Raw genomic sequence first — 72,089 nt, 5'->3', positions numbered from 1 at the left:
CTCCGCTGACAGGGTCATGTCTCGTGAAGTAGTTGTTGGCTTCTTGGCCTTCGAGTTGCACTGTAGATCCTCCTTCGATGCCTCCATATCTAAGCAGGGGATTTAAGAGTGGGATGAGTACGAGCGTACTCAACAAGTTCATTATAGGAAAGAGGTGTTTAATGCACTAGCTACGGCATTAGACCAGAAAGTCTAATACCAATGCAAGTTTTCATAACCATTTCTTCAAAAGGTTGCTTTTATTCAGAAGAACTATGTCCGTCAGCCTTCACCGGTTTACTAGAACTTCATGGAGCTCCTTTCCGGCCGCGTTCGCGATTCCATATCCCGAACGAGGAGTGACAGGTCACGGTTCTTTACACTCTGCAGAGGTGTGTTGCTTTACCCATAAGAGATCTTAACCTTGGTGCCAACCGGGCGTACTCCCCGTCCACACTTCCTTTGGTGTGAGGCCCGGTATAAGGTCATAGCCAATCATATTCCTCCGCTACCTCATACACCCACCCTTTGCTGCAAACTCCGACCCTGGGTCCTCGCCGGTCCCATTATTCCCACTTACGGGTGGACCCCGACCACGACAACAGTTCAGGTCTCTACCATGAACTCCTTCGCCGGCAGCTACAACCCATCATAGACCGCAATTACCGTGGGGACTTCATCGGGACCCCCACCCTACCACTTGTCCTCTCTTGGATCAAGGGTACCACTTGTCCTCTCTTGGATCAAGGGTCTACGGTAAAGCGCATCCGTTGATGTACAAGAGGTGGAAATACAATTGACTATTCCGTCCCACTCCAGATCTTATGGTTAACACGGGTATTACGGCACAAGAATCACTGGCGACATTTGTTGTTTAATCCTAGATGGATATAAACCCTTGCAATGGAACCTCCACCATATCAACACAATCCATGGTTCCATTGCCCACCACATAGTCATATTCATAGTTATGAAAGTAGTGGTTTTGGTTTTTATGCAATAGTGATAACCATAGTACTTTGCAAGTAATTTGATAGAAATACTCAAATGACATGAGCAAGTGATGAACTTGCCTTTCTTGGCTGCAAGATTATGCAGACAAGGTCTTCGATACGCAATAACTCCAAATTCTGAAATAGCATCATCGTCCGGTAAGGACGATGTTTAAAAGATTGGCAAGGATGCAATAATGCATAAGTATGAGATGCAATCGCTCTAAGCGTGACCTAACCCCGATGATTTAGGATCAGTGAGTTGTAATGATTGGTTTAGGGTGTGTTGCACTTTTAGAGTGATTCACATACAAGGTTCTTATTCAGGTGTGATTACTTGGTATTATCAACACGTAGATAATAAAGCATAATAATCAATTGAGCACACAAAGAATGACAATTGGCATAATGTTATCAAGTAAAGAACAGTGGTCAGTTTTAGTACTATATGGCATGGTTAATGATTGATTATCATATACTTTAAAAGAATGAATTTTTAAGAACATGTACTTTGATAAAGAACAATTATGGTAATTAGATTGGTGGGGTTCTATGGTTAACTATGGTTCTCGTTAGCTCTTGAGTAGATATTAGATGGTTCCTAACAGGGTTGGATTCATTAGCAACTAGGCTTGATTGGTTTTACTTAAGCATAAGCAACTTAAGCAATTAATTATTCATGGTTGCTATCATGGTTGGTATACCATGCTGGTGATAGCTGGTTATTGGCTATAGGTTCTATTAGGCATGATTGATGATGATTCTTTATTTACTTCAAAAAGAATAACTTTTGAAGAACATACTTCTTAGGTAATAAGAAGTATTTCAATTATTGGTGTGGTATCTAGGGTTTACTATTGGATCTACTAAGTAAGGAATGGTGGTTTCCTAAATAGGATGATTAATAATTATCTCACACTAATAGGGTTTAGTGGAGTATGGTTAGGTAATGCAAGATACTGGGCATGGTTGCTATTAGGGTTCATCACCATGGTGTGATGCTAATTAAAGTTACTTAAAGATGATAATTCTAAGGATATGAGCTAGGGTTTGCATTTGGTTGACCCTATTTGATCAACCATGTTGGATAGGGATGCATATATGGAATACTAAATGATTGATAAAAGAGCTCCTACATTTTATGTGGACATAACAAGTATTTAATTGCTAATTATGGTTTTGTGGATCAGAAGTAAGTACATGATCACATATTCTAACCTAGGTTTAGGTTTAGAAGCAATTTAGGTTTCACATGTAATAATGGAACTAGGGTTTGTGCATAATTGAATTAGGGTTTTAGGGTTCCACATAAAATTATGAGGTTATCACTTGGTTTAAAATGGAACTAGGGTTTCCTAATTACCCTATAATTATTGGATTAATAACTTCATTAATAAAGTTGAAGTTATTAATAAATTTGAAATAATAATATTGGATTTGGTATTTTACTAGTTTTCAAGAAATAATAATTAGGTAATTATTATTTAGGGTTTTAAATCCTCCTAATAAGGATTTAAAATAACAAATAATGAAAATTAGTTTCAATGTTTTCTTTATTTACTTACTGGTTTTTATTTAATTTGGAAAGTTGTTCTAATTATTGAATTTTAATTGAATTTAGAATTAAAGGAAAAGGCTTAATTAACAAGTATTAAATAATTGAGTTTTTATTAAAAATAAAATTTTCATTTTATATTTTTATTTGATAGAGTTTACTTTTATAAGAATTTTGATATCTTATTTACATTTTTCTGAGTTATAATGAATTTTCTATATTTATTTAAGTTTCAGACATTAATCTGTTTTTTAAAATAAACAAAATAACGCTAGGTGTACCCGGTTCCTATCTAACCCTAGTCATTGACATGCGGGGCCTATGCCACCTCAGCGACAGCATGGCACTGACCAAGTCAAAACTTGACTGGCCGTGCTGTGCGCCTCCGGCGACGATATGGTGACGGCCCCGGCGTTACCGAGCTTCCGCGACCCATCGGGCGCGTGCGTTCGAGCCGCCACGATGTGGTGAGATGAACGGGCGGCGCCAGTGACCAAATGGTCACCGGAATCGGCACCGGCGCATGGTGCTGCGGCGGCGCTAGTCCGGCATATCTCAATCATGGGCTAGGGACTTCGATTCTACGAAATAGAATATGCTAAGGATGCGTAGGCTCACCAGAGAGCTGATAGGCTGCTCGAGGAAGACGGGGATGGTCGGAGTTGAGCTCATGGACATGATTTCCGGCGAACACCGACGAAAGGGAACAATCGAATTCTTTCGCTTGAGCAAGCCATCTCTCGATTCCTTTTACCAGATCGATCCCCGGACTCATGCGCTTCTCATGGACTACCTATGGGTCCCTAGGGTGGTCTCCTCCGACGGATTCATGATGAACTCTGGCGAGACAGTACGGGGGCTTGGGAAGAATTAGGAGGCGATAGAGGGAACGAGAATGAGATGGAGAAGGCGCAAAGATTAGGGGCGTCTCGGTGCTCCTCTCCATGCTTTTTATAGGACGAGGTGAGCTCTGCAGCACTGTCACGGCATTGATGACGGCGCAGATGCGTCGATGACGGCGAGCTTGCTCCAGCACGAATCTGGATGCTTTCGGATGAGGATGGTGCTTGGAGGATAAGGGCAAGGCCTCGGTGGAAGTCAACAGCGCTCGGGAGGTCAACATCGACGGCCGGCGACGTGGAGACGCCGCGGTGTCGAGCATGCCTGCGAGGAAGAAGACGAGTTCGTCTCCTCGCTCATTTTAACGTGAAGCAGTACTTGGGCTGGTTTTGGGTTGGTCTGGTGGGCTGCTGCTGGGCCAGTTGCTGGGCTTTGCTGTTGGGCTGCTGCGGTCTGGTAAGACCCCTCTCTCTTCTCTTCTTTTTCCATTTTTATTTTCTGTTTTTAAATTTTCTATTTTGAATTCTGTTATAACTCAAATCTGTTTTGCAGGATTTTAAATGTGTAGATCCTTTTGGAGTTTATAAAGATAATAATATAACTTCATATAAGATCTTAAAGAATATTTTATATGTTTAATGACACCCTTGTTTATTAAATGTTATTAGGGATTGGAAATGGGCATCTATATAATTATAATTTTCAATATCAATTTAGGGTGGTCCAAACTATTTTCAAATAGGCCCTTCTAAGTACCTATTGATAGTTAGGTTTGTGTTACCTTGCAAGAAACAACTTTCAAAGCATAGCTCATTATTCAGTTTCTTATTTAAGAATATGATCTCATGACATTATTTCATGCGATCATGGTTGCTAAGGATTTGGAAAATTGTTTAGGCTATCTTCCAGTATTAATCTCATCTTCTAAACCTTTTCTTTTAAAATGGTTAAGGTGGATCTTATTCCCCTCATGAGACTTCTATTTATTTGGAAACAATAGTTAGTTACACCTATATGGCATGGCTTGAAAGATATGTTAAGTTGGTATCTTGATTCATTTCAGGGTTGGCTGAACAATTCCCTTATTCCTATTTTAGCTTAGGCGTGGTTTTAGGTTTATATTATGATCACCATAGTGATACATAAACTAGGGTTGAGATATACTTCTAGTTTGTACAGTTGGGATGACATCATATTGCACTTGCTAGGGTTTATTCTCCCCTAACCAAGGTAATATGATTACTTGCTTAATTATTTCTGTTCTCCTTTAATTACTAAGGATTTGAGAATTGATTCTATCTTATTTCTATTAACTTCCTTTATATCCTTAATCTATTAAGAAAGTAATTAAAGTGGCTATGATTCTTTTTATAGTTAACTTTGGTTATAATGATGAATGGTTTCTCACCATATAAAGTATAGAGTTTGATTCTAAAGTTTTCTTATGCTCTTAACATCCTCTACCTCAAGTTCTTAGGGTTTATGATCACTACTCAATTTATAATGATCAAGGTTGGGCTTCCTAAGGTATCTCTGCTGAATTTGGTTCTCACTCCCAAGATCAAGTGTTGTCTTGAATAGCAGGGTATAGTACTCCTCTTATAATTCCTTAGGTGGACATGGTCATGGCTATCTCATTAGATTTATATCCCAGGAGAATGCCTGAGATATTATGTTGGAGTTTTACTTAATCAATGATGATATAATCATCTGGTTATATGGATAGCTCTCTCCCTCAAATTCAAGTGTTGCCTCAACTAACTTGAGTGTAACACCAGATCTTGAGCTCTCTCTCATATAGGAATGGTTTATTCTAGGGTTTATGGTGTATTCACCATATCTCAATAGATATCAAGTCTAATACTCCACCTGACTATCTTAGTTGGATTAGTCTCCTCCCTATTTCATCAACTCATGGATATTATCTTATCCAATTGGGTATTTGGTTATCTCACTCCTCCAAGATGAAATGGTTTACAAATCTAATACTTTAGTTCAATGGTTGTCACTTATTCTTAAGTAGGTAAAGCTAAGATTGATATGAATGGTCTCTCTTATTTGGGAAGGACTTTAATACTAACCTGAGTTTAGGCTCCATAGAGATTGGTGTGATTATCAATATCTATGTTTAACATAAATGGTTTCTCTTAAAGATGATGATTTAAATGCATGGATGTACATACAAGGTTTTAGCTTAAGGTTTTCCATTGCTTCTCTAATAAATACTATAGAACTCTCACCTCTCTAGGTTTGATGTGTAATAACTTGAAATGTAGAAGAATATATACTTCTTGAGTGGATCTCCTTGTTATAATTCCAATGTTGAAGTGGAATGAATACCATGAGGTTCATGGTAGGATTAAGGATTAGTTTAAGACATGGAAAAGATAAGTGAAGAATGGTTTCCCAATTATTGTTACTTGATTTCCAATTAATTGTAGGTTCATATGTTATGGCAGGGAATTCCATATTATGATCTTTTATAAGATCAAGCAATTGATCATTGAGTAAAGTGTTGTTGTGTTGATTATTAGTTCCATTTGATCTAACCCCTTAGATCAAATCATCTCTACCCAAAACAAGGTTTTATCAAAGTCACATTGAGGTTTATAGCGCTTGACTTGATGAGCTACTTCAATTCCACCAAGGTCAAGTGAAACTTCAGTTACTGTGACTGTTTTACTTTAAAGCGCGAAAATTCCCCAGATTTTCTATGCATGAATGCAATGCACACATCTGTTTCCTCTATTTTTGTAACCCCAATACCTAGGATATTACAAGATTTCCTTCATTGCAATGGGGATCAAGCTTTTAATGCCATAAAGAAATTGGTTGCATCACATGATTCAGCTAATAACTTTGATTCAGCCCTTATTAGCATTTATAATAGATTAAACACTCTCGAGACAAGAGCATCTCGCTTGAACGAAAATTATAGATATGTTCGTAACCGTCTTGATCAAGTTTTAGTGAACTCTGAACCTTCATTATGGGATCCTACTATTAAAATTGTTATCGGTGATCAAACTCTTCATGCTAATTGTGATATTATGTCTGAATTTTGCCTTATGCCTAAGAGTATTCATGAATCTTTGGCACTTTGGGGATACGTTGAAGGAGGAGAAGGAATAACTCTTATTGATAACTCTGTTATAATTCCTAAGGGAATAGCTGCGGGTGTGCATACAACCATTCTTGGAAGAACAATATCCATTGATTATCTTGTTATTGAATGTGTAGGAACAGGACAAATCACACTCGGAAGATCCCTGCTGAAACTATTGGGAGCAGTCATAGATGTGGGAGAAGGCACCCTAAAATTCACCTCTACACCGGGGGGTAGACATGTATTCCCTAAATCAAAGAGTAAGAAAAGGAACAAGAAAGGTAGGTGCAAAACCCAAGGTAATGTTGGTGCACCATCTCTTGATAATACTTGATATACACTTTCTGCGCCTAGCTGAAAGGCGTTAAAGAAAAGCGCTTATGGGAGACAACCCATGTTTTTACTACAGTACCTTTATTTTATTTTTGAGTCTTGGAAGTTGTTACTACTGTAGCAACCTCTCCTTATCTTAGTTTTGTGCATTGTTGTGCCAAGTAAAGTCGTTGATAGTAAGGTTCATACTAGATTTGGATTACTGCGCAGAAACAGATTTCTTTGCTGTCACGAATCTGGGCCTAATTCTCTATAGGTAACTCAGAAAATTATGCCAATTTACGTGAGTGATACTCAGATATGTACTCAACTTTCATTCAATTTGAGCATTTTCATTTGAGCAAGCCTGGTGCCTGTTAGAAATTCGTCTTTACGAACTGTTCTATTTTGACAGATTCTGCCTTTTATTTCGCATTGCCTGTTTTGCTATGCTTGATGGATTTTTCGATTCCATTAACTTTCAGTAGCTTTGGGCAATGTCCAGAAGTGTTAAGAATGATTGTGTCACCTCTGAACATGTAAATTTTAATTGTGCACTAACCCTCTAATGAGTTGTTTTGAGTTTGGTGTGGAGGAAGTTTTCAAGGATCAAGAGAGGAGGATGATACAATATGATCAAGGAGAGTGAAAGCTCTAAGCTTGGGGATGCCCCGGTGGTTCACCCCTGCATATTTCAAGAAGACTCAAGCGTCTAAGCTTGGGGATGCCCAAGGCATCCCCTTCTTCATCGACAACATTATCAGGTTCCTCTAGTGAAACTATATTTTTATTCCATCACATCTTATGTACTTTGCTTGGAGCGTCGGTTTGTTTTTGTTTTTGTTTTGTTTGAATAAAATGGATCCTAGCATTCATTGTGTGGGAGAGAGACACGCTCCGCTGTTGCATATGGACAAATATGTCCTTAGGCTTTACTCATAATGTTCATGGCGAAGGTTGAATCTTCTTCGTTAAATTGTTGTATGGTTGGAAACGAAAAATGATACATGTAGTAATTGCTAAAATGTCTTGGATAATGTGATACTTGGCAATTGTTGTGCTCATGTTTAAGCTTTTGCATCATATACTTTGCACCTATTAATGAAGAAATACATAGAGCTTGCTAAAATTTGGTTTGCATAATTGGTCTCTCTAAGGTCTAGATAATTTCTAGTTAAGAGTTTGAACAACAAGGAAGACGGTGTAGAGTCTTATAATGTTTACAATATGTCTTTTATGTGAGTTTTGCTGCACCGGTTCATCCTTGTGTTTGTTTCAAATAGCCTTGCTAGCCTAAGCCTTGTATCGAGAGGGAATACTTCTCATGCATCCAAAATCCTTGAGCCAACCACTATGCCATTTCTGTCCACCATACCTATCTACTACATGGTATTTCTCCGCCATTCCAAAGTAAATTGCTTGAGTGCTACCTTTAAATTTCCATCATTCGCCTTTGCAATATATAGCTCATGGGACAAATAGCCTAAAAACTATTGTGGGATTGAATATGTACTTATGCACTTTATCTCTTATTAAGTTGCTTGTTGAGCGATAACCATGTTCCTGGGGACGCCATCAACTACACTTTGTTGAATATCATGTGAGTTGCTATGCATGTTCGTCTTGTCTGAAGTAAGGGAGATTTACCATGAGTTGAAAGGTTTGAGCATGCATACTGTTAGAGAAGAACATTGGGCCGCTAACTAAAGCCATGATCCATGGTGGAAGTTTCAGTTTTGGACAAATATCCTCAAATCTCTAATGAGAAAATTAATTGTTGTTGAATGCTTAAGCATTAAAGAGGAGTCCATTATCTGTTGTCTATGTTGTCCCGGTATGGATGTCTAAGTTGAGAATAATCAAAAGCAAGAAATCCAATGCGAGCTTTCTCCTTAGACCTTTGTACAGGCGGCATAGAGGTACCCCTTTGTGACACTTGGTTAAAACATATGTATTGCGGTGATAATCCAGGTAATCCGAGCTAATTAGGACAAGGTGCGGGCACTATTAGTATACTATGCATGAGGCTTGCAACTTGTAAGATATAATTTACATAACACATATGCTTTATTACTACCGTTGACAAAATTGTTTCATGTTTTCAAAATAAAAGCTCTAGCACAAATATAGCAATCGATGCTTTCCTCTTTGAAGGACCTTTGTTTTACTTTTATGTTGAGTCAGTTCACCTATCTCTCTCCACCTCAAGAAGCAAACACTTGTGTGAACTGTGCATTGATTCCTACATACTTGCATATTGCATTTGTTATATTACTCTATGTTGACAATATCAATGAGATATACATGTTACAAGTTGAAAGCAACCGCTGAAACTTAATCTTCCTTTGTGTTGCTTCAATGCCTTTACTTTGAATTATTGCTTTATGAGTTAACTCTTATGCAAGACTTATTGATGCTTGTCTTGAAGTACTATTCATGAAAAGTCTTTGCTATATGATTCATTTGTTTACTCATGTCATTTACATTGTTTTGATCGCTGCATTCATTACATATGCTTACAATAGTATGATCAAGGTTATGATGGCATGTCACTCCAGAAATTATCTTTGTTATCGTTTACCTGCTCGGGACGAGCAGAAACTAAGCTTGGGGATGCTGATACGTCTCCGACGTATCGATAATTTCTTATGTTCCATGCCACATTATTGATGATATCTACATGTTTTATGCATACTTTATGTCATATTTATGCATTTTCCGGCACTAACCTATTAACGAGATGCCGAAGAGCCGATTCTTTGTTTTTCTGCTGTTTTTGGTTTCAGAAATCCTAGTAAGGAAATATTCTCGGAATTGGACGAAATCAACGCCCAGGGGCCTATTTTGCCACGAAGCTTCCAGAAGACCGAAGGAGAGACGAAGTGGGGCCACGGGGCACCGCCACACTAGGGCGGCGCGGCCCAAGGGGGGCCCGCGCGGCCCTAGCGTGTGGGGCCCCCGTGACGCCTCCTGACCTGCCCTTCCGCCTACATATAGTCTTCGTCGCGAAACCCCCAGTACCAAGAGCCACGATACGGAAAACCTTCCAGAGACACCGCCGCCGGCAATCCCATCTCGGGGGATTCAGGAGATCGCCTCCCGCACCCTGCCGGAGAGGGGAATCATCTCCCGGAGGACTCTACACCGCCATGGTCGCCTCCGGAGTGATGAGTGAGTAGTTCACCCCTGGACTATGGGTCCATAGCAGTAGCTAGATGGTCGTCTTCTCCTCATTGTGCTTCATTGTCGGGTCTTGTGAGCTGCCTAACATGATCAAGATCATCTATCTGTAATGCTATATGTTGTGTTTGTTGGGATCCGATGGATAGAGAATACTATGCTATGTTGATTATCAATCTATTATCTATGTGTTGTTTATGATCTTGCATGCTCTCCGTTATTAGTAGAGGCTCTGGCCAAGTTTTTACTCTTAACTCCAAGAGGGAGTATTTATGCTCGATAGTGGGTTCATGCCTCCATTAAATCTGGGACAGTGACAGAAAGTTCTAAGGTTGTGGATGTGCTGTTGCCACTAGGGATAAAACATTGATGCTATGTCCGAGGATGTAGTTATTGATTACATTACGCACCATACTTAATGCAATTGTCTGTTGTTTTCAACTTAATACTGGAAGGGGTTCGGATGATAACCTGAAGGTGGACTTTTTAGCCATAGATGCATGCTGGATAGCGGTCTATGTACTTTGTCGTAATGCCCAATTAAATCTCACAATACTCACCATATCATGTATGTGCATGGTCATGCCCTCTCTATTTGTCAATTGCCCAACTGTAATTTGTTCACCCAACATGCTATCTATAATATCTAAATAGGAGCAACCCACTAAGTTGAATTCTCTCAACATGCAAGCATGCCACATCACTATTTTCAGTTTCTCATTAGTTCTATGCCACATCAACTTCTTGCCACGTTCCATTCCAGCATTCTGTTTACCTACGTCTTGACGACACCAAGCATGCAGCATGCAGCCCACCATCGTGGAGATAGCAACCCATCTTTATTTTGCAGCCACCGAACAGCTGTCGTTCTGGCTTCATCTTCCCAATCAGTCTCCCTAGCTGATGGCGCTCTCTATTCCTCTCCATGAATTGATTTGGTCAGGGGATTCGAGAAGGTTGCGCATACTTTATTTTCCATTTAAATCACTGTGCTCCCGTATTGTTCCATACTTTCGGTGGTTCTTTAAAATGGGGAAAGAGTGAAACAGAAACGGCTGGTGCCAGATCCCTTCGTATCCTCCACTATGTCTGCCAAAGGTATTGTTTGATGCATCAAGAGACATACAAGACGCCTGCTCGGACTTCACCCCATATATTGACCACCGTCATTGGCAGTAGCAACCTTTTCTGTTCTTCCTCCTCATTTATCGGCACCACAAGTACTATAGCATCTAACTCTGCCACCATTCACCATTCCTATATATCAGTCGCCATGCGGTTTGGCTGAAATTTGGTGTAAAAGAAGCCCAAACTCTTGCTCGAGTATTTTTCACATAGAGCCTTCTGCAAGCTCGATCTGGACAAGCTCGGCTGGAGTCTCTGCCATCAAGGGATCGGCCACATGTAGCAACGATGCTTGTACAAGTTTCTATCTGGTTTCTCAGTTTTCTACTCCCCTTAATTGTTTACACTGTATTGATCTATACAGCCAGTTGTATTCAGAATACAGTATTCTTTCAAGATTTTTGAAACAGCACGTGGAGTACGGACATGTGAGTACATCTATGCTTTCTGTGCAATGAACTGATGCTTCTACTAAGCCTACCTTCTGTAGTTGTGCTTTACGGCAAGAAACAGAACACTGGACCATTAGATGATTCACTGAAAATGCATGCACATGCTGCATTCTTTTATCATCGAAGATTGCATAGTCCACTCAGCAGTCTGGAGCATTTTACAAATGGTTTATACTTACATGTCCTATAATGAATTAATTAACTGCTACTGATTTCAGAAATTGCTGTTCACATGTTACTACCATGCAATTTTTAGTCAATGCGTCTCATTTATTTTGGTTTTTCAACTCCCCCGTGGTATGTATGCACATTCATTTTCAGCGCTAAGGTTCCAAATTGAAATGATCTTTTATCTATATATTATTGTAAGAAAAAATTACAACAATAATTGTGTAACTGTATTTTATGTGAAAAAATTTAGTCATGTTGATTAAATCTGACAATTTAGATATTTACGAAGTTTTCATCAAAAAAATTGAGTTGTTTATCTATGATATTTTTTGAGAATGATGATTCATTTTTCCGTCTATCAATGTTTAGCAACATATTTGATAATACGGCAGTGCAATTGTTTCCAAGAGAGAACCCATGCACTTACTCCAATGATTCTTATTTTCTTTGTTGTGCATAATTGTCCAAATATTCTAAACAAATATGCCGCCGCAACGCGCGGGGCATCATCTAGTTTATCTTATGGGAGAGACACCTCTAGTGAACTGTGGACCCCGGTCCATTCTTTTACATCGATACAATCTACTGCAATACTTGTTTTATTGTTCTCTGCAAACAATCATCATCCACACTATACATCTAATCCTTTGTTACAGCAAGCCGGTGAGATTGAGAACCTCACTGTTTCGTTGGGGCAAAGTACTTTGGTTGTGTTGTGCAGGTTCCACGTTGGCGCCGGAATCCCTGGTGTTGCGCCGCACTACATCTCGCCGCCATCAACCTTCAACGTGCTTCTTGGCTCCTACTGCTCCGATAAACCTTGGTTTCTTACTGAGGGAAAAGTTGCCGTTGTACGCATCACACCTTCCTCTTGGGGTTCCCAACGGACGCGTGCTGTACGCGTATCACACCATTCAATATAAACACGTACCTAGACTGTGACTTAGAGTCATCAGGATCAGTGTTCCAACTTGCATCGGTGTAACTTTTTACAACGAGTTCTTGGTCACCTCCATAACAAAGAAACATATCCTTAGTTCTTTTCAAGTACTTCAGGATATTTTTGACCGCTGTCCAGTGTTCCATCCCTGGATCACTTTGATATCTGCTAGTCAAACTAACAACATGTGCTATATCCGGTCTAGTACATAGCATGGCATACATAACAGAGCCTACTGCCGAGGCATAGGGGATCTGACTCATCCTTTCTCTTTCTTCTGCTGTAGCCGGACCTTGATTCTTACTCAAGACCTTGCCTGGTAACATAGGTAAGAATCCTTTCTTACTTTCGTCCATTCTAAACTTCTTTAGAATCTTGTCCAGGTATGTACTCTGTGATAGCCCTATTAGGCGTCTTGATCTATCTCTATAAATCTTGATGCCTAATATGTATGATGCTTCACCAAGGTCTTTCATTGAAAAACTGTTATTCAAATAACCTTTTACACTGCTTAATAGTTCTATATCATTCCCAATCAATAATATGTCATCTACATATAATATCAGGAACGCTACAGAGCTCCCACTCACGTTCTTGTAAATACAGGCCTCTCCATGACACTGTATAAACCCGAAGTCTTTGATCACCTTATCAAAACATCGGTCCCAACTTCTTGATGCTTGCTTCAGTCCATAAATTGAACGCTGAAGTTTGCATACTTTGTCAGCATTTTTAGGTACGATAAAACCTTTGGGTTGTACCATATACAACTCTTCCTCAATATCTCCGTTAAGGAACGCCGTTTTGACATCCATCTGCCAAATCTCATAATCGAAAAAATGCAGCTATTGCTAACAAAATCCTCACAGATTTTAGCTTCGCTACAGGTGAGAAAGTCTCATCGTAGTCAACACCTTGAATTTGTCAGAAACCCTTTGCGATAAGTCGAGCTTTATAGACAGTAATATTACCATCAACATCTGTTTTTCTCTTGAAGATCCATTATTCTCGACAGCCTTGTGGCTATCAGGTAAGTCTACCAAAGTCCACACTTTGTTATCATACATGGATTCCATTTCAGATTTCATGGCTTCTTGCCATTTGTTGAAATCTGGGCTCCTCATCGCTTCTTCATACGTCGCAGGGTCTTCATCATTGTTGTCCACAATCATGACATTTAGACAAGGATCATACCAATCAGGAGTGGCACGTTCCCTTGTTGATCTGCGAGGTTCAGTAGTTTCCTCGTTTGAAGTTTCATGATCATTATCATTAGCTTCCTCTGTTGCCGGTGTAGGCGGCACAAGAACAACTTCCGGCACTGCGCTACTCTGATCAACGAGTGAAGATTCATCAATCTCATCGAGTTCTACTTTTTCTTCCACTCACTTCTTTAGTGAGAAATTCTTTCTCAAGAAAGGTTCCGTTCTTGGCAACAAAGATCTTGCCTCCGGATCTGTGATAGAAAGTGTACCCTATAGTTTCCTTAGGGTATCCTATGAAGACGCATTTTTCCGCTTTGGGTTCTAGCTTGTCCGGTTGTAACTTTTTTACATAGGCTTTGCAACCCCAAACTTTAAGGAACGACAGCTTAGGTTTCTTATTAAACCATAATTCATACGGTGTCGTTTCAACGGATTTTGATGGTGCTCTATTTAAAGTGAATGCGGCTATATGCATAACTCCAAAATGATAATGGCAAATCAGTAAGAGACATCATAGAACGAACCATATCTAAGAGAGTTCGATTACGACATTCGGACACACCGTTTCGTTGAGGTGTTCCCGGCTGTGTCAATTGTGAAAGTATTCCGCATTTCTTTAAATGCATGCCAAACTCATAACTCAGATATTCACCTCCGCGATCAGATCATAGAAATTTAATCTTCTTGTTATGTTGATTTTCTACTTCACTTTGGAATTCCTTAAACTTCTCGAAAGTTTCGGATTTATGTTTCATGAAATAGACATACCCATATCTACTCAGATCATCTGTGAAGGTTAGAACATAACGATAACCACCGCGCGATGCTACACTCATTGGTCCGCACACATCGGTATGTATGATTTCCAATAAGTCAGTAGCTCGCTCCATAATACCAGAGAATGGAGTCTTAATCATTTTTTCCATTAGACATGCTTCGCATCTATCAAGTGACTCAAAGTCAAGTGATTCAAGTAATCCATCGGTATGGAGTTTCTTCATGTGTTTCACTCCAATATGACCAAGACGACAGTGCCACATATAAGTAGAAATATCATTCAATTTAATTCGCTTAGCATCAATTTTATGTATATGTGTATCACTACTATCGAGATCTAACAGAAATAAGCCATTCTTTTCAGGTGCTCGACCATAAAAGATATTATTCATAAAAATAGAACAACCATTATTCTCAGACTTGAATGAATAACCTTCTTGCATTAAACAAGATCCAGATATAATATTCATGCTCAATGCGGGTACAAAATAACAATTATTGAGGCTTAAAACTAATCCCGAAGGTAGATGTAGAGGAAGTGTGCCGACAACGATCACATCGACTTTGGATCCATTTCCAACGCGCATCGTCACTTCATCCTTTAGTAGTCTTCGTTTATTCTTTAGTTCCTGTTTTGAGTTACAAATATGAGCAATCGAACTAGTATCAAATACCCAGGTACTAGTACGAGAACCAGTAAGATAAACATCTATAACATGTATATCAGATATACCTTCTTTCTTCTTCTTGACAAGGCCGCTCTTCAGACCAGCCAGATACTTGGAGCAATTACGCTTCCAGTGTCCCTTCTCCTTGCAGTAATAGCACTCAGCATCAGGCTTAAGGCCAGTCTTAGGTTTCACAGGAGGCGTGGCAGCTTTCTTGCCACCCTTCTTGAATTTTCCCTTAGACTTGCACTGTTTCTTGAAACTGGTGGTCTTGTTGACCATCAACACTTGGTGCTCTTTCTTGATCTCAATCTCAGCAGATTTTAACATGGCAAAGAGTTCAGGTAACTCTTTGTTCATGTTCTGCATATTGTAGTTCATCACAAAGTTCTTGTAACTAGGTGGCAGTGATTGAAGGACACGATTAATCCCTAGTCTGTTAGGAATCACTATTCCCAAGTCACTGAGTTTCTTCGCATGCCCGGTCATGGCGAGCATGTGCTCACTAACGGAGCCGCCTTCTTCCATCATGCAGCTGAAGAAGTGTCTCGATGCTTCATAGCATTCCACGGCCGCATGAGTTTCAAAGATAGCTTTCAGCTCATTGACCAACTCATGAGGATCGTGGTGCTCAAAACGTTTTTGAAGATCGGCTTCCAGACTGCACAGGATGGCACACTGGACTTGAGAGTACCGAGTTTTCCGAGTCTCGTAAACATTCTTTACTTCATCGGTTTCAGTTTCTGCAGGAGGGTCACCTAGCGGTGCATCAAGCACATATTGCAGGTTTCCACCAGCGAGGAAGATCCTCACATGACGGAACCAGTCGTTGAAGTTGCTACCGTTGCTCTTAAGCTTTTCTTTCTCTAGGAACTGGTTAAAATTGATTGGGGACGCCATATCTACAACATATATTTGCAATAGTTTAGACTAAGTTTATGACAAATTGAGTTCAAATTTTAATTCAACATAATTAAAAACTAGGTGAACTCCCACTTAAAACAATATCCCTCGAATTGTCTTAGTGATCACACGAACCAAATCCACCACACCAAGTCCGATCATCACGAGACAAGATGTGATTTCAATGGCGAACACTCAAAGTGTTCATCATATCAATCATATGATTCATGCTCTACCTTTCGGTATCACGTGTTCCGAGACCATGTCTGTACATGCTAAGCTCGTTAAGGCCACCTTAGTATCTGCATGTGCAAAACTGGCTTGCACCCGTTGTATGCACTTGTTGATTTTATCACACCCGATCATCACGAGATGCTTCGAAACGACAAGTCTTGGCAACAGTGCTACTAAGGATGAACACTTTATTATCTTGATATTTCAGTGAGAGGGATCATCTTATAATGCTACCGTCGCGATCTAAGCAAAATAAGATGCATAAAAGGATTAACATCACATGCAGTTCATATGTGATATGATATGGCCCTTTTGTCTTTGCGCCTTTGATCTTCATCTCCAAAGCACGGACATGATCTCCATCATCAACGGGCATGATCTCCATCATCGTCGGCATAGCGTCAAGGTCAATGGCGCCGTCTTCATGATTGTTCTCCCATGTAGCAACTATTACAACTTCTTTGAAATACTACTCAACATGAAATTTAAAGACAACCATAAGGCTCCTGCCGGTTGCCACAATAAAATAATGATCATCTCATACATATTCATCATCACATTATGGCCATATCACATCACCAAACCCTGCAAAAACAAGTTAGACGTCTCTAATTTGGTTTGCATATTTTACGTGGTTTAGGGTTTTCGAGTGAGATCTAATCTACCTACGAACATGAACCACAACAGTGATACTAGTGTTGTCAATAGAAGAGTAAATTGAATCTTCACTATAGTAGGAGAGACAGACACCCGCAAAGCCTCTTATGCAATACAAGTTGCATGTCGAACGAGGAGCAAGTCTCATGAACGCGGTCATGTAAAGTTAGCCCGAGCCGCTTCATCCCACTATGCCACAAAGATGCAAAGTACTCAAACTAAAGACAACATAAGCATCAACGCCCACAAACCATTCTGTTCTACTCGTGCAACCATCTATGCATAGACACGGCTCTGATACCACTGTAGGGATTCGTTGCATAGAAAACAAAAAATTTCCTACCGCGAGAACGCAATCCAAGCCAAGATGCAATCTAGAAGACGGAAGCAACGAGGGGATGAACGAGACTCACCCTTGAAGATTTCCAAAGCCTACAAGATGAGGCTCTTGTTGCTGCGGTAGACGATCACTTGCCGCTTGCAAAAGCGCGTAGAAGATCTTGACGGTGCCACAATCGGGCAGCACCTCCGTACTCGGTCACACGTTCGGTGTTGATGAAGACGACGTCCTTCTCCCTGTTCCAGCAGGCAGCGGAAGTAGTAGCTCCTCCTTGAATCCGGTAGCACGACGACGTGGTGGCGGTGGCGATGGAGAACTCCGACGGAGCTTCGCTAAGCGTTGCGGGAGAGGTGGAGGGGAGGGGGCGGCTAGGGTTTCGGAGGGGGGGAGGTGGCCGGCCACTATGAGGGGGTGCGGCCACAATGGCTTTGGTGTGGCCGGCCCCCTCCCCTTGCTCCTCATTATATAGGTGGAACCCCCAAGTGTTGGACTACAAGTCTTCGAATAAGACCCCAACCCAAAACCTTCTATGTGTAGGGAAACCTACCCAAGGTGGGACTCCCACTTGGGATTCCCACCCTTCCATGAGGGGGGGGGTGGCCGGCCCCCTTGGTGGAGTCCACCTTGGACTCCCCCCTCTAGGGTTGGCCGGCCATGGGTGGTGGAGTCCCACCGGGACTCCGCCTTCCAAAGTGAATTCTTCCGGACTTTTCTAGAACCTTCCATAAATTCACCGGATCATTTTAAAACTTATAAAATGACTTCCTATATATGAATCTTATTCTCCGGACCATTCCGGAACTCCTCGTGATGTCCGGGATCTCATCCGAGACTTCGAACAATACTTCGAACTCCATTCCATATTCAAGTTCTACTATTACAACATCAAACCTTAAGTGTGTCACCCTATGGTTCGCGAACTATGTGGACATGGGTGAGAACTCTCTCCGACCAATAACCAATAGCGGGATCTGGAGATCCATAATGGCTCCCACATATTCAACGATGACTTAGTGATCGAATGAACCATTAACATACGATACCAATTCCCTTTGTCACGCGATATTTTACTTGTCCGAGGTTTGATCATCGGCATCACTCTATAACTTGTTCAACCTCGTCTCCTGACAAGTACTCTTTACTCGTACCGTGGTATGTGGTCTCTTATGAACTTATTCATATGCTTGCAAGACATTAGACGACATTCCACCGAGAGGGCCCAAAGTATATCTATCCGTCATCGGGATGGACAAATCCCACTGTTGATCCATATGCCCCAACTCATACTTTTCGGATACTTAATCCCACCTTTATAACCACCCATTTACGCAGTGGCGTTTGATGTAATCAAAGTACCTTTTTGGTATAAGTGATTTACATGATCTCATGGTCGAAAGGACTAGGTAACTATGTATCGAAAGCTTATAGCAAATAACTTAATGACGTGATCTTATGCTACGCTTAATTGGGTGTGTCCATTACATCATTCATATAATGATATAATCTTGTTATTAATAACATCCAATTTTCATGATTATGAAACTAATCATCTATTAATCAACAAGCTAGTTAAGAGGCTTACTAGGGACTCATTGTTGTTTACATATCACACATGTATCAATGTTTCGGTTAATACAATTATAGCATGGTATATAAACATTTATCATAAATATAAAGATATATAATAACCACTTTTATTATTGCCTCTTGGGCATATCTCCAACAGGATATGGCCTATAGTTGTTACCAAAATTATTCCTATAAGCATTGTTGTTGAAATTGTTATTTTTAATGAAGTTCACATCAACATGCTCTTCTTGAGCAACCAATGAAGCTAAAGGAACATTATTAGGATCACATTAGATCTACCATTAACAAGCATGGACATAATAACACCAATCTTATTACTCAAGGAGGAGGTTTCTTCAACAGAATTTACCTTCTTACCTTGTGGAGCCCTTTCAGTGTGCCATTCAGAGTAATTGATCATCATATCATCAAGAAGATTTGTCGCGGCACCCAAAGTGATGGACATAAAATTACCTCCAGCAGCTGAATCCAATAGGTTCCTCGAAGAAAAAATTCAGTCATGCATAAAAGGTTTGGATGATCATCCAAGTAGTCAGTCCATGGGTAGGGCAATTCTTTACCAAATATTTCATTCTTTCCCATGCTTGGGCAACATGTTCATTATCCAATTGCTTAAAATTCATTATGCTACTTCTCAAAGATATAATTTTAGCAGGAGGATAATATCTACCAATGAAAGCATCTTTACATTTAGTCCATGAATAAATACTATTCTTAGGCAAAGATAGCAACCAATCTTTAGCTCTTCCTCTTAAGGAGAAAGGAAACAATTTAAGTTTTATAATGTCCCCATCTACATCCTTATACTTTTGCATTTCACAAAGTTCAACAAAATTATTAAGATGGGCAGCAACATCATCAGTACTAACACCAGAAAATTGCTCTCTCATAACAAGATTTAGTAAAGCAGGTTTAATTTCATAAAATTCTGCTGTAGCAGCAGGTGGAGCAATAGGTGTGCATATGAAATCGTTATTATTTGTGCTAGTGAAGTCACACAACTTAGTGTTCTCAGGAGTATTCATTTTAACAGTAATAAAAATAAGTAAAGCAAACTAAATTAAGTAAAGTAAAACAAGTAACTATTTTTTGTGTTTTTTTGATATAAAGAAAGCAAACAAAACAGAAAATAAAATAAAGCAAAGCAAGACAATAAACAAAGTAAAGAGATTGGATGTGAGAGACTCCCCTTGCAGCGTGTCTTGATCTCCCCGGCAACGGCGCCGGAAATTTAGCTTGATGACGCGTGAAGCACACGTTCGTTGGGAACCCCAAGTGGAAGGTGTGATGCGTACAACAGCAAGTTTCCCTCAGTAAGAAACCAAGGTTTATCGAACCAGTAGGAGATGAAGGCCACGTGAAGGTTGTTGGTGAAGGAGTGTAGTGCGGCGCAACACCAGGGATTCCGGTGCCAACGTGGAACCTGCAGAACACAATCAAAATACTTTGCCCCAACTTAACAGTGAGGTTGTCAATCTCACCGGATTGCTGTAAACAAAGGATTAAACGTATGGTGTGGAGAATGATGTTTGTTTGCAAAGAACAACAGAGAATAATGATTGCAGTAGATTGTATTCAGATGTAAAAGAATGGACCGGGGTCCACAGTTCACTAGTGGTGTCTCTCCAATAAGATAAATAGCATGTTGGGTGAACAAATTACAGTTGGGAAATTGACAAATAGAGAGGGCATAACAATGCACATACATATCATGATGACTAATATGAGATTTACTTAGGGCATTACGACAAAGAACATAGACCGCTATCCAGCATGCATCTATGCCTAAAAAGTCCACCTTCGGGTTAGCATCCGCACCCCTTCCAGTATTAAGTTGCAAACAACAGACAATTGCATTAAGTACTGTGCGTAATGTAAACAATACAAATATCTTTAGACAAAGCATTGTTGTTTTATCCCTAGTGGCAACAGCACATCCATAACCTTAGAACTTTATGTCACTATCCCAGATTCAATGGAGGCATGAACCCACTATCGAGCATAAATACTCCCTCTTGGAGTCACAAGTATCAACTTGGCCAGAGCCTCTACTAGCAACGGAGAGCATGCAAGATCACAAATAACACATATATGATAGATCAATGATCAACTTGACACAGTATTCCATATTCATCGGATCCCAACAAACACAACATGTAGCATTACAAATAGATGATCTTGATCATGATAGGCAGCTCACAAGATCTAAACATGATAGCACAAGAAGAGAAGACAACCATCTAACTACTGCTATGGACCCATAGTCCAAGGATGAACTACTCACGCATCAGTCCGGAGGCGATCATGGTGATGTAGAGTCCTCCGGGTGATGTATCCCCTCTCCGGCAAGGCGCCGGAGGCGATCTCCTGAATCCCCCGAGATGGGATTGGCGGCGGCGGCGTCTCTGGAACTTTTCTCGTATCGTGGCTCTCGGTAATAGGGTTTTCGCGACGGAGAGAATAAATAGGCGAAGAGGCAGAGTCGGGAGGCGCTCGAGGGGCCCACACCCTAGGCCGGCGCGGCCAGGGGCCCCACCGCGCTGCCATGTGGGGTGGCCGCCTCGTGGCCCCTCTTCGTCTCCTCTTCGGACTTCTGGAAGGCTCCGTGCAAAATAAGACCGTGGGATTTTGTTTCGTCCAATTCCGAGAATATTTCCTGTGTAGGATTTCTGAAACCAAAAACGAGAAACAGAACTGGCGCTTCGGCATCTTGTTAATAGGTTAGTGCCGGAAAATGCATAATAATGATATAAAGTGTATATAAAACATATGAGTATTGTCATAAAACTAGCATGGAACATAAGAAATTATAGATACGTTTGAGACATATCATTGTGTCACAGCGTGCTCTCAATGTGCAGTCGAGTGCATCTACTCTGCAATTTGTTCCAAACAAAGGAACAAGTTGGTCCTGATAAAGCTTGCAATATCATTATTCATGGCGGGAGTTGTCGCAATTTAGCAAGCAAGGAGTTATGTGCCAAGCTGAAACTGAAGTATGTATCGCACCCGCATCCATACTATATTCAGTGGTTGAGCGACAATGGCGAGATGAAGGTAAACCACATGGTGCGTGTTTATTTTGAGATAGGACCATACAAAGATTCCATTGATTTTGATGGGGTTCCTATGACGGTGTGTCACCTACTATTGGGTCGACCATGGCTCTATGACCGTTCTTTGCAACACAATGGTCACGCCAATACATATCACTTGGAGTTCAAGGGCAATAAAATTAACTTGCATCCTATGTAACCACAACAAATTGTCAATGAATCTCGTCAGAAAGTTGAACTGAACTTGGAGGATGCATCTATAGATAGGCGAGAGAATTGTAATGCCATGAGTGACATAACGAAAAGTGAGAGAGTGAATTCCTTAGTCATATTAGCCACGAGAGAGGATATGAGGGAATTTAGTGAGGATCCTACAACCATGCCTCTTGTACTCATGTACAAGGGTGAGGTTTTGGTTTCTAACGACATGACCCCTATTTCTCTTGGTGTCTCTCATATTTTGCAGGAATTCAGCGTTATGTTTCCGGAGGAGGTGCTCGCAGGATTACCACCATTGCGTGGTATTGAGCATCAAATTGACTTGATCCCCGGAGATTCGCTGCCCAACAGGGTGCCATACAGGAGGAACCCCGAAGAGACGAAGGAAATACAGAAGCAAGTACAAGCGCTACTCGACAAAGGATATATTCGCATAAGCCTAAGTCCTTGTGATGTTCCTGTTATTTTAGTTCCTAAGAAAGATGGTACATGGCGCATGTGTGTAGATTGTACAGTGATAAACAACATTATTATTCGATATCGTCATCCTATTCCCCTTTTAGAGGATATGCTAGATGAATTGAGTGGTGCTGCTATTTTCTCTAACATTGATTTGCGTAGTGGTTATCATCAAATTAGGATGAAAGAGGGGGATGAATGGAAAACAGCTTTTAAAACAAAATTTGGTTTATATGAGTGGTTAGTAATGTCTTTTGGTTTAACTAATGCACCTAGTACTTTCATGAGACTGATGAACCATGTTTTGCGTGATTTTATTGGCAGTTTGTGGTTCTGTACTTTGATGACATATTAATTTACAGCCGCAATGAATCTGATCATACTATGCATATTCGACATGTTTTGCAAGTGTTGCGTGATAATAAACTCTATGGTAATCTTGAGAAGTGCACATTTTGCAAAGATAAGGTCATATTTGTGGGTTATGTTGTCGCTAAGCATGGAGTAGAAGTAGATTCATCTAAGACTGAAGCAATTAAAAATTGGTCTAATCCCATGAATGTGAGTCAAGTACAAAGTTTTCATGATCTTGCTGGGTTTTATAGACGTTTTGTGCCCAATTTTAGTACTATTGTTGCACCTTTGAATGAATTGACTAAAAAGGGTGTTGCATTTGAGTGGGGCACAGCGCAAGATCATGCTTTTGATGAACTGAAACGTATGTTAACTTCTGCACCGTTGCTTGCACTTCCTGATTTCAATAAGCAATTTAAGATTGAATGTGATGCTAGTGGTATTGGAATTGGTGGTGTGTTGATGCAAGAGGGTCGCCCAATTGCATATTTTTCTGAGAAACTTTCTGGTGCTAAGTTGAACCATCCTATCTATGATAAAGAATTGTATGCTTTAATTATCGTTCTTGAGGTTTGGCAACATTATTTGTGGCTATAAGAATTTATCATACATTCTGATCATGAAGCTTTGAAATATTTGAAAATAGAAACGAGCATGAGCATTCAGAGAAAAGAACCGTGCGCCTCAACAGAGCGTGGTCTCTATGCAGTTCAGGGGACATGGTGCGAGCGTGGGGGGCGTGGACCGAGCATGGACCAGTGACGAGGACCGTGCAAATAACACAGTAGCACGCATGGTATTCCTTTCAGAGAAATCATCAAGCACATGTTCTGCTGTAAAAAAAAAACAGTCGTCTTTAGGCAGACGGCAAGCTCGTCCTGTGTGTTGGAACCGAACCTGGTGGACGGCGCCGAGGGAGATAGTGAGGCGGGGAGGCACGCCGGAATCGCGCTAATCAGCGTTAGTTCAAGGTAGACCGCGTGCGGGCCGACAGTTCACTTAGCACGAGCAAGCATCAAGACAGCAGCGGGAGAGAGGCACTCCGGCTAGGCCAGTTAGCTGGGTCAGCAACGGAGGCTGCGCGCGCCGTGGAGCCGGCCGGTGGCAGGGCAGGGTTGGGCTGAGAGACTAAAAATCAGAGGCAACAAAAAACGGACCAACAAGAAGCTCTTTTGCTTTTATTATTAGGTATAGACTAGGAAATTTGCCCGTGCGCTACGGTTGATATGTTACTCATACCTAACTATTCTAGTTGATTGTTATTGATACCGAACCGTGATAATTTGCCGGCACCAATATGCAACTTCCAATTTGCCGACGGGGCATTTGAAAGAACTGTGCAAGGAAATATAGAAAAACATCACCAAACAAAGCAGTCCTCCAAATTAACACTGCATTTTTTTTTCCCAAGCTTCAAATCATCTATATCAATACTTTCAGATCTGTCTGTCCTAGCTCAACCAAGCTTGTTAGAAACAGCGAAAAGAAACAAACATTTCCTTTTGTTCCGCTGAAAAAAGTCTGGAACTTTGTCAGATTCCATATTTAAGTTATCGTGAATCCTTACACGTCATCTTTTACATGTACCACGAGAAGTACCAAACATTTAATGATCTAATCCCAAAGTTGACATGGACGACATCTTCTTGGAAGTCCCTGCTGACTTCCTTGAGCGAACCGATAGAATTACACCGTGGCAAGCACGGTCGTGGAAAGTCAATTCGTCCGCCCAACAGATTAGCTAGCATAGCTGCAAATTCGCCAGCGGCCACCACAACGTGCAGCAACTTCGTTGTCGCCATAGCTATGGCTGGTTCGACGTAGCATCGTCGACTAACTGGCGACGGTGTGGAGCCGCTCGCGAGACCCCTCTTACAGGAGCAGGGGTGGATGGAGGGTGACAGCAAGCACTTCAGCGGCATGACGCTATCCACCCAACTGCTTGTGGTGTACGCCGCGGCGGCCAGTGCCGGCCATGTTGCTCTGCTGGCCATAGCTAGAGACTTCTTTGCCGGATCCGACGGAGGTCGCGATTGGGTCAACAAAATAATCCAGAGACCACAGTCGATCGATTCGTGCTTGGTTATTCTGTTCTTCGCTCAGCTGGCCATAGCTGGAGACTTCTTTGCCGGATCCGACGGAGGTCGCGGTTGGGTGGCTCGCGGGTACCATCCGTGCTATCCTTGAAATCGCCAGGCTGGGTGTGGAATTCGTCGAGTCTGGCTTGCAGATGGCACTGCGCGAGGTCAAGCGATTCGAGATGTTATCATCGTCCTTTAGGCGGTAGGGGGAGGGCGGCCGGTAGCGCGCCACTAGCCTGATCTCTCACTTGCCTGAGCTGTTCTATGAAGCCGACGGCGTCAACTACAGCAGGCTTTAGTAGCACACCCTTCGTTCATGTGTCATGGATCGATGATTTCCAAAGAGGCGCACCCTGTCATGGTTGTGGCATCGGAGCACCTCGCCGCAACCATGGCTGCCTCCACGACCGGCCCGATTTCCGCGGACGAGCTTTTCGGCCCGATTCTTCAGCGCTCCTTTATGGACTGTGTTTGGTCGGGTAATATACGCGTACACGAGTTTTATTCGGTTGAAGACCAAATAGATTGTTACTTGCCAAATTATAACGGGATGGACCGGGACACTGTTTGTGGTGACATCCTCGGTTCCTACGATGGGGCGAAGGATGAAGAGGCAAACCACAACCGACCGATGGACGAAGGCGGACGAAGGCGTATTTTTTTATGGACGAAAGCGGAAAGTGACGGACCAAACCACAGAAACCTTATTTTCTTTATTATTAGGTATAGATATAGATATAGACTAGGAAATTTGCCCGTGCGTTGCACCGGGAAAGAAAGCAATAAGATGAAAGCTATACTGTGTGCATAAGTAAATTTAGTAGTTGATGAAATCGACATTGGAAATAACTTATCCGACGACAATGTTGTTAAATGAACCCGCAACCTTTAGAGAAAAAGTATGGACTCACCAGGCTCAAACCCCACCTACCATTATCTAACCTCTCGACTGTGTTCCTCCCGATGCATTACTACCAGACCCGCTTCCTACTTCCGAGGGTTTCACTACTGGATTATGCACGGCGCCGCCTTCCATGTATCTCCTCCACTCCATTTGGTGTTTTTAAAATAAATCCAATTTTGCGGCATTCCTATTTATTTGAAATAGTTTTCTATTTGAAAATGCTTGAGAGGTAAAATATATATTTTAGTTGATGAAAAAATCCACCACTAGAAATCAGTTTTCTTGATAGGAAGAAACGTCCTTGCGGTGACGCAATTTCTGTAAAATATTATGGTCGTCTCAACAAATAGCATCACTCCCTTCATCCATGCATAAATTGGAATAGGATTCATCTTCCGATAAAAGAGAAGTGGACAGGGTGGCAACCAAGTAGAGGAGCGTACTATTAAAAAACTGTGTTCATCAATTTGCCAGTAACAACACATAAATCACCAAAAAAATATTGACCATGAGCAAAAATTCCCCCAAAAAATCTATAGATCTGAACTGACACTCCCATAAGAGGATGAACAATCTGATCCAGAGCTCTCTAAAAAACAGAAACACATGGGTTTCTCTTTCTTGCTAGCACACACAACTGAGCTATCTACAAGAACTCCTCTTCAGATTTCATCCACCAACAAATGTAAAAAAGGCCATCAATCTGGACACGTCACGAGGAGCAGGCTCGTCTCTTCACTGACGCTTCCCGTTGCCATCATAGCAAATTAGCAAGGTATACGGCCAGCATATACGAGTAGAAATTAATCATTGTGGAACAGAGCATGGTCCGAACAAAATTTACAAGCAGGCATGCTAATGCATAATCAGACAATACCATGGGGACAAAACTTAGCCCAAAGCGCGGGGTAAACCACACACTATAATTCCAATCCTAGAAATTCAGTCCTGTATGTTCAGTGCCATGCACATCCGATCGAGCTGGTTAGTGGAACCAAACCCAGCACAACTCCCAAAAATATATCAGCAGAGGAATCGAACGGGCAGTCTCCAGAGGTGGCGCAACACCAGTAGTAGCAAGTATGAACCTCCTTAGACCCACCCATCTTAGAGCTAGGCAATGCACATCCCCTCGCCGATCGGTGTATTTTGAAAACCTCAAGTGCCGCACAACTCGCACCTGTATTTTGACGTGCATGCAATGTTATTTGATTTGCCAATGAAATCGGTGGCTAACTCATGGCATTTTATTTTTGCGCCGCTCGTTGCGTATCCCGGTCTCAACGACGACGCTTCTTGTTCTTTTTTCTCTGATCAAAACCTTTCTGTTTCTATTACACCAAAAAAAGACCTTCCCCTTTGTGGAAGGCGCCCCCCTTGTTCACAGACTGCTCCATAGAGGCATCACACTATGCTGGCAGATAAAGCCAAGCTTTCTTGGCTGCTAGTGGATTCAAAACGGCGAAGCGAGCGCAGCGCCCAAAAACTGGGAGGAAGGCATTGCTAAATATGCTGGCATGACTTGGATTGATTTTTTTTTTTTTTTGCTTTGATGTGAATATTATGTCTGAATAGCTCGATACGTATGTACAGCTAAAGATCTCATCCATTGGTATTAGGTTAAAACAATAGCTCGTTGATTGGTGTGGCGCTACTGGTGTCAAACGTGGCCGGAACGAGTGCAGTAACTATCTGTGGGTAATATTATTCTCACTACTTGATCAATCCACGTTGCAGACTTGCAGTTACTGAACAATTGGATATCTTCTCCACTGTTGCATGCAGGAGGTCGTATACGGTGGTCCGAATCAGGCAGCCGGAAGATCAAGATGTTTATTTGGCGCCTTGCTCATAACAGCCTTGCCAACCGCATGAAGATTCACAAGCTGGGTATCGATCTTAACACCAAATGTCCGGTGTGCAACAGGTTAAATGAGGATGGTGGGCACGTTTTTCCGAAGTGCAAGAAGGTCAGTACTTGCTGGAGCATCCTTGGGTTGGCTGAGCTCCGTGCGAAGCTTCTCTCCTGCTCCTCCTCACGCGAACTTCTTCAGGAGCTCTGGAATTGCGATGAGGCTACTCAGGTCCGTGCAGTCACCCTCATGTGGGAGTGGTGGAACCAACGCAATAAGGCCAACGCCGGCGAGGGCAGCCCGGATCCTGCTGTTGTCTGCTCTAGGGTGGAGCGCCTTCTCATTGACTTCATGTCTCTTCGGAAGCCAGAGAAGCCAGCAAAACCACCTGACAATCACAAGTGGTCAAAGCTGTAGTAGCGGCCCAGGAACATACCCCAAATTAGATTTGTTTGTTCTTTTTATTTTATGCATCAACATGCATCATGCATCATATCATCCATGTTTTAACAAATAAAATTATTTCGTAAAACCCTATTTCAATATTTTCCCTCTCATATGGTTTATGTAATAAACCTCCTCTTTCTATTCATTTAACAAACCCTAAAACAAAACTATCAAAACAAAATAAAATTGTCATTTTAAATATTTTGTTTTCTTTCTCAGATGGATCTATATAAAACCATCTCTCAATTTGTTTCTCTCTTTGATTTCTACCCTTCTTCCTCTTTTCCCTTATCTTTGTGTATCTTGCTATCTCTTTGTAAATGGCAACTTCCTGAAATTTGGAGAACATGACCGGCTGTTCGTAGTCTGGTCCATTTCCTGCTTTGCATCCACCCCCACCATCGGCCCAAGTCGAACCAAGCCCAGCATCAGTGGCGGAGCTTCAAATAAAATCCTGGGCGGGCCAAACTAAAGGAGAGCATAAAAAATTGCTGTAAACTATAGACTTCAGTAGACAACTGACAACTGAGTATTAGTCAATACTCAGTACATTTGGTTCAACGGATCATACACAGCTCACATTCAGCCTCGAAAACCAGTTAGGTACAAGGAAATAGTAGGGATGGCATTTAACTAGTCTTCCTCAACGTCATTTGCATCATCTCTGTCTTTTGAAAAGCAGATCAATTCTTCTCTAAATAGGTCGTCTAATCGCCGCTGCTGGCCGTAGGCCGTAGCTGGCTCTCTGGCAGCCTGCGCCTGCTGCCTAACTAGCGCCATGGATGAGCCGCTCACGAGCAGGAACAACCTAGCGACGAAGTGGAACGAGAACTGCCGAACGGATGAACTGCATGTTTGCCTGCCTCTCACGATGCTGCATAGGTGTAAAAGCTATTTTCCTCCTGGCCAGGGCGGGCCATGGCCCAGTTTTGCCCTTGAGAAGCTCCGCCAGTGCCCAGCATGGCTAATCTTTATCCACCGGAACAGCCCATCTAGCACACGTAGCTGTTTTTCTTCTACCTCTGTACGGACGAGCATCCGAACATCTGTACGTCGCTGTCTAGCGACGGGACGGCTCCCGTGCATCCGCTCCTTCCTATAAACTTCCTCACCGCCGCCACTCACTTCGTCCCCTAGGCGCCACAGTTTTTCTTCACGGGAAAATCTCCGCCGCCACCATGATCTGCAGCACATGCTCTGCCTCGTCGCATGCATCCACTCGCCGATGTTTTCCTCGACCTCCACCATCTCCACCTCCAAGCGTTGCATAGGCGCCGGCCGCATCCATGCCTGCAAACTTCCGCCGCCAAGCGCGTGAGCGCGTGACGCCTCCGGCTGCTTTCGCCGCTGTAGCACAAGGCCGCGCCAGTGCGTTTCCCTGCTCCGGCCCGTCCACCAGCGCCTGAACGCACCAAACTCGCCCTCGACCTGGCCGCCGCCTCTGCTCGACCGGACGCCGTCGTCGTCAACGCCCTTCTCCACGCGAACCCGAAGCCGCCAAGTTCTACGCTGCCAGGTCGCCTTCCCCGGACGCTTCCTCCACAGCAGCATGGGAGCAGCTGATCCTGCTCCTCGTACGCGTGCGCGACTCCAAGCACGTCGGCCGTTTTCCATCCCCAGGGATCGACGTCCGCCTCGCCGCCTTCATCCATCGCCCGGCAGCCGCCGCTCCATCTTCCTTCGCCTCACTTCGTCTGGCTCGCTTGCATCGCAACCGTCCCGCTATCGCCGTCCCCGGCCCTCCTGGTGAGCTTAGCGCCCTCCTAATTAAGCCACTCCCGGTATCTCTTTTCCTGCCGTGCTACATGCTTTGAACACGGCGCCCTCTTCTGCAGATCATCGTCGACAGCACAGCCACGACGGCCGCTTCGCTTGCCACCGGTGACAGGCGCTACACCATCTCCGTCCGCTCCATGTACTCCAAGGCCACAGTTTTCGCTGCTTCAGTATTCCAACCGCAACCATCTGTGCACGATCCAACCAGCAGCCCAATGGTTCGTAACATTGCACCTCTACCTGTCATCCTGGGTTCAATCTTCGTCAAGGACAAAGTCCTTCCTTTTTACTCATTTGTTTCTCTGTCCGCTGACAGCTCGGCCCAGCTCGTCGGTCTCAGCCGGCGACATCTCTGCATGGTTCCACAGCTCAGCCACAATAGCTGGCTTGTTTTCCGGTGAGAAAACGTCCTAGACTCTTCTCTGTTTTCCTGAAACATTGCTGAAAACATTTTAAACTTGTAAAATCTATATCTTTCAAATGGTAACTTGGATTAAAAAGTATTTTATATGAATTTTGTTCAGAAAAATCCAATGAATCTGATATGTCATACATATAAATGTTTGCATCTGGCATCATGTAGTGTCGTTAGTTTGCATCACACCTAATAAATAAATGCGGAGTATTTCGGAACACCGATTAAAGTGTCCCCGCTCCGATTAAAATTGAAGTAGCGCACCCCTGCCATGATATGCCATGCTAATCAACCCTTAACCTTGTCGGTAGAAATGCAACTCCAACCTAATTTGCTTGTCCGGTGTCTCGACTCCGATTAAATTGGATAAGATGCATTGCACCATCTACGCCATGTCATGCATGCATACCATATCATGAGCATGCCGATTCTTCTGCCGTAGTAGTAAGATTTGCATCCGTTGTGTGTTCCAGCATTTGCTTCTTCCCGGATAGGATCGCGAAGTGGTGTGGTGAGATACGACAAGTTCTCCGGATGTCCCTCGGCAAGCTTTAACAGGCAAGCATTTCCCCTATACTCCTGTCCCTGCAGGAGTCGCTCACCTATTTTATTTTGCCTTCTCCCTCATGCTATCCTTAAGTTGCGTTCTTGTCACGTGTCCCTTCCACTTGTTACCTCAAGCAGCCCATATTGCCACCACCACCTCCTACGGCTATTGTTTGGTTATCGAGTCTGCCTTGCGAGTCGTAGTGCATGCTAGTGCTGTTATATCTCGTTACCGTTATTGTTATCTTATTGGGTTATATGTTGGGAAGAATCATGGTTACTTTAGTTGTTGATATTTGATTAGCGGAGGCATCGGTGGGTCAGCTGCTCGTTTTGTGACGGCTCACTTGTGTTTCCTAAATAATTTAGGACCTGAGTTCCTGTTATCTGTTCCGAGACTGAGCGCTCTAACCGCACGTGGGTATGCTTACCGGGTCTCCCCTCGACCACTGCCGGAATCTACAGCTTTGTCCAGTGGCCACAACTAGTTTGGATGTTTGTTTTGTTTCTCCCGAGCGTGCAAGCATGTTTCTTTATGGTCAGATGATATGATGTTACTTTTGGGGAAGCCATGTTGCATTGTAACCCCGTTGTCTCTTGCACGCTCGTAGGATGCGGTACGTATTGCTGAAGATGGATTCACCCTGCGGGCACTGTTTCCATCCGAAAGCCGTAGACGCAAACAGCTAAGTCCACGTCGGAGTTTCAATCGGGCTCCGAAACGGGTTAACTTAGTTAGGTGGCTTCCTGGACATTGTTGTAGTGAAGGAGAGTGCGTGTCGTGATATCCACCTGTCGTAAGTGGGTTGATCGTGCGTGTGGGCACATTTGGGCACCCTTGCAGGGTTACAATCTTATCGATAAGCCGTGTCCGCGGTTATGGACGACTTGGAGCTGTATGACTCGACCATAGACAACTTACACCTGCTGTTTCAATCATAATAACTTGCGTAGTAAGTTAGCACAACTCTAATAATAAATGGTTAAAACTTGTCTACCGTGGGAGTGCCCTTGTAAGTACTTCCTTGCGAGGGGGGAACGCATCGGCTGTGTTTTGTTTGCAGAGTATAGAACTGTTATCTTATTCGCTCTCTCATCTTCTCTGATTAGACGAATGTTGTAGAGTGTCTCTATAGGTTTTTAGTGCTCGCGCGCTGCCGCTTAACCCCACCATATTGCCTATGACGTTCCTCTTGCGTCCTCTAAGTCCCCTGCGTGCCTCAAGTACAAAGGACGACTGGTTGACGAATGCTTATACGTCTTGAAGTCTTGTTAAGTACGAACCCGTACTTATTGCTGCTTCTACGAGATATAACCGGGCAGGTATGAAGATATGTTCGAAGAAGACGACGTTAGCAAGGTTACCCTTCCGGCTTGGCCTGGGCAGGGTTATGGACGTCACTGGTTATCTTTAGGACTCTTAGTCCAATTTGTATCTTGTCCGTACCCGGACGTATTCAATCTTTCCGTATGATTTGGATCTTTGTATTGTATATTTGTATCTTGACTCGTTGGAGTTGTTGTTGTTGTATTATATGTTTCTTGTGGGTTCTATTGTAATCCTGCTGTAATGTTACCGCTCGTGTTAATTCCTCTGGCATCACGTGTGTGATTTGTCGCGCACGTCATGTCGGAGGGCGTGTCGGAATCGATATCGTGCGGATTTCGGCGGGATCGCTGGAATCCTCAGGGTACCGGTTCCGGGGCGTCACAAGTTGGTATCAGAGCATTAGGTTGACGGTACCCCACTAGTCCAGCCTTTAGGATAACCTTGCCAACGGTCGTTGAGTTTAGAGAGTCCAAACTATTTTCTAAAACTCGTTGGATGGTTCTGATTAGCTCTAATTTTCTCCTTATCCCTATGCTTTCTCATCTTACCTATGCGAGTTTTGAGTCTTCTCTCTTATCCGAGTTTCTCCGAGTCTTAGGTTTTGACGTGGATTGGACGATCTTTGCCCCTCACCTATTAGGTCCGATCTTCGGAGGTCTCGACGAAAGCGCATCATCGCCAGCGGAGCAACAACTCTTGTTAGTGGTGTCGAGGAGATCGACACGTCGCCTGAAGATCCGCTAGTTCACCTCTCTCCCCCGTAACTGGACGTGGAATCTCGGGGCGAGATTCCTTGTTAGTGGTGTCGATTGTAGCGGCCCAGGAAAATACCCCAAATTAGATTTGTTTGTTCTTTTTATTTTATGCATCAACATGCATCATGCATCATATCATCCATGTTTTAACAAATAAAATTATTTCGTAAAACCCTATTTCAATATTTTCCCTCTCATATGGTTTATGTAATAAACCTCCTCTTTCTATTCATTTAACAAACCCTAAAACAAAACTATCAAAACAAAATAAAATTGTCATTTTAAATATTTTGTTTTCTCTCTCAGATGGATCTATATAAAACCGTCTCTCAATTAGTTTCTCTCTTTGATTTCTACCCTTCTTCCTCTTTTCCCTTATCTTTGTGTATCTTGCTATCTCTTTGTAAATGGCAACTTCCTGAAATTTGGAGAACATGACCGGCTGTTCGTAGTCTGGTCCATTTCCTGCTTTGCATCCACCCCCACCATCGGCCCAAGTCGAACCAAGCCCAACATGGCTAATCTTTATCCACCGGAACAGCCCATCTAGCACACGTAGCTGTTTTTCTTCTACCTCTGTACGGACGAGCATCCGAACATCTGTACGTCGCTGTCTAGCGACGGGAAGGCTCCCGTGCATCCGCTCCTTCCTATAAATATCTTGCAGCCACCACCTGCTGAACCCTAACCTCACTTCTTCCTCACCGCCGCCACTCACTTCGTCCCCTAGGCGCCACAGTTTTTCTTCACGGGAAAATCTCCGCCGCCACCATGATCTGCAGCACATGCTCTGCCTCGTCGCATGCATCCACTCGCCGATGTTTTCCTCGACCTCCACCATCTCCACCTCCAAGCGTTGCATAGGCGCCGGCCGCATCCATGCCTGCAAACTTCCGCCGCCAAGCGCGTGAGCGCGTGACGCCTCCGGCTGCTTTCGCCGCTGTAGCACAAGGCCGCGCCAGTGCGTTTCCCTGCTCCGGCCCGTCCACCAGCGCCTGCACGCACCAAACTCGCCCTCGACCTGGCCACCGCCTCTGCTCGACCGGACGCCGTCGTCGTCAACGCCCTTCTCCACGCGAACCCGAAGCCGCCAAGTTCTACGCTGCCAGGTCGCCTTCCCCGGACGCTTCCTCCACAGCAGCATGGGAGCAGCTGATCCTGCTCCTCGTACGCGTGCGCGACTCCAAGCACGTCGGCCGTTTTCCATCCCCAGGGATCGACGTCCGCCTCGCCGCCTTCATCCATCGCCCGGCAGCCGCCGCTCCATCTTCCTTCGCCTCACTTCGTCTGGCTCGCTTGCATCGCAACCGTCCCGCTATCGCCGTCCCCGGCCCTCCTCGTGAGCTTAGCGCCCTCCTAATTAAGCCACTCCCGGTATCTCTTTTCCTGCCGTGCTACATGCTTTGAACACGGCGCCCTCTTCTGCAGATCATCGTCGACAGCACAGCCACGACGGCCGCTTCGCTTGCCACCGGTGACAGGCGCTACACCATCTCCGTCCGCTCCATGTACTCCAAGGCCACAGTTTTCGCTGCTTCAGTATTCCAACCGCAACCATCTGTGCACGATCCAACCAGCAGCCCAATGGTTCGTAACATTGCACCTCTACCTGTCATCCTGGGTTCAATCTCCGTCAAGGACAAAGTCCTTCCTTTTTACTCATTTGTTTCTCTGTCCGCTGACAGCTCGGCCCAGCTCGTCGGTCTCAGCCGGCGACATCTCTGCATGGTTCAACAGCTCAGCCACAATAGCTGGCTTGTTTTCCGGTGAGAAAACGTCCTAGACTCTTCTCTGTTTTCCTGAAACATTGCTGAAAACATTTTAAACTTGTAAAATCTATATCTTTCAAATGGTAACTTGGATTAAAAAGTATTTTATATGAATTTTGTTCAGAAAAATCCAATGAATCTGAATATGTCATACATATAAATGTTTGCATCTGGCATCATGTAGTGTCGTTAGTTTGCATCACACCTAATAAATAAATGCGGAGTATTTCGGAACACCGATTAAAGTGTCCCCGCTCCGATTAAAATTGAAGTAGCGCACCCCTGCCATGATATGCCATGCTAATCAACCCTTAACCTTGTCGGTAGAAATGCAACTCCAACCTAATTTGCTTGTCCGGTGTCTCGACTCCGATTAAATTGGATAAGATGCATTGCACCATCTATGCCATGTCATGCATGCATACCATATCATGAGCATGCCGATTCTTCTGCCGTAGTAGTAAGATTTGCATCCGTTGTGTGTTCCAGCATTTTCTTCTTCCCGGATAGGATCGCGAAGTGGTGTGGTGAGATACGACAAGTTCTCCGGATGTCCCTCGGCAAGCTTTAACAGGCAAGCATTTCCCCTATACTCCTGTCCCTGCAGGAGTCGCTCACCTATTTTATTTTGCCTTCTCCCTCATGCTATCCTTAAGTTGCGTTCTTGTCACGTGTCCCTTCCACTTGTTACCTCAAGCAGCCCATATTGCCACCACCACCTCCTACGGCTATTGTTTGGTTATCGAGTCTGCCTTGCGAGTCGTAGTGCATGCTAGTGCTGTTATATCTCGTTACCGTTATTGTTATCTTATTGGGTTATATGTTGGGAAGAATCATGGTTACTTTAGTTGTTGATATTTGATTAGCGGAGGCATCGGTGGGTCAGCTGCTCGTTTTGTGACGGCTCACTTGTGTTTCCTAAATAATTTAGGACCCGAGTTCCTGTTATCTGTTCCGAGACTGAGCGCTCTAACCGCACGTGGGTATGCTTACCGGGTCTCCCCTCGACCACTGCCGGAATCTACAGCTTTGTCCAGTGGCCACAACTAGTTTGGATGTTTGTTTTGTTTCTCCCGAGCGTGCAAGCATGTTTCTTTATGGTCAGATGATATGATGTTACTTTTGGGGAAGCCATGTTGCATTGTAACCCCGTTGTCTCTTGCACGCTCGTAGGATGCGGTACGTATTGCTGAAGATGGATTCACCCTGCGGGCACTGTTTCCATCCGAAAGCCGTAGACGCAAACAGCTAAGTCCGCGTCGGAGTTTCGATCGGGCTCCGAAATGGGTTAACTTAGTTAGGTGGCTTCCTGGACATTGTTGTAGTGAAGGAGAGTGCGTGTCGTGATATCCACCTGTCGTAAGTGGGTTGATCGTGCGTGTGGGCACATTTGGGCACCCTTGCAGGGTTACAATCTTATCGATAAGCCGTGTCCGCGGTTATGGACGACTTGGAGCTGTATGACTCGACCATAGACAACTTACACCTGCTGTTTCAATCATAATAACTTGCGTAGTAAGTTAGCACAACTCTAATAATAAATGGTTAAAACTTGTCTACCGTGGGAGTGCCCTTGTAAGTACTTCCTTGCGAGGGGGGAACGCATCGGCTGTGTTTTGTTTGCAGAGTATAGAACTGTTATCTTATTCGCTCTCTCATCTTCTCTGATTAGACGAATGTTGTAGAGTGTCTCTATAGGTTTTTAGTGCTCGCGCGCTACCGCTTAACCCCACCATATTTCCTATGACGTTCCTCTTGCGTCCTCTAAGTCCCCTGCGTGCCTCAAGTACAAAGGACGACTGGTTGACGAATGCTTATACGTCTTGAAGTCTTGTTAAGTATGAACCCGTACTTATTGCTGCTTCTACGGGATATAACCGGGCAGGTATGAAGATATGTTCGAAGAAGACGACGTTAGCAAGGTTACCCTTCCGCTTGGCACAGGCGGGGGTTATGGACGTCACTGGTTATCTTTAGGACTCTTAGTCCAATTTGTATCTTGTCTGTACCCGGACGTATTCGATCTTTCTGTATGATTTGGATCTTTGTATTGTATATTTGTATCTTGACTCGTTGGAGTTGTTGTTGTTGTATTATATGTTTCTTGTGGGTTCTATTGTAATCCTGCTGTAATGTTACCGCTCGTGTTAATTCCTCTGGCATCACGTGTGTGATTTGTCGCGCACGTCGTGTCGGAGGGCGTGTCGGAATCGATATCGTGCGGATTTCGGCGGGGTCGCTGGAATCCTCAGGGTACCGGTTCCGGGGCGTCACAAGTTGGTATCAGAGCATCAGGTTGACGGTACCCCACTAGTCCAGCCTTTAGGATAACCTTGCCAACGGTCGTTGAGTTTAGAGAGTCCAAACTATTTTCTAAAACTCGTTGGATGGTTCTGATTAGCTCTGATTTTCTCCTTATCCCTATGCTTTCTCATCTTACCTATGCGAGTTTTGAGTCTTCTCTCTTATCCGAGTTTCTCCGAGTCTTAGGTTTTGACGTGGATTGGACGATCTTTGCCCCTCACCTATTAGGTCCGATCTTCGGAGGTCTCAACGAAAGCGCATCATCGCCAGCGGAGCAACAACTCTTGTTAGTGGTGTCGAGGAGATCGACACGTCGCCTGAAGATCCGCTAGTTCACCTCTCTCCCCCGTAACTGGACGTGGAATCTCGGGGCGAGATTCCTTGTTAGTGGTGTCGATTGTAGCGGCCCAGGAAAATACCCCAAATTAGATTTGTTTGTTCTTTTTATTTTATGCATCAACATGCATCATGCATCATATCATCCATGTTTTAACAAATAAAATTATTTCGTAAAACCCTATTTGAATATTTTCCCTCTCATATGGTTTATGTAATAAACCTCCTCTTTCTATTTGTAATATCCCAGGTAATGGGGTTACAGAAATAGAGGAAACAGATGTGTGCATTGCATCCATGCATAGAAAATCTGGGGAATTTTCGCGCTTTAAAGTAAAACGATCCTGATGGCCGAAGTTTCACTTGACCTTGGTGGAATTGAAGTAGCTCATCAAGTCAAGCGCTATAAACCTCAATGTGACTTTGATAAAACCTTGTTTTGGGTAGAGATGATTTGATCTAAGGGGTTAGATCAAATAGAACTAATAATCAACACAACAACACTTTACTTAATGATCAATTGCTTGATCTTATAAAAGATTATAATATGGTAATCCTTGCCATAACATATGAACATCCATTTAATTGGAAATCAAGTAACAATAATTGGAGAAGCTATTCTTCACTTATCTTCTCCATGTCTTAAACTAATCCATGATCCTACCATGAATCTCATGGTATTTAATTTACTTCATTCTTGGAAGCAAGACAAGGAGATAAACTCTAGAAATATATAATCCTCTCTACTACATATTAATATACATCAAACCTAGAGAAGTGAGAGTTCTATGTTACTTATTAGAGGATCAATGATAAACCTTGAACTAAACCTTGAATATACATCCATGTATTCAAATCATCATCTCAGAGAAACCCTAGGATATTATTGAAGACCTTTCCTAGAGAGAGAACCCATTTATGTTAACCATAGATATTGGTGACCACATCATTATCTTTGGAGAATAACCTTAAGGTTAGCATTGAAGTCCTTTCCAAATGAGAGAGTCCATTCATATCAATCCTAGCTTTACCTAATTAAGAATAAAGGACAACCTGTGAACTAAAAGTATTAGGAGATTAACCATTACATCTTGGAGTGGTGAGACAACCTAGTATCACATGGAATAATAACATATCCATGAATTGATAAAGTAAGGAGGAGATTAATTCAATCAAGCTAGCCAAGTGGAGTTTAGACTAGATACCTATTGAGATATGGTGAGTACACCATAAACTCTAGGATAAACCATTCCTTTATAAGAAAGCCCAAGCTATGGTGTTACACTTAAGTAGTTAAGGAAACAAATGAATATGAGGGAGATACCATAGTAGTCCAATTCAAGAAACTATAAAAGAAAGTATTTATTTAATTGATCAAGACAACACTTGATCTTGAGAGTGGGAAACCTATTAAATAAGAGATATCCTAGGAAGCCAAACTTTGATCATTCTAAATTGGGTAAAGATCATAAACCCTAAGAACTTGAGGTAAGGATATTAAGAACAAGTGGATCATGCCTAATCCATGATCATACTCTTAAGGTATGTGAGGATAAGTTAAATCTTAATAGGATAAGAGGATATTGTTCACCACATGAAATCATAGGGTGGAAACTAATAAGCAACCCTAGGCTGATATTCCAACCTATAATTGTAAATCAATTGGTGATAATAAGTAGAATCTTACCACATCTATTATCTCATTCATTCATCAGTTAATGAACCTAAGGAAACCTTAGAGTTAAACACTATACTTCATATGGTGAGAAACCATATATCCATATGACCAAAGTTAACTATAAAAAGAACTATAACCAATGTAGTACTTAAATGATAAATTAAGGTTAATAATAGAAGCCAAATAGTAGAAGGTAAAACCAATACTTAATTATGGAGTATAAGATAAACCTGGTCTAAACCTTTTAGTTAAACCATGTATGATTCTCAACCACTTAACATTATAATCAAGACCAAACCATAATGAGGGTAATCTCTACCTTAGGTAATTCATGGTGCTATTAAAATATGATGATAATGCCAACCTTGAAATAGGATAAACCCTACAACATCTTAGAAATAATTCTTCACATAAAATCATGGTCCAATCCAACCTCATTACCATTCATCCTAAAACCTAGCCTTAATAAATATATGTGAACCTTCAATATTGCTAAGTATTAGAAAACCTAAAAATGTGCTCACCCTGCACATGTTAGAAACTTCAAATCATCTAAATAGATATAGTTCCCAAATTGGTTAGGGAATTGAAATAATTACCTCAACCCATGCTTATTTCTAATTTGGCATAACTCTCACAACAATCCCAATTTAATCAAGTAATAATTATTGTTGAGCAAAACAATTATGCTATAAGCATTATTCTCAAATCTTTTGGAGACTCAGATAATTTAGAACCTGCAAGTGTAACCTGAATTCAAAATTTGAATTCAAACAATAAAATAGAAAACAGAAAATAAAAACAGAAAAAGAAGAAGAAGGGAAAACTTACCTGGACCTTGCCTGCACCGCAGCCAGTGCAGCCCAGCAACCAAGCCCGAAGCAACCAGCAGCAGCCCACCAACACAGCCCAAAACCAGCCCACCTAGCAGCCCAATACCCCTTCGTGGAAATATCAACACGAGGAGCTCGTCCTCATCCTCTCCTCCCGCATGCCGGCTAGCACGACGCCGTGCTCTTCCTCCTCTCTCTCGCTGTCGACTCCCCTGGGCGCCAATTCGTGACGAGGCTCGTCTCTGGAGCTTATAAATACCCCACGACGAAAACCTGGCCCGAGTTCTTCCTCCTCCTGCTCAATTCTCTCCCAAACCGAAACCCTGGCTCCGCCAGTATCCATTACCGCCGGCGATAGAAGCCTCCTCGAGCCAAGACAAGCACCCCGGCGTGATCACCGTCCTCGACAAGGTCAACCCACAAAAGGAATTAAGCCGCCGTGCCCTAAATCGGCGCCGACGAGGTCATCTTCTCCGACACCGGCGACATGAAATCCGGCGATTCAAACCTCCATCGGTCTCGCCGACATGCCCTACGTGCTCACGGTGAGCCGGCGACCCTCCTGAGCATCCTCGCTCCTCCTCTAGCATCCCCTAGCATACCCAGCATCGTAGGCCCGTGGACACCGCCGCAGCACCTCGCCGTCGGACTAGCTCCGGCGACGATTTTGGGGCGGCGATGGTACCCTTGCGTTCACCGCGGCGTACTGAGTCGAGTGGCGTGGTTAATTCGTCCACGCGAACCCAGAATCGGCGGCGCCGTCGCCGCTTGACCGCCGGCCAGGAGCTCCACGGCCATATGGTCAATTTTGACCCAGTCAAGCGCAACGTGGCGGTAGCGTGGCAACAGCCCCACCGATCGGACTGGGTGGGTAAATCACCGGGTGTAATTAGTTATTTCCTTTTAAATTTCAACTCAATAATTACTGCAACTTTGCAAATTTATATAAAATTCATATTAAGTCAGAAAAATATAAATAATATATTAAAATTCTTAGAAAAGAAAACTCTATCCAATAAAAATATAAAATGAAATTTTTATTTTTAATAAAAATTTAATTAATTATTACTTGTTATTTAAGCCTTGTTTAATTAATTCTAAATTCAATTAAAATTCAATAATTAGGAAAACTTTTCAAATTAAATAAAAACCAGTAAATAAATAAAGAAAACATTAAAACTAAATTTTCTTTATTTATCATTTGTTAAATCTTTAATTAGTGAGAATTAAAACCTAATTAATAATTACCTAGTTATTAATTATTTAAAATAATAAAATACCAAATTCAATATTATTTTTATTCCCAAATTATTAATAACTTCAACTTTGAATTGAAGTTATTAATCATAGAATTATAAGGTGATTAAGAAACCCTAGTTCCATATGGTAGAAAAATAGGAACTCATCATTACATGTGAACCCTAATTTGCTTCTAACCTAAACCCAAGGTTAGAACTGGTGATCATGGTACTTTAATTCAAATCATAGAGCCACCATTAGCAACTAAAAGACATACCTATGTCCACATAAAATGTAGAACCCTATCACTAGCCAATTAGTATTCCATGTATGCATATCACTAAACCCAGTTGATCAAGTAGGATCAACCAAGTTTAAACCCTAGCTTCTACTGTCAAAACCATCATCCTTATTCATCCATGTTTAGCATCACACCATTGTGATGAACCCAAATAGCATCTAGGCCCAATATTTATCATTACATAACCATAGGCCACTAAACCCTACAAGTACTTCATAATTATGAACCATCCTAATTAGGAGCCAATAATTCTTTACTTAGGAAATGAAATAGCAAACCTAAACAACCTCAACCTAATTGATATACTTCTTATTACCTAAGAAGTATGTTCTTCAAAAGTTATTCTTTTGAAGTAAATAAAGAATCATCATCAACCCTGCTTATAAGAACCTATAAACTCTAGCTCGCACTCACCAGCCAGATGAATCAACCTTGATAACAACCATGTATAAATACTTGCTTAGGATACCTAGGCTTATCTTAACCTTACAAGCCCTAGTAGCTGATGAATCCAACTAGGTTGTGATCCATCTAATATTTACTCCAGCAACTACCTGAAACCATAGTCAACCATAGAAACCCAACCTAATTACCATACTTGTTCTTTATCTAAGAACATGTTCTTCAAAAGTTATTCTTTTGAAGTATATGATAATCAATCATTAACCATGCCATATAGTACTAAAACTGACCACTGTTCTTTACTTGATAACATTATGCCAATTGTTATTCTTTGTGTGCTCAATTGATTACTATGCTTTATTATCTACCTGTTCATGATACCAAGTAATCACACCTGAATAAGAACCTTGTTTGTGAATCACTCTAAAAGTGCAACACACCCTGAATCAATCATTACCACTCACTAATCATAAATCATCGGGGTTAGGTCACGCTTAGAGCGATTGCATCTCATTCTTATGCATTATTGCATCCTTGCCAATCTTTTAAACATCGTCCTTACCGGACGATGATGCTATTTCAGAATTTGGAGTTATTGCGTATCGAAGACCTTGTCTGCATAATCTTGCAGTCAAGAGAGGCAAGTTCATCACTTGCTCATGTCATTTGATTATTTCTATCAAATTACTTGCAAAGTACTATGATTAACACTATTGCATAAAAACCAAAACCACTACTTTCATAACTATGAATATGACTATGTGGTGGGCAATGGAACCATGGATTGTGTTGATATGGTGGAGGTTCCATTGCACGGGTTTATATCCATCTAGGATTAAACAACAAATGTCGCCAGTGATTCTTGTGCCGTAATACCCGTGTTAACCATAAGATCCGGAGTGGGACGGAGTAGTCAAAAGTGTTTCCACCTCTCGTACATCAACGGATGCGCTTACCGTAGACACTTGACCCAGGTTGGGCAAGCGGTGGGGTGGGGATCCCATTCTAATTCCCCACGGTAAGTGGTCTATGATGGGTTGCAGCTACCGGCGAAGGAGTTTGGTTAACGAGTCCCAAACTGTTGTCGTGGTCGGGGTCCATCCTTAATTGGTATAAGAGGACCGACGAGGACCCAGGGTCGGGGTATGCAACAAAGGGTGGGTGTGCGAGGTAGCGGAGGAACATGATTGGCTAGACCTTATACCGGGCCTCACACCAAAGGAAGTGTGGACGGGAACAATTGCCCGGTTGGCACCAAGGTTAAGATCTCTTATGGGTAAAGCAACACACCTCTGCAGAGTGTAACGAACTGTGACCAGTCACTCCCTGTTCCGGGATATGGAACTGCGAACGCGGCCGGAAAGGAGCTCCATGAAGTTCTAGTAAACCGGTGAAGGCTGACGGACATAGTTCTTCTGAATAAAAGCAACCTTTTGAAGAAATGGTTATGAAAACTTGCATTGGTATTAGACTTTCTGGTCTAATACCGTAGCTAGTGCATTAAACACCTCTTTCCTATAATGAACTTGTTGAGTACGCTCGTACTCATCCCACTCTTAAATCCCCTGCTTAGATATGGAGGCATCGAAGGAGGATCTACAGTGCAACTCGAAGACCGAGAAGTCAACAACTACTTCAAGAGACAGGACCCTGTCAGAGGAGTCAGTTACACATCCAACAAGGAGAAAACCTAGTTTAGCCATAGAAGGGAACTAGCTTCCTATACCTAGCTCCTACCTAGCTAGAATCTATTCATAGCCTCTATAGCTAGTCAAATACTCTACAAATAGAGTTCGTGATAGGATTAGACTACGAGTCGTTCTTCTGGAGTTTATTTGCAGATTTACCTCATTGTAAAGTAGGAGACTGTGATGATCTTATGTAACAGAGTCAATGTTGTAATTCTATAGACATACCTTGGACCCGCATATGTTTCTGTTGTACCACTCTGAGCGATATGATACCCGTGGAACTGTGTTTCATTGGTGTTATATCAGACTTGCATACTACACCATGCAGTGGTATGCCGGGTCACCACAGTTGGTATCAGAGCAAATGCTTTGACCTTAGGATTAAACCCTTTAAAGGAGACCTATAGGATTGGTAGTGTCTATAGGAAGTTGTCCTAGGTAAACCAAATACTTCTTATGACTTGAGATGGATATTCACTTAAGAATAATCCTGACACACTTGAGTCAACCTTTCCTACCTATCTTTTCTAAGTAAAGTTAGTTAGCTAAACCTAAACATGTAGGACACCATGAAGTCCTTAAACAATAGATGAGTAGATCACAGTTGGTATACAATACATGGTAGTCCAAAGAGAGGATACAACCATAAGGGAAATATCCTATTGGAAGATGTGCACCAACATATGTTAGGATTAAGTAAAAGTTATCCAGACCTGTAATAGGAGTAATATCAAGTGATGAAGATAATTAAGATATCCTAATAGAAGGTGTATAACCAGACAAGTAATGGGTAAGTAAGATCTATCCAAACTTGTGAAACAATTGATAGTAAGGGATGAATATAAGTTATACGAGGTAGTATAAACCATGATGAGTCAATCATGGGAGGTAAGGAAGAAAGATAGGAATAATATATGTCTACTTACATAGTAGAGTTGCAAATCATATATGATTCACCTGAGAATCATTATGTGATGAAATAGAACATGATAAGTATTTTGGAGGAGTACAATAAGAAGCCAAGCGCTAAACAATAGAGTAAGATTTGTGTTCCAAAACCATGGGAACTGTGTCAAGTACATCAGAACCCTAGTTATATGGTAAGAACATATGGAAGTATATGAGCTATATTTCCATAGTTATGTGTTTAGATTATCCATGTTAGAACCAAGAGATATCATAAGAGGTAGTCCTCAATAAAATATAAGTTAAGTAGTACTCCCAAAGAAAATTAGGATAACCTTAACTATCCTAGACCACTTTGTTTCAAGTTTATCTCATTGCAAATGTGCAATTAAGGTAAATGTTGAGACAAATAGTAGAATTCCATATATTCGTGCTAAGTATCACGATATAAACCTATATTATGTGGTGTTATATACTACACATCTCAGCCTGATGTTTAGAGATGTTTTACTCAACTAGTATATTCAGGCTTATGATGGTGTGTATTATATGCACAAAGCTGAATCTTCTTGGATTTTCATTGTTTGACTAGATCCATACATGAAGTTTGACTTTGGTATGCAAATGCATGTTGCAATATCAAGTCCTTACTTGATGCTATAGATCTAGAGGGTAATAGTCTTGTGTGAGGAAGTGACGTATTCTGAAGATTCTGAAGACAAGATGAAGGTTCATCAGAAGAAGGAAGCAAAATTGTGGGAAGCAACCACAATATTCAGAAGGAAGTACCAATAAAAATTCATGCTTTACCTCAACAGAGGAGTACTTTAGTACATAATAAGCATGAAGGTAAAAAAATCTGGTGATTATGGTGAAGCTGAAGCAGATCCATAGTCAACATAGAAGCGGGAATGCATGGGAAATCACTTAGAATACTATAATCATAGTGTCAGCTAGTGGTTTTCTTGCAAAATAAACCCTGAACGAAGAAAGAAAGATGACCTATGAACCCATAGCAGATATAAGAAGACCATAGTTGATATCAGAAGACCACAATTGGTATAGGATCAATACTGCGAGATAAAACAGAAGATATCTCGTTCAGTTGATCAGAACCTATAATAGAATCCATTTTTAGATATCAAATAGCCAAAGTTGGTATAACAACCACAGCTGGTATCAGTTGGTATTACAAAGAGTCCACGATTTAATTATTTGTAACAAGAAGTTGTGCACAAATAAAATTTTGTTAACCAAATAACAATGACCTATAAACATTTAGACAAAGGATTCACATTGGATGTCCACAATTGAGTGGACACACCACAAGGATTCTTTACAAGACCATAGATGAATATAAACCACAATCTACACCTAGACTAATATTCTAACCACCAATCCAATGGTTGGAATAAAAAGGAGTCGAAGAACATAAGTAAACTCTAAGGGGTAGAGTAAAGATTGAGTTGGATGTATAATGACTCAATACTTTAAGTTAGATAGAAACAGAAGGTCTGAACTGAGAGGAAGTTCGATCTTATTTTCATAAGATTGTTGGACATTACTTTCAGAAGGATGTCAGACCAAAAGCCGAGGTTTATACTTCGAGGAAGTAAGAAGTGGACTGTAACTTGAGAAAGTGAGTAATATTTACTCAGAAGTATGATAGCCCAAGTAAATTAAGGCTAAGGAAGTTGGATAAAGGAAATATCGGAGAACAAATACAGCTTGAGAAGGCCAAAGACCGAAGGATATTGATTATACCAAACCTAAAGACTAATAGAATGATTCCTTTCATGGAACCTAAATAACCCAAAATAGTTATAGGTATCAATTATAAACTCTGATTGGATGGACTAAATGAGTCAAATCCATTCCTAGGGAAATAAACCATCACAACCATTTCCATGGTAAGTGCCTTACCAAGTACCATTACTGCACTTTTGGTAGTAAGGGAAAACAAAGACCTATTTTTTCAAATAGGAGATTGTTATCCAAATAGTCCTCAATTAAGACTGTCAGGACCAGAAGAAGTCCTAATCATTGAATATTCAATGAGAAAGGAAACAAGATTATAATAGTTGGAAGAAATCAATGAATCAAAGTAAGAGCCATGGTTCAGAGACGGTATTATTAGATTCCAGAGAAAAATCATAGAACTGGAGTAAGAATTAATGTTCGGAGACAGATACTAATGGATTCCAGGAAGAATCTGGACAAGGAATGTATTCAATTATACCCAGTAAGATCACCATGGAGTTCGAGAAAATATTTAGTTTGCACAAGTCAGATCCACACTCCGAAACGTGAGAGATATCAAACTTCGAGGACGAAGTTTAGTTTAAGGGGTAGAGACTGTAATATCCCAGGTAATGGGGTTACAGAAATAGAGGAAACAGATGTGTGCATTGCATCCATGCATAGAAAATCTGGGGAATTTTCGCGCTTTAAAGTAAAACAGTCACAGTAACTGAAGTTTCACTTGACCTTGGTGGAATTGAAGTAGCTCATCAAGTCAAGCGCTATAAACCTCAATGTGACTTTGATAAAACCTTGTTTTGGGTAGAGATGATTTGATCTAAGGGGTTAGATCAAATAGAACTAATAATCAACACAACAACACTTTACTTAATGATCAATTGCTTGATCTTATAAAAGATTATAATATGGTAATCCTTGCCATAACATATGAACATCCATTTAATTGGAAATCAAGTAACAATAATTGGAGAAGCTATTCTTCACTTATCTTCTCCATGTCTTAAACTAATCCATGATCCTACCATGAATCTCATGGTATTTAATTTACTTCATTCTTGGAAGCAAGACAAGGAGATAAACTCTAGAAATATATAATCCTCTCTACTACATATTAATATACATCAAACCTAGAGAAGTGAGAGTTCTATGTTACTTATTAGAGGATCAATGATAAACCTTGAACTAAACCTTGAATATACATCCATGTATTCAAATCATCATCTCAGAGAAACCCTAGGATATTATTGAAGACCTTTCCTAGAGAGAGAACCCATTTATGTTAACCATAGATATTGGTGACCACATCATTATCTTTGGAGAATAACCTTAAGGTTAGCATTGAAGTCCTTTCCAAATGAGAGAGTCCATTCATATCAATCCTAGCTTTACCTAATTAAGAATAAAGGACAACCTGTGAACTAAAAGTATTAGGAGATTAACCATTACATCTTGGAGTGGTGAGACAACCTAGTATCACATGGAATAATAACATATCCATGAATTGATAAAGTAAGGAGGAGATTAATTCAATCAAGCTAGCCAAGTGGAGTTTAGACTAGATACCTATTGAGATATGGTGAGTACACCATAAACTCTAGGATAAACCATTCCTTTATAAGAAAGCCCAAGCTATGGTGTTACACTTAAGTAGTTAAGGAAACAAATGAATATGAGGGAGATACCATAGTAGTCCAATTCAAGAAACTATAAAAGAAAGTATTTATTTAATTGATCAAGACAACACTTGATCTTGAGAGTGGGAAACCTATTAAATAAGAGATATCCTAGGAAGCCAAACTTTGATCATTCTAAATTGGGTAAAGATCATAAACCCTAAGAACTTGAGGTAAGGATATTAAGAACAAGTGGATCATGCCTAATCCATGATCATACTCTTGAGGTATGTGAGGATAAGTTAAATCTTAATAGGATAAGAGGATATTGTTCACCACATGAAATCATAGGGTGGAAACTAATAAGCAACCCTAGGCTGATATTCCAACCTATAATTGTAAATCAATTGGTGATAATAAGTAGAATCTTACCACATCTATTATCTCATTCATTCATCAGTTAATGAACCTAAGGAAACCTTAGAGTTAAACACTATACTTCATATGGTGAGAAACCATATATCCATATGACCAAAGTTAACTATAAAAAGAACTATAACCAATGTAGTACTTAAATGATAAATTAAGGTTAATAATAGAAGCCAAATAGTAGAAGGTAAAACCAATACTTAATTATGGAGTATAAGATAAACCTGGTCTAAACCTTTTAGTTAAACCATGTATGATTCTCAACCACTTAACATTATAATCAAGACCAAACCATAATGAGGGTAATCTCTACCTTAGGTAATTCATGGTGCTATTAAAATATGATGATAATGCCAACCTTGAAATAGGATAAACCCTACAACATCTTAGAAATAATTCTTCACATAAAATCATGGTCCAATCCAACCTCATTACCATTCATCCTAAAACCTAGCCTTAATAAATATATGTGAACCTTCAATATTGCTAAGTATTAGAAAACCTAAAAATGTGCTCACCCTGCACATGTTAGAAACTTCAAATCATCTAAATAGATATAGTTCCCAAATTGGTTAGGGAATTGAAATAATTACCTCAACCCATGCTTATTTCTAATTTGGCATAACTCTCACAACAATCCCAATTTAATCAAGTAATAATTATTGTTGAGCAAAACAATTATGCTATAAGCATTATTCTCAAATCTTTTGGAGACTCAGATAATTTAGAACCTGCAAGTGTAACCTGAATTCAAAATTTGAATTCAAACAATAAAATAGAAAACAGAAAATAAAAACAGAAAAAGAAGAAGAAGGGAAAACTTACCTGGACCTTGCCTGCACCGCAGCCCAGGCTGCAGCCCAGCAACCAAGCCCGAAGCAACCAGCAGCAGCCCACCAACACAGCCCAAAACCAGCCCACCTAGCAGCCCAATACCCCTTCGTGGAAATATCAACACGAGGAGCTCGTCCTCATCCTCTCCTCCCGCATGCCGGCCAGCACGACGCCGTGCTCTTCCTCCTCTCTCTCGCTGTCGACTCCCCTGGGCGCCAATTCGTGACGAGGCTCGTCTCTGGAGCTTATAAATACCCCACGACGAAAACCTGGCCCGAGTTCTTCCTCCTCCTGCTCAATTCTCTCCCAAACCGAAACCCTGGCTCCGCCAGTATCCATTACCGCCGGCGATAGAAGCCTCCTCAAGCCAAGACAAGCACCCCGGCGTGATCACCGTCCTCGACAAGGTCAACCCACAAAAGGAATTAAGCCGCCGTGCCCTAAATCGGCGCCGACGAGGTCATCTTCTCCGACACCGGCGACATGAAATCCGGCGATTCAAACCTCCATCGGTCTCGCCGACATGCCCTACGTGCTCACGGTGAGCCGGCGACCCTCCTGAGCATCCTCGCTCCTCCTCTAGCATCCCCTAGCATACCCAGCATCGTAGGCCCGTGGACACCGCCGCAGCACCTCGCCGTCGGACTAGCTCCGGCGATGATTTTGGGGCGGCGATGGTACCCTTGCGTTCACCGCGGCGTACTGAGTCGAGTGGCGTGGTTAATTCGTCCACGCGAACCCAGAATCGGCGGCGCCGTCGCCGCTTGACCGCCGGCCAGGAGCTCCCTGGCCATATGGTCAATTTTGACCCCAGTCAACTGCAACGTGGCAGCTGGCGTGGCAACAGCCCCACCAGTCAGTGACTGGGTGGGTAGGTCAGCCGGGTGTAATTAGTTATTTCCTTTTAAATTTCAACTCAATAATTACTGCAACTTTGCAAATTTATATAAAATTCATATTAAGTCAGAAAAATATAAATAATATATTAAAATTCTTAGAAAAGAAAACTCTATCCAATAAAAATATAAAATGAAATTTTTATTTTTAATAAAAATTTAATTAATTATTACTTGTTATTTAAGCCTTGTTTAATTAATTCTAAATTCAATTAAAATTCAATAATTAGGAAAACTTTTCAAATTAAATAAAAACCAGTAAATAAATAAAGAAAACATTAAAACTAAATTTTCTTTATTTATCATTTGTTAAATCTTTAATTAGTGAGAATTAAAACCTAATTAATAATTACCTAGTTATTAATTATTTAAAATAATAAAATACCAAATTCAATATTATTTTTATTCCCAAATTATTAATAACTTCAACTTTGAATTGAAGTTATTAATCATAGAATTATAAGGTGATTAAGAAACCCTAGTTCCATATGGTAGAAAAATAGGAACTCATCATTACATGTGAACCCTAATTTGCTTCTAACCTAAACCCAAGGTTAGAACTGGTGATCATGGTACTTTAATTCAAATCATAGAGCCACCATTAGCAACTAAAAGACATACCTATGTCCACATAAAATGTAGAACCCTATCACTAGCCAATTAGTATTCCATGTATGCATATCACTAAACCCAGTTGATCAAGTAGGATCAACCAAGTTTAAACCCTAGCTTCTACTGTCAAAACCATCATCCTTATTCATCCATGTTTAGCATCACACCATTGTGATGAACCCAAATAGCATCTAGGCCCAATATTTATCATTACATAACCATAGGCCACTAAACCCTACAAGTACTTCATAATTATGAACCATCCTAATTAGGAGCCAATAATTCTTTACTTAGGAAATGAAATAGCAAACCTAAACAACCTCAACCTAATTGATATACTTCTTATTACCTAAGAAGTATGTTCTTCAAAAGTTATTCTTTTGAAGTAAATAAAGAATCATCATCAACCCTGCTTATAAGAACCTATAAACTCTAGCTCGCACTCACCAGCCAGATGAATCAACCTTGATAACAACCATGTATAAATACTTGCTTAGGATACCTAGGCTTATCTTAACCTTACAAGCCCTAGTAGCTGATGAATCCAACTAGGTTGTGATCCATCTAATTTTTACTCCTGCAACTACCTGAAACCATAGTCAACCATAGAAACCCAACCTAATTACCATACTTGTTCTTTATCTAAGAACATGTTCTTCAAAAGTTATTCTTTTGAAGTATATGATAATCAATCATTAACCATGCCATATAGTACTAAAACTGACCACTGTTCTTTACTTGATAACATTATGCCAATTGTTATTCTTTGTGTGCTCAATTGATTACTATGCTTTATTATCTACCTGTTCATGATACCAAGTAATCACACCTGAATAAGAACCTTGTTTGTGAATCACTCTAAAAGTGCAACACACCCTGAATCAATCATTACCACTCACTAATCATAAATCATCGGGGTTAGGTCACGCTTAGAGCGATTGCATCTCATTCTTATGCATTATTGCATCCTTGCCAATCTTTTAAACATCGTCCTTACCGGACGATGATGCTATTTCAGAATTTGGAGTTATTGCGTATCGAAGACCTTGTCTGCATAATCTTGCAGTCAAGAGAGGCAAGTTCATCACTTGCTCATGTCATTTGATTATTTCTATCAAATTACTTGCAAAGTACTATGATTAACACTATTGCATAAAAACCAAAACCACTACTTTCATAACTATGAATATGACTATGTGGTGGGCAATGGAACCATGGATTGTGTTGATATGGTGGAGGTTCCATTGCACGGGTTTATATCCATCTAGGATTAAACAACAAATGTCGCCAAAGGATTCTTGTGCCGTAATACCCGAGTTAACCATAAGATCTCGAGTGGGACGGAGTAGTCAAAAGTGTTTCCACCTCTCGTACATCAACGGATGCGCTTACCGTAGACACTTGACCCAGGTTGGGCAAGCGGTGGGGTGGGGATCCCATTCTAATTCCCACGGTAAGTGGTCTATGATGGGTTGCGACTACCGGCGAAGGAGTTTGGTTAACGAGTCCCAAAGCTGTTGTCGTGGTCGGGGTCCATCCTTAATTGGTATAAGAGGACCGACGAGGACCCAGGGTCGGGGTATGCAACAAAGGGTGGGTGTGCGAGGTAGCGGAGGAACATGATTGGCTAGACCTTATACCGGGCCTCACACCAAAGGAAGTGTGGACGGGAACAATTGCCCGGTTGGCACCAAGGTTAAGATCTCTTATGGGTAAAGCAACACACCTCTGCAGAGTGTAACGAACTGTGACCAGTCACTCCATTCCGGGATATGGAATCGCGAACGCGGCCGGAAAGGAGCTCCATGAAGTTCTAGTAAACCGGTGAAGGCTGACGGACATAGTTCTTCTGAATAAAAGCAACCTTTTGAAGAAATGGTTATGAAAACTTGCATTGGTATTAGACTTTCTGGTCTAATACCGTAGCTAGTGCATTAAACACCTCTTTCCTATAATGAACTTGTTGAGTACGCTCGTACTCATCCCACTCTTAAATCCCCTGCTTAGATATGGAGGCATCGAAGGAGGATCTACAGTGCAACTCGAAGACCGAGAAGTCAACAACTACTTCAAGAGACAGGACCCTGTCAGAGGAGTCAGTTACACATCCAACAAGGAGAAAACCTAGTTTAGCCATAGAAGGGAACTAGCTTCCTATACCTAGCTCCTACCTAGCTAGAATCTATTCATAGCCTCTATAGCTAGTCAAATACTCTACAAATAGAGTTCGTGATAAGATTAGACTACGAGTCGTTCTTCTGGAGTTTATTTGCAGATTTACCTCATTGTAAAGTAGGAGACTGTGATGATCTTATGTAACAGAGTCAATGTTGTAATTCTATAGACATACCTTGGACCCGCATATGTTTCTGTTGTACCACTCTGAGCGATATGATACCCGTGGAACTGTGTTTCATTGGTGTTATATCAGACTTGCATACTACACCATGCAGTGGTATGCCGGGTCACCACACTATTCATTTAACAAACCCTAAAACAAAACTATCAAAACAAAATAAAATTGTCATTTTAAATATTTTGTTTTCTCTCTTAGATGGATCTATATAAAACCGTCTATCAATTTGTTTCTCTCTTTGATTTCTACCATTCTTCCTCTTTTCCCTTATCTTTGTGTATCTTGCTATCTCTTTGTAAATGGCAACTTCCTGAAATTTGGAGAACATGACCGGCTGTTCGTAGTCTGGTCCATTTCCTGCTTTGCATCCACCCCCACCATCGGCCCAAGTCGAACCAAGCCCAGCATGGCTAATCTTTATCCACCGGAACAGCCCATCTAGCACATGTAGCTGTTTTTCTTCTACCTCTGTACGGACGAGCATCCGAACATCTGTACGTTGCTGTCTAGCGACGGGACGGCTCCCGTGCATCCGCTCCTTCCTATAAATATCTTGCAGCCACCACCTGCTGAACCCTAACCTCACTTCTTCCTCACCGCCGCCACTCACTTCGTCCCCTAGGCGCCACAGTTTTTCTTCACGGGAAAATCTCCGCCGCCACCATGATCTGCAGCACATGCTCTGCCTCGTCGCATGCATCCACTCGCCGATGTTTTCCTCGACCTCCACCATCTCCACCTCCAAGCGTTGCATAGGCGCCGGCCGCATCCATGCCTGCAAACTTCCGCCGCCAAGCGCGTGAGCGCGTGACGCCTCCGGCTGCTTTCGCCGCTGTAGCACAAGGCCGCGCCAGTGCGTTTCCCTGCTCCGGCCCGTCCACCAGCGCCTGCACGCACCAAACTCGCCCTCGACCTGGCCGCCGCCTCTGCTCGACCGGACGCCGTCGTCGTCAACGCCCTTCTCCACGCGAACCCGAAGCCGCCAAGTTCTACGCTGCCAGGTCGCCTTCCCCGGACGCTTCCTCCACAGCAGCATGGGAGCAGCTGATCCTGCTCCTCGTACGCGTGCGCGACTCCAAGCACGTCGGCCGTTTTCCATCCCCAGGGATCGACGTCCGCCTCGCCGCCTTCATCCATCGCCCGGCAGCCGCCGCTCCATCTTCCTTCGCCTCACTTCGTCTGGCTCGCTTGCATCGCAACCGTCCCGCTATCGCCGTCCCCGGCCCTCCTGGTGAGCTTAGCGCCCTCCTAATTAAGCCACTCCCGGTATCTCTTTTCCTGCCGTGCTACATGCTTTGAACACGGCGCCCTCTTCTGCAGATCATCGTCGACAGCACAGCCACGACGGCCGCTTCGCTTGCCACCGGTGACAGGCGCTACACCATCTCCGTCCGCTCCATGTACTCCAAGGCCACAGTTTTCGCTGCTTCAGTATTCCAACCGCAACCATCTGTGCACGATCCAACCAGCAGCCCAATGGTTCGTAACATTGCACCTCTACCTGTCATCCTGGGTTCAATCTCCGTCAAGGACAAAGTCCTTCCTTTTTACTCATTTGTTTCTCTGTCCGCTGACAGCTCGGCCCAGCTCGTCGGTCTCAGCCGGCGACATCTCTGCATGGTTCCACAGCTCAGCCACAATAGCTGGCTTGTTTTCCGGTGAGAAAACGTCCTAGACTCTTCTCTGTTTTCCTGAAACATTGCTGAAAACATTTTAAACTTGTAAAATCTATATCTTTCAAATGGTAACTTGGATTAAAAAGTATTTTATATGAATTTTGTTCAGAAAAATCCAATGAATCTGATATGTCATACATATAAATGTTTGCATCCGGCATCATGTAGTGTCGTTAGTTTGCATCACACCAAATAAATAAATGCGGAGTATTTCGGAACACCGATTAAAGTGTCCCCGCTCTGATTAAAATTGAAGTAGCGCACCCCTGCCATGATATGCCATGCTAATCAACCCTTAACCTTGTCGGTAGAAATGCAACTCCAACCTAATTTGCTTGTCCGGTGTCTCGACTCCGATTAAATTGGATAAGATGCATTGCACCATCTACGCCATGTCATGCATGCATACCATATCATGAGCATGCCGATTCTTCTGCCGTAGTAGTAAGATTTGCATCCGTTGTGTGTTCCAGCATTTGCTTCTTCCCGGATAGGATCGCGAAGTGGTGTGGTGAGATACGATAAGTTCTCCGGATGTCCCTCGGCAAGCTTTAACAGGCAAGCATTTCCCCTATACTCCTGTCCCTGCAGGAGTCGCTCACCTATTTTATTTTGCCTTCTCCCTCATGCTATCCTTAAGTTGCGTTCTTGTCACGTGTCCCTTCCACTTGTTACCTCAAGCAGCCCATATTGCCACCACCACCTCCTACGGCTATTGTTTGGTTATCGAGTCTGCCTTGCGAGTCGTAGTGCATGCTAGTGCTGTTATATCTCGTTACCGTTATTGTTATCTTATTGGGTTATATGTTGGGAAGAATCATGGTTACTTTAGTTGTTGATATTTGATTAGCGGAGGCATCGGTGGGTCTGACAAGGTATTAACTTGTCAATGCCTATGAATTGTAGGCTAGGGTTTAGTTGGAAGTAGAGGGCAAGTAGATCTCGAAGGTTTCAGCCGAAAAGTACTCGACGGTTATGAAAACTAGGGTTTGTAACAATGATTCGATGCCTTCCTCGTCGCTCGACTCCCCCTTTATATAGGAGGCGGAGCCGAGGGATTCGTGTTGTACAAGTTACAGAGTCCGGGATGGTTTCTAACTCATCCCGCAAGATTACAAATAACGCTTCCTATTACAACTCTAGCGTTCCTTAATAATATCTTGGGCTTCCGAATCTTCTTATTCTTCGGGTAGTGGGCCTTCAGTAAACCCCGGGTATTATCTTCGGCAGCCCCATTTGGGATGCCTATGTCAGTAGCCTCCGAGATTTTGCTTGAATCGTAGGGTCAAGGAAAATCTCCACTGTTTATTTTTATTCGACAGCTTTGACTTTTCTATATTTCTTCTCATAAACATTTATATTGTACAGGGATAATGGTAGTTGGGGCTAGTTCATCTGACGGATCAGGTACTAGTTAACTGCTCTAGTGGCAATCCGCAAAAACCTACTTCAAGATCACGTCCCTGGACATGACCTCGGGATACCGGTGTAAACGTCGACAAGTGCCGCTTAAGGTCTTACCATTCTGTCGAGTCCCAGTAAAATTTATCGGGTACCTAACGCGTCCGTTAGGATTTTTCTTCGTATCTTTTGATACGGATAAAAGTAGCAGAGCGCAGTCTTCGGCGATGCCACGTCCAGCAGAACGGATCTGGGATCTTACCTTCGCAAATTTGCGGCATTCAGAAATTAATCACAACTTTGGCGTTCTGAGAATATATTGTCGAGTGCTTTTTCGGCTGATGGAACGGCACATTTTATCTAGTCAAAGATGACTTATATTGCTCTCCCGATGGGAGTATATGCAGAGTTATTTGTAACTCGAAATATACTCTTTTGCTCTGTGATACGTCTCCAACGTATCCATAATTTCTGTCGTTCCATGCTTGTTTTATGACAATACTTACATGTTTTGCTTGCACTTTATAATGTTTTTATGCGTTTTCCGGAACTAACCTATTAACAAGATGCCACAGTGCCAGTTCCTGTTTTCTGCTGTTTTTGGTTCCAGAAAGGCTGTTCGGGCAATATTCTCGGAATTGGACGAAATCAACGCCAAACACCCTATTTTTCCCGGGAGGCTCCAGAACACCGAAGAAGAGTCGGAGAGGGGCCAGAGGGCCACCAAACCATAAGGCGGCGCGGCCTAGCCTGGGCCCGCGCCAGCCTATGGTGAGGAGCCCCCAGGCGCCCCCTTGCGCCGCCTCTTCGCCTATAAAACCCCTTTCGACCTAAAAACGCAGTACCAATTGACGAAACTCCAGAAAGACTCCAGGGGCGCCGCCGCCATCGCGAAACTCCAATTCGGGGGACAGAAGTCTCTGTTCCGGCACCCTGCCGGAACGGGGAAGTGCCCCCGGAAGCCATCTCCATCAACGCCACCGCCTCCATCATGCTCCGTGAGTAGTTCCCCCATGGACTACGGGTTCTAGCAGTAGCTATGTCGGTATACTCTCCCCCATGTACTTCAATACAATGGTCTCATGAGCTGCCTTACATGATTGAGATTCATCTGATGTAATCGGTGTTGTGTTTGTTGGGATCCGATAGATGATACATTATGATTAGTCTATCTATAAAGTTTGTGAAGTTATTGTTGCTGCAATCTTGTTATGCTTAATGCTTGTCACTAGGGCCCGAGTGGCATGATCTTAGATTTAAGCTTTATACTTATTGCTTAGATTGTATCTACAAGTTGTATGCACATGTCACTGTCCGGAACCAATGGCCCCGAAGTGACAGAAATCGGGACAACCGGAGGGGATGGTAGTGATGTGAGGGACACATGTTTTCACAGAGTGTTAATGCTTTGCTCCGGTACTCTATTAAAAGGAGTACCTTAATATCCAGTAGATTCCCTTGAGGCCCGGCTGCCACCGGCTGGTAGGACAAAAGATGTTGTGCAAGTTTCTCATTGCGAGCACGTACGACTATAATTGGAAAACATGCCTACATAATTAATAATCTGGATGTTCTGTCTTAATGCTTTGATTCCTATCAATTGCCCAACTGTAATTTGTTCACCCAACACTTGTCACTTATTGGAGAGTTACCACTAGTGTAGATCGATGGGAACCCCGGTCCATCTCTCATCATCATATACTTGTTCTACATGTCATTGGAAGTAGTATCAACTATTTTCCGGTGCCATTGCTCCTGTGTTACTATTACTGCTGCTGAGTTACTGTTACTATTGCTCTCATATTACTGCTACTTTCACATCACCCCTGTTACTAGTGCTTTTCCAGGTGCAGCTGAATTGACAACTCAGTTGTTAAGGCTTATAAGTATTCTTTACCTCCCCTTGTGTCGAATCAATAAATTGGGTTATACTACCCGCGAAGACTGCTGCGATCCCCTATACTTGTGGGTCATCAAGACCGTTTTCTGGCGCCGTTGCCGGGGAGGCATAGCTCTACTCATAAGTTCACCTGGGGAGTACACTCTACCTCTCTCTCTGTTTTGTTTTACTTTGTTTTGCTTAGTTTACTTTTGTCTAGTTTATTTGTGCTTAGTTTATTTCTGTCTAGTATTATTTTGCGTAGTTTACTTTTGCTTAGTTTCTTTTTGTCTTGTTTTATTTTCCTCATATATCCAAAAATCCATAAAAATTTGAAAAATCAAAAAATTAAAAACTGCTGTTATGGGAGAACCAACAACCTACTTGGAGCTTATAGAATGTTATAATAATTATAGAGAATCAAGAACTGGTAAAATAATGAGTGCTATGATGGAAAAATTGAATACAATGGCTAGAATCTTGCTTAGACGCCATGATATAAACTGTTGCTCTCAACAGGATACTAAACATCTTAAATTTCAATGTGGCTTTAGTGAGGAATTTTTAATTAAGAACTATAATCGGAATTGCTATATTCATTATGGGTTCGAAGAGGTAGAACAATTTGTCTTATTTATGGGAGCCTCCGAGATAGAATCCTTCATGATTGAGAATTATGAAACTTGTGCTATTTGTAAGGACCTTAAAGATTATGTCTCTACTATCCTTAATTCTTGCATAGAATGCTACAGTAGGAATCCTTATATCCTTGATTATAAAGAGAGACACATTAATGCACAAGAATGCACTCACAATTTGCAGGAATCGGTGGAAGAAGAAACTGATGAACCTGAAAGCTCATTGGATGAAAAAGAGGAGGAAATTGATGAAATTGAAAGCTCATTGGATGAAAAGAAAGAGGAGAGCGACGAACAAAAGGAGGAAGAATGGATTAGCTACCCATGCCAACCTTCTAATGAGAGTAACTCTTTATCTCTTACACTATTTGATTGTCCTCCATGCTTACCGGAAGAGGTTGAATGTTATGTTCCTGTGGATTCTCTTGAAATATTCCCTATGAGTAAAACTTGTGAGAATAATTATGCTACTGTTATTTATGATAATCCATGCTACTTTGATAAATCTTATGATAATGCTTTGTTTGTGCCTGATATCGAAATGCATGGTACTAATGAATTTTGCGTAGCAAATGTTTATGATAAAGCTCTAGATGATGGTCCTATGTGACTTGATAATATTAATTGTACTACTAATGAAAATGGGATTGGAGAGTTATTGACTTTATCTATGTGTCCCATATCTCTTGAGATTGATCAACTACCTTGTTATATTATTAATAAAAGTAAGTTTGAAAGTTTTAATTCCACTATTCTTGAACTTGATAAAAATTATGTGTTCGGAAATCATGAAAAGTATGCTGCATGTGATAGTTATATTGTTGAGTTTGTTCATGAAGCTACTGAAAATTATTATGAGAGAGGAAAATATGATTGTAGAGATTTGCATGGTACTAAAACACCTCTCTATGTGCTTAAAATTTTGATGTTACACTTGTTCTATCTTCCTATGCTTGTTACTTTGCTTTTCATGAACTTGTTTATTTACAAGATTCCTTTTCATAGGAAGCATGTTAGACTTAAATGCGTTTTGAATTTGCTTTTTGATGCTCTCTTTTGCTTCAAATACTATTTCTTGCGAGTGCATCATTAAAACTGCTGAGCCCATCTTAATGGCTAAAAAGAAAGAACTTCTTGGGAGATAACCCATGTGTTATTTTGCTATAGTACTTTGTTTTATATTTGTGTCTTGGAAGTTGTTTACTACTGTAGCAACCTCTCCTTATCTTAGTTTTGTGTTTTGTTGTGCCAAGTGAAGCCTCTAATCGAAGGTTGATACTAGATTTGGATTTCTGCGCAGAAACAGATTTCTATCTGTCACGAATCTGGGCTGTTTTCTCTGTAGGTAACTCAGAAAAATATGCCAATTTACGTGCGTGTTCCTCAGATATGTACGCAACTTTCATTAGTTATGAGTTTTCTGATTTGAGCAACGGAAGTATTTTATTAAAATTCGTCTTTACTGGCTGTTCTGTTTTGGCAGATTCTGTCTCTGTTTTTTGCATTGTCTCTTGTGGACTTTAAGCGAGCTTTTCTAGACATAGAGAGCTGTAGCTAATGTTTTATTGAGTTCTTGCAATGTGCCACTACAGGACCAAGGTGGATTCAAATTTTTTGAGTACTAACCCCTCTAATGAAGTTTATGAGAAGTTTGTTGTGAAGGAAGTTTTCAAGGGTCAAGAGAGGAGGATGATATATGATCAAGAAGAGTGAAAAGTCTAAGCTTGGGGATGCCCCCGTGGTTCATCCCTGCATATTTCAAGAAGACTCAAGCGTCTAAGCTTGGGGATGCCCAAGGCATCCCCTTCTTCATCAACTTATCAGGTTCCTTCCCTGAAACTATATTTTTATTCAGTCACATCTTATGTGCTTTACTTGGAGCGTCTGTGTGTTTTTATTTTTGTTTGTGTTTGAATAAATTCGGATCCTAGCAATCCTTGTTTCGGAGAGATACACGCTCCGCTTTTTCATATGAACACTTGTTCTTCGTTTTACTTTTAATGTTCAATGATAAAAGTTGGAAGCTACAATACTTATCTTTATTTGGTTGGAAGCAGAAAATCCCTCATATGTCTTGGATAATTTGATACTTGGCAATTGTTTTGAGCTCTCAAGTAGATCATAAGTTTTTGCATGTAGTTTAAACCTATTAGTGGAGAACTACCGTAAAGCTTGTTAAAATTGGTTTGCATAATTGATCTCTCTTAAGGTCTAGATATTTTCTGGTAAAGTGTTTGAGCAACAAGGAATACAGTGTAGAGTATTATAATGCTTGCGATATGTTCTTATGTAAGTTCTGCTGTACCGGTTCATACTTGTGTTTGCTTCAAACAACCTTGCTAGCCTAAACCTTGTATCGAGAGGGAATACTTCTCATGCATCCAAAATCCTTGAGCCAACCACTATGCCATTTGTGTCCACCATACCTACCTACTACATGGTATTTCTTCGCCATTCCAAAGTAAATTGCTTGAGTGCTACCTTTAAAAAATTCAAAATTTATCACCTCTGATTTGTGTCAATGTTTTATAGCTCATGAGGAAGTATGTGGTGTTTATCTTTCAATCTTGTTGGGCAACTTTCACCTATGGACTAGTGGCTTCATCCGCTTATCCAATAATTTTGCAAAAAGAGCTGGCAATGGGATTCCCAGTCCCAAATTAATTAATCAAAATAGACACTCCTCCATGGTATGTGATTGTTGGACGGCACCCGAAGGATTCGGTTAGCCATGGCTTGAGAAAGCAAAGGTGGGGAGGAGTGTCATCATAATAAAACTAAAATAAAAGGGCACTCCTTCATGGTATGAGATTGTTGGTAGGCACCCGAGGATTCGGTTAGCCATGGTTTGTGAAAGAAAGGTTGGAAGGAGTGCCACCCAAAAATAAAATAAAATGGGAGCCGCTCTTTGAAGGTTTGTCTGGCAAGGGGGTTAGAGTGCCCACTACCATTCGTTGGCAACAACAAACACCTCTCAAAACTTTACTTTTATGCTCTCTCTATGTTTTCAAAATAAAAGCTCTAGCACAAATATAGCAATCGATGCTTCCCTCGTAGAAGGGCCATTCTTTTACTTTTATGTTGAGTCAGTTACCTAATTCCTCCCACCTTAGAAGCAAACACTTGTGTCAACTGTGCATTGATTCTTACATACTTGCATATTTGCATTCATCATATTACTCTATGTTGACAATATCCATGAGATATACATGTTGAAAGTTGAAAGCAACCGCTGAAACTTAAATCTTCCTTTGTGTTGCTTCGATGCCTTTACTTTGAATTTATTGCTTTATGAGTTAACTCTTGTGCAAGACTTTTGATGCTTGTCTTGAAAGTATTATTCATGAAAAGTTTTGCTATATGTTATCTATTTGTTAGCAACTATAGATCATTGCCTTGAGTCACTTCATTCATTTCATATGCTTTGTAATAGTATGATCAAGGTTATGTAAGTAGCATGTCACTACAGAAATTATTCTTTTTATCGTTTACCTGCTCGGGACGAGCAGGAACTAAGCTTGGGGATGCTGATACGTCTCCAACGTATCCATAATTTCTGTCGTTCCATGCTTGTTTTATGACAATACTTACATGTTTTGCTTGCACTTTATAATGTTTTTATGCGTTTTCTGGAACTAACCTATTAACAAGATGCCACAGTGCCAGTTCCTGTTTTCTGCTGTTTTTGGTTCCAGAAAGGCTGTTCGGGCAATATTCTCGGAATTGGACGAAATCAACGCCAAACACCCTATTTTTCCCGGGAGGCTCCAGAACACCGAAGAAGAGTCGGAGAGGGGCCAGAGGGCCACCAAACCATAAGGCGGCGCGGCCTAGCCTGGGCCCGCGCCAGCCTATGGTGAGGAGCCCCCAGGCGCCCCCTTGCGCCGCCTCTTCGCCTATAAAACCCCTTTCGACCTAAAAACGCAGTACCAATTGACGAAACTCCAGAAAGACTCCAGGGGCGCCGCCGCCATCGCGAAACTCCAATTCGGGGGACAGAAGTCTCTGTTCCGGCACCCTGCCGGAACGGGGAAGTGCCCCCGGAAGCCATCTCCATCAACGCCACCGCCTCCATCATGCTCCGTGAGTAGTTCCCCCATGGACTACGGGTTCTAGCAGTAGCTATGTCGGTATACTCTCCCCCATGTACTTCAATACAATGGTCTCATGAGCTGCCTTACATGATTGAGATTCATCTGATGTAATCGGTGTTGTGTTTGTTGGGATCCGATGGATGATACATTATGATTAGTCTATCTATAAAGTTTGTGAAGTTATTGTTGCTGCAATCTTGTTATGCTTAATGCTTGTCACTAGGGCCCGAGTGGCATGATCTTAGATTTAAGCTTTATACTTATTGCTTAGATTGTATCTACAAGTTGTATGCACATGTCACTGTCCGGAACCAATGGCCCCGAAGTGACAGAAATCGGGACAACCGGAGGGGATGGTAGTGATGTGAGGGACACATGTTTTCACAGAGTGTTAATGCTTTGCTCCGGTACTCTATTAAAAGGAGTACCTTAATATCCAGTAGATTCCCTTGAGGCTCGGCTGCCACCGGCTGGTAGGACAAAAGATGTTGTGCAAGTTTCTCATTGCGAGCACGTAAGACTATAATTGGAAAACATGCCTACATAATTAATAATCTGGATGTTCTGTCTTAATGCTTTGATTCCTATCAATTGCCCAACTGTAATTTGTTCACCCAACACTTGTCACTTATTGGAGAGTTACCACTAGTGTAGATCGCTGGGAACCCCGGTCCATCTCTCATCATCATATACTTGTTCTACATGTCATTGGAAGTAGTATCAACTATTTTCTGGTGCCATTGCTCCTATGTTACTATTACTGCTGCTGAGTTACTGTTACTATTGCTCTCATATTACTGCTACTTTCACATCACCCCTGTTACTACCGTTTCTGTGTGCAATGAATTGACAACTCAGTTGTTAAGGCTTATAAGTATTCTTTACCTCCCCTTGTGTCGAATCAATAAATTGGGTTATACTACCCGCGAAGACTGCTGCGATCCCCTATACTTGTGGGTCATCACTCTGCTATCTTTCTTTTTGCTCTTTCATTCTTTTCTCGTCTTCCCTTCTTTTTTTTATATGATTTCATCGGGCACGCGAACAGCGTTCCCGATGGGAGTAGCCCCCGAGGCCACAGCCAAGGACTTGTACTTGTTTGTAGACTCCACGCCTCATGCCGCTATATTTTCTTTTTATCTCCCGAAGTTTTATAATTCCTCGGGTGCGCGAACAGTGCTCCCGATGGGAGTAGCCCCCGAGGCTATGGACAAATATTTGTATTTGGTCATAGGCTCACGCCATTTCTATTTTGTCTTTCTGGATCTTTTTTCTTTTTTCCAAAGTAGCCCCCGAGCATTTGATCAGAAACTTGTATTTGATCAAAAGCTCAACATTATTTTTCCGTGTCGCCTTTTATGAAGCTGTTGAGTCGAATTTTTCTTCTGTCAAGATGACGTTGTTGCTGACAATAGCCACGATTGCTTATCAAAAATTTGCGACAAGTCTTTTCTCGCTGCCATGCGGGCCCAATTAATCCACTACCTTGACACGTCGTGCAAGTGGGGGACACACGTCCTCCGCTTTTTCTGGCGCACGCACCGTAACTTCCCCAACGTTGAATTACTTTTTTACCCTTGTTGCCACGTGGCTATCATCTGTCACACATTTTCCTTATCCAACGGTTCGTCGGTTCACCGCACCCTGATACGTCTCCAACGTATCTATAATTTCCGATGTTCCATGCTTGTTTTATGACAATACCAACATGTTTTGTTCACACTTTATATCATTTTCATGCATTTTCCGGAACTAACCTATTAACAAGATGCCACAGTGCCAGTTCCTGTTTTCTGCTGTTTTTGGTTCCAGAAAGGCTGTTCGGGCAATATTCTCGGAATTGGGCGAAATCAACGCCAAACCTCCTATTTTTCCCGGAAGCGTCCAGAACACCGAAGAAGAGTCGGAGAGGGGCCAGGGGGCCACCACACCACATGGCGGCGCGGGCCAGGCCTAGGCCGCGCCGGCCTAGGGTGGGGCGCCCCAGTGCCCCCTGCGCCGCCTCTTCGCCTATAAAAGCCCTTTCGACCTAAAAACGCAGTACCAATTGACGAAACTCCGAGAAAGACTCCAGGGCGCCGCCACCGTCGCGAAACTCCAATTCGGGGACAGAACTCTCTGTTCGGCACCTGCCGGACGGGGAATTGCCCCGGAGCCATCTCCACCGCCGTCTTCACCGCCATCTTCACCGCCATCGCTGCCTCCATGATGAGGAGGGAGTAATCCACCCCTGAGGCTGAGGGCTCCGCTGTAGCTATGTGGTTCATCTCTCTCCCATGTACCTCAATACAATGATCTCATGAGCTGCTTTACATGATTGAGATTCATATGAGTTTTGTATCACTACTATCTATGTGCTACTCTAGCAAAGTTATTAAAGTAGTTCTATTCCTCCTGCATGTGTGTAAAGGTGACAGTGTGTGCACCGTGTTAGTACTTGGTTTATGCTATGATCATGATCTCTTGTAGATTGCGAAGTTAACTATTGCTATGATAATATTGATGTGATCTATTCCTCCTACATATGCATGAAGGTGACAGTGTGCATGCTATGCTAGTACTTGGTTTAGTCTTTTGATCTATCTTACACTAAAGGTTACTAAAATATGAGCATTATTGTGGAGCTTGTTAACTCCGGCATTGAGGGTTCGTGTAATCCTACGCAATGTGTTCATCATCCAACAAGAGTGTAGAGTATGCATTTATCTATTCTGTTATGTGATCAATGTTGAGAGTGTCCACTAGTGAAAGTGTAATCCCTAGGCCTTGTTCCTAAATCTGCTATCGCTGCTTGTTTCTTGTTTTCTTTGCGTTACTACTGCTGCAATACTACCACCATCAACTACACGCCAGCAAGCTATTTTCTGGCACCGTTGCTACTGCTCATACTTATTCATACCACCTGTATTTCACTATCTCTTCGCCGAACTAGTGCACCTATTAGGTGTGTTGGGGACACAAGAGACTTCTTGCTTTGTGGTTGCAGTGGTTGCATGAGAGGGATATCTTTGACCTCTTCCTCCCGAGTTCGATAAACCTTGGGTGATCCACTTAAGGGAAAACTTGCTGCTGTTCTACAAACCTCTGCTCTTGGAGGCCCAACACCGTCTCTGAGGAAAAGGAGGGGGAAGTAGACATCAAGCTATTTTCTGGCGCCGTTGCCGGGGAGGAAAGGTAAAAGGTACTCACACTCCGGATCTCGGCTACTAAGCTATTTTCCGCCATTGTAAGTACTCGAAGCTATTTCCTTTAGATCCTGCAATTGCAACTTTTTGTTTCTTGTTTACACTAGTTAGGCATAATGGAAAACAACAAAAAAATTGGTGAGCTTTTTAGTCTTTTTCCTGATTTAGAATTGTTTGATGCAAAAATTAAAAAACCTATGGAACCTTATTTACATGCTAGTAGTGATGTTATTAGTATGAATGCAATTACTACTAATACTATGGATAAGTCTAAGCTTGGGGAAGCTAGTTTATATAAAAATAATCTTTTTTGCTCCTCAGCTTTGGAAGAAATATTTTGCTCTGATAATGCTTTATCTCCCATATGCGATAACTCTAATGATGCTTCTGATATTTTAAATCCACCTGCCAAAAGTATTCCGTATAAAATACCTATGCAAATTATTGAACGCGTTATGGATAACCGTTATACAGGGGATGGAACTGTCCACCCTGGAGATCATTTATTGTTCTTGCATGAATTATGCGGTTTATTCAAGTGTGCAGGTATTGCTATGGATGAAGTGAGGAAGAAACTATTCTCTATATCGCTGTCTGGTAAAGCGGCGCATTGGTATAAATTACTGGATAATGGGGATTCTCTTGAATGGAATGATATTGTGCCCCGGTTTTATTCTAAATTTTATCCTCCTCATGAAGTGCATATTGATAGGAATTATATTTATAACTTTTATCCTCGTGATGGAGAGAGTATTTCTCAAGCGTGGGGGAGACTGAAGTCACTAATGCTCAAATGTCCCATTCATGAGCTCCCCCGTAATGTTATTGTTAACAATTTTTATGCGAGGCTTTCAGGGACAACACAAGGACTATCCGGACGCGTGTTACGAGGGATCTTTCACAAGCAAGGAGGTTGAAGCTAGGTGGGATCTTCTTGATCGGATTGAGGACAACGCTGAAGGATGGGAGAACGACAAAGGTAAAGAGTCAGGTATAAATTATGATTATGAATGCATTGAAGCTTTTATGGATACCGATAAATTTCGAAATATGAGTGCTACTTATGGTCTTGACTCTCAAGTTGCTGCAAATCTTTATAAAGCCTTTGCTTCTCATTTTGAATTGCCTAAAAATAATTTTGATAAGTATCATGAACCTTTTAAAGAGGCTTGCATGAAGAATGAAATTGTTGTTAATTATTGCAATAAGCATGCTCAAACTCCTAAGAATGCCATTTCCTATAAGCATGTTAATTTTTGTGGAATACATAGACCTTGTGGAATTAATCAAATCAAAGATGAATATTGTATCCATCATGCTAATGAAAAAACTAGAAAGTGGTTTAGGGCTCTAGATGATCTTGGTAAAAAAGTTTGCGCCCTCTATCCTTTTATTTGTGAAGTTTGCCATGAAGTGGGTCATTTTAATTTTCAATGCTCCTCCAATGATAATTTGAACCCAATGAGTGCTGCAAATTTGTATTGTGATGATGAAATTACTCCTAATCAGCATGATGAACTTACTTTATTTTTGGGGTGTGAAGAATTGTCGAGAAAAATCTCTTTGTTACATATGAGTGATCTTGATATTGATGATGTCCTGCATGGGTGTTTTTCTTATTGCATTGATAATAGCCATACAAATACTTACATACAAAATATTTTAGAAGATGACACCTTGCCAAAATATGATAGGACCGCTGTGTGTTTTCAACTAATTAATGAAAAGGAGGGATCCTCCCAAGTTTCTTCTATTGTTTCTGAAAGTAAATCAGGTTATGCGGACGAGCCACCCTTCAAGCCTCTTCCTCCTAAAGAAGGGAACGAGGAGAAGGAAGAGAAGAAGAAGAAGAAGGGAACGAAGAAGAAGAAGAAGGAGAATAAAAAGAAAGAGGTAACGGCGTATCCCCGCGTGAATGAGATAACGCTAGGTAACCGTAAGTATGTTGCTCCTAATGATTATTGTGATAATGAATCTGAATACGATGATCTTCCTATGCCCTTTACATACATTAGCAATCATGATTTGAATGAACACACTACTTTTGATATTGCAAATCTCTGGGAAACTAATTCTGAAAATGATGATAATAATTGCCATAGTGTCGATTGCTATCCATGCTTCCTCCCATAATAATATAGAAAGCTGTAAGCTTGGGGAAGAGGTGTTTGAAAATCCTTTTGCTACTGATCATTATGTGTTTGATACATCTCCTTCTAATAACAATGATGGTATGGTTATAGATAAACCGACTGTGAAAGATAACTATTCTATTTCTTATGATGACACTGTGCCTCCGATCTTTGATGATTATTATAAAGAATGCTATGATATAGGTTATAATTATCCTTATGAAACTTGTCATAGTCATGATTGGATTACCAAAAACAATTCTTTTAATATGCAACTTGTTTACCATGTTCAAATTCTTGATAATAATCTTGCTCCAATTACTAATAATGAGAATAACTCTTCTTATGCCAAAATTAATGATACTTCTATGCATATGAACCATGATAAGAATGTTTTAAGTGATGGGTATATTGTGGATTTCATCAATGATGCTACTGAAAGTTATTATGAGAGAGGGAAATATGGTTATATGCATCTTAATAATATTAAGTTTCCCCTCTTTATGTTGAGAATCTTGAAGTTACTCGTGTTTTATCCTCTTATGCTTGTCACTTTGTTCTTCATGAATTCATTTGTGTACAAGATTCCTCTTCATAGGAAGCATGTTAGACTTAAATTTGTTTTGAATTTGCCTCTTGAAGCTCTCTTTTGCTTCAAATACTATTTCCCGCGAATGGATTATTAAAACTACTGAGCCCATCTTAATGGCTATAAAGAAAGAACTTCTTGGGAGATAACCCATGTGTTATTTTGCTACAGTACTTTGTTTTATATTTGTGTCTTGGAAGTTGTTTACTACTGTAGTAACTTCTCCTTATCTTAGTTTTGTGTTTTGTTGTGCCAAGTAAAGCCGTTGATAGAAAAGTAAGTACTAGATTTGGATTACTGCACAGTTCCAGATTTCTTTGCTGTCACGAATCTGGGTCCACCTCCCTGTAGGTAGCTCAGAAAATTAAGCCAATTTACGTGCATGATCCTCAGATATGTACGCAACTTTCATTCAATTTGAGCATTTTCATTTGAGCAAGTCTGGTGCCATTTTAAAATTCGTCAATACGAACTGTTCTGTTTTGACAGATTCTGCCTTTTATTTCGCATTGCCTCTTTTGCTATGTTGGATGAATTTCTTTGATCCACTAATATCCAGTAGCATTATGCAATGTCCAGAAGTGTTAAGAATGATTGTGTCACCTCTGAATATGTTAATTTTTATTGTGCACTAACCCTCTAATGAGTTGTTTCGAGTTTGGTGTGGAGGAAGTTTTCAAGGGTCAAGAAAGGAGGATGATATACTATGATCAAGAAGAGTGAAAGCTCTAAGCTTGGGGATGCCCCGGTGGTTCATCCCTGCATATTTCAAGAAGACTCAAGCGTCTAAGCTTGGGGATGCCCAAGGCATCCCCTTCTTCATCGACAAATTATCAGGTTCCTTCTCTTGAAACTATATTTTTATTCGGTCACATCTTATGTGCTTTACTTGGAGCGTCTGTATGCTTTTGTTTTTGTTTGTGTTTGAATAAATGCTTGTGTGGGAGAGAGACACGCTCCGCTGGTTCGTATGAACACATGTGTTCTTAGCTCATAATATTCATGGCGAAGGTTGAAACCGCTTCGTTAAATTATTATATGGTTGGAATTGGAAAATGCTACATGTAGAAATTGGTGTGATGTCTTGAATAATGTGATACTTGGCAATTGTTGTGCTCTTGTTTAAGCTCTTGCATCATATACCTTGCACCCATTAGTGAGGAAATACATAGAGCTTGTTAAAATTTGGGTTTGCATGAGTGGTTTCTCTAGAGTCTAGATATTTTCTAGTAAGATGTTTGAACAACAAGGAAGACGATGTATAGTTTTATAATGCTTGTAATATGTCTTTTATGTGAGTTTTGCTGTACTAGTTCGTGCTTGTGTTTGCTTCAAACAACCTTGCTAGCCTAAACCTTGTATCGAGAGGGAATACTTCTCATGCATCCAAATCCTTGAGCCAAACAACACTATGCCATTTGTGTCCACCATACCTACCTACTACATGGTATTTTCCGCCATTCCAAAGTAAATTGCTTGAGTGCTACCTTTAAAATTCCATCATTCACCTTTGCAATATATAGCTCATGGGACAAATAGCTTAAAAACTATTGTGGTATTGAATATGTAATTATGCACTTTATCTCTTATTAAGTTGCTTGTTGTGCGATAACCATGTTCACTGGAACGCCATCAACTATTCATTGTTGAATTTCATGTGAGTTGCTATGCATGTCCGTCTTGTCTGAAGTAAGAGAGATCTACCACCCTATGGTTAAGCATGCATATTGTTAGAGAAGAACATTGGGCCGCTAACTAAAGCCATGATCCATGGTGGAAGTTTCAGTTTTGGACATATATCCTCAATCTCATATGAGAAAATTATTAATTGTTGTTACATGCTTATGCATAAAAGAGGAGTCCATTATCTGTTGTCTATGTTGTCCCGGTATGGATGTCTAAGTTGAGAATAATCAATAGCGAGAAATCCAATGCGAGCTTTCTCCTTAGACCTTTGTACAAAGTGCATAGAGGTACCCCTTTGTGACACTTGGTTAAAACATGTGCATTGTGATGATCCGGTAGTCCAAGCTAATTAGGACAAGGTGCGGGCACTATTAGTATACTATGCATGAGGCTTGCAACTTGTAAGATATAATTTACATGATACATATGCTTTATTACTACCGTTGACAAAATTGTTTCATGTTTTCAAAATAAAAGCTCTAGCACAAATATAGCAATCGATGCTTTCCTCTTTGAAGGACCATTCTTTTACTTTTATTGTTGAGTCAGTTCACCTATCTTTCTCCACCTCAAGAAGCAAACATTTGTGTGAACTGTGCATTGATTCTTATATACTTGCTTATTGCATTTGTTATATTGCTTTGCATTGACAACTATCCATGAGATATACATGTTACAAGTTGAAAGCAACCGCTGAAACTTAATCTTCCATTGTGTTGCTTCAATGTCTCTACTATGAATTTATTGCTTTATGAGTAACTCTTATGCAAGACTTATTGATGCTTGTCTCGAAAGTACTATTCATGAAAAGTCTTTGCTATATGATTCACTTGTTTACTCATTGCATTTACATTGTTTCGAATCGCTGCATTCATCTCATATGCTTTACAATGGTATGATTAAGATTACGTTGGTAGCATGTCACCTCGTAAATTATCTTTTATCGTTTACCTACTCGAGGACGAGTAGGAACTAAGCTTGGGGATGCTGATACGTCTCCAACGTATCTATAATTTCCGATGTTCCATGCTTGTTTTATGACAATACCAACATGTTTTGTTCACACTTTATATCATTTTCATGCATTTTCCGACCCTAACCTATTAACAACCTGCCACAGTGCCAGTTCCTGTTTACTGCTGTTTTTGGTTCCAGAAAGGCTGTTCGGGCAATATTCTCGGAATTGGACGAAATCAACGCCAAACCTCCTATTTTTCCCGGAAGCGTCCGTAACACCGAAGAAGAGTCGGAGAGGGGCCAGGGGGCCACCACACCACCGGGCGGCGGGGGCCAGGCGGAGGCCGCGCCGGCCTAGGGTGTGGCGCCCAGTGTGCCCCCTGCGCCGCCTCTTCGCCTATAAAAGCCCTTTTCGACCTAAAAACGCAGTACCAATTGACGAAACTCCGAGAAAGACTCCGTGGGCGCCGCCACCGTCGCGAAACTCCAATTCGGGGGACAGAACTCTGTTCGGCACCCTGCCGGACGGGGAATTGCCCCCGGAGCCATCTCCACCGCCGTCTTCACCGCCATCTTCACCGCCATCGCTGCCTCCATGATGAGGAGGGAGTAATCCACCCCTGAGGCTGAGGGCTCCGCTGTAGCTGTGTGGTTCATCTCTCTCCCATGTA

Source organism: Lolium perenne, chromosome 6 (assembly GCF_019359855.2).
Source record: "Lolium perenne isolate Kyuss_39 chromosome 6, Kyuss_2.0, whole genome shotgun sequence".
Lineage (NCBI taxonomy): Eukaryota > Viridiplantae > Streptophyta > Magnoliopsida > Poales > Poaceae > Lolium > Lolium perenne.
The sequence above is the reverse complement of the archived record's forward strand: the minus strand, read 5'-3'. Positions refer to the sequence as shown.